Genomic DNA, 72,089 nt, shown 5'->3' with positions numbered 1-72,089 from the left:
GACAAGGCATATTTTGTGCACAAACCGGCCCAAGTTGAGTTACAATTGGACCGGCCCCAACTCTCTTACTCAGAAACATTTGAGCCCATTACCGCAAGAGGCAGCCTTGCCCAATGCACAATACGTAAAAAAGGCCCCCTACATTAAATTGGCGACTTCACTAGGGAGTTGGGAAGCAGACAGGGGCAAAGGAAAAGAAAAGAAAACAGAGCCCCTCGCAAACAATGCCACCAAAGTCCAAGACGACACGGAATATGAGTGTCGTACCCTCACAAGCAGAATCCAGGCCAACAACGCCTCACCAACAGCAACTTAACCAAACAGAAGGTGCTAACAGAACGGGGGCTGATCCTTAGCCTCAGACAAGAGTCCTCGCAGACAATGTCAACACCTTCATCAAAATATTGCAATCATTACAGCACTCGCAGCAACAAATGATGGAAGAAATTCGTCAACTGAAGGCAGATAAAACAAAATAGAAAGGCAGCCAGCATGACCCGGATCATGCGGCAGACAGAGAAGAGACACTGGTAGGAGGTGTCCCACGGAACGCAGAACAGCGTTTCATTACCATGGCTGAAGTAGCGACTCTCTTGGAGTAAGAGAGAGCCAGAACACCAAAGGAGAGGTTTTACGCACAAAGACCTCCTTATCCTCTAAAAGTACTCAGCAAACCATACCCCGAGAGGTATGAACCAAGGGCCTTTGTCCAGTACGATGGCAAGAAGGGAAGTGCAGTAGAGCACGTGAGCAAATTTATTGACACCCTTAGCCCTTATGCAGCAGACGAGGACTTATGTCTGCGGGAGTTTTCAAAGTCACTGTGCGACCGGGCATACACCTGGTACATTGGCTTAAAACCAGGATCAATCCCAACTTGGGATGACATGATGAATGTATTTTGCACTAAATACTTTCATGGGGAAGAAAGGGTAACGCTCGCAACTCTGCAAGCGACCAAGCAAAGGAATAGAGAGGATCTGATGGAATACATCAAACGGTTCAGGGACATAGCACTTGATTGCTACGACCACTGTGAAGAAAGGACGTTAGTAGAAATGTGCATGACCAATATGATTCGGGAATTCAGAGCTATCCTGGAAAATATGGAGATTTCCCAGTTCGCATAGCTATTGCAGAAAGCTAGAAAGACGGCTCAGTCTGTAAAACCCAATTCAGACAAGAGAAACGCCTCGCAAGCTATGGCAGTGTCAACTGGAAATCAGAGAAGGAAAATAGAGGGGAGGCAGTATGATACGCCCCCACCCTTACCATGTACTCTTAAGGAGCTGGATGTGCTACTTGACAAATGGATAGCAGATGGGATCTTTAAACCCAACCAGGTTTCTAGAGAGCCCACGGAGGAAGAAAGGAGGGATCCTTGCTTCTGCCGCTTGCATAACTATGTACAACATCCCACCGCAGAATGCTGGGCACTTCGCAGGCTGGTGCACCGCAGGATTAAAGAAGGCACATTAGAGCTAACCCAGCAGGAAGTCCAAAGAAACCCACTCCCAAACCACAAGGGAAAGGGTGTAGCAGCAGTGGTGATATATGCAGACCCGAGAGAAGACGAGGAAGAAAACTTGGCCTTGCCTGCCGCGGCGATTACAACTCTTCAGCAAAGTGCCAAGTTCAAAAACCTATTTGACCAGTTGGGACTTACAGCAAAAGAAAGAAAAATAGTTACGAAGGCTTTGGTAAGCATTGCCTCCGGGGCAGGGGTGGAGTGCCTGTCAGCAAAAATGCCAGAAGACAGGGCCCTCCTGTAGGAATCAACAAAAATCACGTTCAATAATGAGGATATGGAGATGGGGCACCCAGATCATAGGAGGCCTCTCTATTTAGCAGCATCTATAAATCAAATCCCCATTAAGAGGGCCCTGGTGGATACGAGTGCTTCCGTAAACCTCATTCCGTTGAGCACCTTGCAAGCCGCAGGAATTTCAGAAAGAAAGATCTAAAGATGCCCGATGGAAGTAACGGGGTTCGGTGGAAGAGGTGAGTACACCGCAGGCCACATTCAGTTATGGTTGAAAGTAGGCCCTATAGCCTCTTTAGCTCGTTTCCATGTGGTCAGAACGGAAGTATCTTACCATGTGCTTTTAGGAAGACCCTGGTTACACAAGCACTGACTAGTCCCATCCACCTACCACTAATGTGTGAAAGGAAGATTGAATGGCAGGATGATATGCATAGTTGCAAACCCCTCGCCATTCGAGCAGGCAAAAGCCCACTTGGTGGAAACCATGTTTTATGACCAATGGGCTCCATCTGGGGAAAATTCGGTTTCAAAGCCACGAGGCACCTTTGTGCCTAGGTGGGAAGATGTTCAAGATAACCTAGAGCCCGATTTAAGAGAACTACTGGCGCAAAAGAAAAAAAGAAAAGAAGCGTCTGCCGCAGAGCCAAACGAGATACCTCAATGCATCAGGGTCCGAGGCCTTGATGGTAGGATTGTGTATAAATTATGAAGGTGCGTGGGGCCCACGAGTGAGATGCAAGTGGGTCCTACCCAAAAAGGGCAACACAAGATTTTAGCGTGTTGTGTTGTTAAAGAAAGTTTGGGAAAAGAAGAAGAGAAGGATGAGGCAGTTGCGGCAGAAAAGGACATCCAGGTTATGGCAGAGGAAGAGTTGGAAGAAGTTGACTTAGGGTCTAATTCACGAGAACCAAGGCCTATCTCAATTAGTGCAAGCCTGACAGAAAAGGAGAAATCAGAACTCATACTGTTGTTGAAAGAATTCAAAGACGTTTTTCCTTGGGATTACAATGAGATGACAGGGCTCGATCCCGGGCTTGTTGCGCATACATTGAATGTGGACTCAAAGGCCAAGCTGGTGGCCCAGCCTGCCAGGATATTTCACACAGAAATAGAAGGGCAGATAGTCAAAGAAGTGCAGAAGTTGCTGGCCGCTGGATTCATCAAGCCTATCCAGCATCCTCGCTGGCTATCCAACATAGTACCAGTGAAGAAGAAGAACGGCCGGATAAGATGCTGTGTATATTTCAGAAATCTCAACAAAACTTGTCCAAAGGATGAATTCCCATTGCCGAACATGGATTTACTAATAGATTCCGCAGCAGGAAGCGCCATGTTCTCATTCATGGACGGTTTCAGCAGGTACGATCAGATCAAGATGGCGTCAAAGGATGCAGAGAAAACTGCTTTCAGAACACCCATGGGAAATTTCTACTATACTGTGATGCCCTTCGGGTTAAAAAATGCAGGTGCAACTTATCAACGAGCACTGACGGCCATATTTCACGACATGATGCACCAAGAGCTAGAAAACTATGTGGATGACATAGTGGTTAAGTCAAGGAGGAGAGAAGAACACTTTCGTGTGTTAAAAAGAGTATTTGAAAGATGCAGAGATTTTAAGTTAAGAATGAATCCCCTCAAGTGCGCATTCGGAGTGTCCTCTGGGAAATTTTTGGATTTCCTAGTTCATAGCAGAGGCATAGACGTGGATCTGGCCAAAGCCACGGCCATAGCAACTATGAGACCTCCGGCCACAGTAAAAGAATTGAAGAGCTTTTTAGGAAAAGTCTCATATATCCGGAGATTCATCCCTGGGTTGGCATCAATCACCTCTGCCTTCACCAAGTTGCTTAAGAAGGGGCAAAGTTTTGAATGGGGGGAAGCGCAACAGATGGCCTTCAAAAGGCTACAGCAGATAATGATGAACCTCCCCATGGTGCAGGCCCCTATTCATAAAAGACTACTGCTACTCTATCTGGCCATCAACTCGTACGACATCGGCGCACTAATCGCTCAGGTAGATGGAGATGGTATCGAGCAGCCAATATACTACATCAGCCACGCCTTAAAAGATGCAGAAACTCGTTACCCAAGGGCAGAGAGAGCGTGCCTAGCCATTGTATACGCTTCGCAGAGGTTGCATCACTATTTCTTGGCCTACGAAGTATGGCTGATGACTAAGTCCCATGCCATCAAAGCTCTGTTACAACAGCCAATCCTCTCCAGCAGGATATCCCAGTGGTTGCTACAATTATCGCAATATGACTTGAGAATGGGGACACCTAGGGCAGTGAAAAGTTAGGCTATAGCAGATTTATTGGTGCAGTTTCCAGGAGAGGAAGAATTCCCATTGGATGATGAAGTTCCAGGGGAAGTAGCTATGGCAGAAGAAGTCAGGGAACAGTGGGTAATGAAATTCGAAGGGTCTTCTACTACCCATTCTGGAGGGGTGGGAGTAGTTCTGTATCATGAAGAAGACAAGGCAGTGACGCTGTCATTTAAGTTGGAATTCCCCTGTTCAAACAACACGACGGAATACGAGGCCTATCTAACCGGGCTGGCCATGGCGCTCGAAATAGGAGTCAAGCATTTGAGAGTACTGGGAGATTCGAACTTGGTTATCTGCCAGGCTAAAGGAAGATTTTCCTTAAAGGAGTCTAGCCTAGCCCCGTACAAAGCGATGGCACAAAGAATGGAAGAAAAATTCTCAACCTTTGAAATAGAACATGCTCCGAGAAACGAAAATCGGTTTGCGGACGTGTTAGCTGCACTGGGTTCGCAAATAATCTTCAAATGGAATAGCACTAATATAGAAGTCAGTAAGAGGGAAGAATCCATCATTAAGGTGTTGAAGGAAAAGTTCCGAGAGGAACAGGACGAAGGGGATTGGCGAATCCCCATAAAGGAAACCTTGGTGAAGGGAGACGATGCAACAGAATTGAAGATATTAAAAGACTATGCCTTGGTAAAAGAAGAGTTGTACCGCAGGATGCCAGGTGGGGTCTTATCCAGATGCGTAGGGCAGGAGAAAGCCCAAAGAAAATTGAAAGAAATACACGACAAGACTTACGGGTCTTGCGGAGAAGTCAGTCTTTACCGTAGACTTTAGAGAGCAGGCTTCTATTGGCCAAGCATGGGTAAAGACGCAGATCAAGTCCAAACCCAGTGTGGGACCTACCAGCTTGCGGCAGACAGGGAGGAAAGTTACGCTGTGTTCATCAGCGAGGATTGAAGAAGCCCTTTCATGCAGTACCTAACAGAAGGCGTCCTGCCACAAAGGCACAGTGAAAGATACAAGCTTAAGAGGTTGGCGACACGTTACTTCTTGCATAACATGGTCTTTTTCAAAAAAGGATATGATGGAGACCCTTTGAGGTGCTTGGGCCTTGAAGAGGCAAAAGAAATAATAAAAGAAGTACATTCAGGGAAATATGGTGAACATCAGGGGAAGAAAAAACTTTACAGATGCCTACTGCAGATGGGCTACTACTGGCCAACCATGAAGAAAGATGCGGCAGAATTTGTAAAAAAGTGTCACAGTTGTCAAGTACAAGCCAATTTGATTCATACCCATCCACAGGGCTTGCACAGCATGGTCACCCCATGGCCCTTCCACACTTGGGGGCTAGATTTGGTAAGGCCAGTCAACCCACCATCACGTGGATACATATGGATATTAATGGCTACAGAATATTTTACTAAGTGGGCAGAAGCAGTGCCACTCCGTAAGGCCACAGGGGGAGCAGTGGCAAACTTCATCAAAGAAAATATAATTGTGAGGTTTGGGGTGCCCCACAGGATCATCAATGACAATGGCACACCATTTGTCAACAATGATATAAGGAGAATGCTAGAGTTTTACCAAGTCAAGCACCACAGGTCATCGCCTTATTACCCTCAAGGGAATGGGCAGGCAGAGGCAACCAACAAAACTCTCATAAAGATCATCAGCAAAATGAGCCTAGAGTATACGGAAGGATGGGCGATGCACTTGCCAAATGCCCTCTAGGCTTACAGAAAATCACCAAAGTCAGCCACGGGCTTTTCACCCTTTTCTTTAGTCTACGAAACTGAAGTAGTGAGTCCGGCAGAAATAATGACACCATCCCTGAGGGTCATGTAGATGCAAGAAAAAGAAAAAAAGGGAGAAGTCTTCGCGGCAGAAAGGCTTGAGGACCTAGAAGAGCTTGATGAAAAGAGAGAAGAAGCCCAGGAACGCAGCCGAAGATAAAGGCAAAGATGACTGAAGTCTACGGCAGGATGACCAAGGAAATAGTGTTTACAGAAGGACAACTAGTGTTAAAAGTGGCAGACTATGTCAGGCGAGGTCTGGCAGGACCATCTAAGTTTGCACCAAAGTGGGAGGGGCCCCTTGTGATAAGGGAAGAGCATCAAAGTGGGTATTATCGCCTAACTCAAATAGATGGCAGGGACTTGATGGACCCCATCAACGGAAAATGGCTAAAGCGTTATTTTGCTTAGAAAAGAAAGTTATGTGGTTGTCCCTTTCTTTTGTTTTTTTTTTTATGTTTCCTTCACTTTTTCTTTTTTATTCCTCCAAGTGACTAAGTCACAGAAGAAAAAGTTGTAACGTGCTTTCATGAGTATGCAATGAAAAAGTACGAAGTATTAGCATCATGTCATAGCAATAGTAAAAAAAAAAAGTAGCAAAGTGTAGGATCATTACAAACCCAAACTGTGACAAACACACGCCAAATAACTACTGTGGGAAACATATAAGTGTTCTGTGTGACAAAACAAAAATAGAGAAGCAGAGAAAAGGAAAGGGAATCGCGCCATCATCAATGAAGTCCGGAAATGAGACTCTGATCTCCAAAACGACTAGGTCCACTAACGCCGGAAAGAAGGTGCTCACGACGACCCTCCAAATCCACCACTTCTTTCTTCAAAAGCTCTATACGGGCATCTATGGCATCGACGGCTGGCTGAACTCTCCTCATAAAAAGGGCTCGGGCAACCTCACGAAGATGATCAAGAACAAACTCCACGGCAAAACCCACACTGATGAGTTCTTGAATCACAGCCCTCCACTGCAGGATTCTCTCGACAGAAACAGAGTCGATGAAGTTATGCTCAATATCATTCAGCACGCACCCTAACATCTTCAAGAAATGCTCCCTAGCAGAACGGTCAAGACAAAACTCCTGCATAAAGTTGCCACAACTGCTGTAGATCATCACCAAGTGAGAAATGCAATCCTCAAGGACTCAGAAGCCATAAAAGTCTACGTAAGGAGGATCGGAAGCCCAGAAGTCTACCGGACCAAGGTCGTTAACCTCCGGCTAGTCAAAGTGGGCAAGGAAGGTCACAGCATCATCCGGGACGGCAATAGAACTACTACCCGCCTCAAACTGAGAAGGGATAGTAGGAAGTGGACCTATAAAAAAGAGGAAACGCAAGGCAAAATGAGAAGCCATGGTATGGGAAGAAAAGACTTACAGAAAAAGAAGATAAAATAAAAAGAAAAGGAAACTTGCCAAAGTTACCAGGAATGGGGGCTGCGGGTGTAGCAGAAACAAGTACTATAGGCACAGAAAAAGCAGGAGTAGTAGGTACAGCTGAAACAAGTGCTAAAGGTGCGGCAGGAATAGGCGCTACGGGTGTGGCAGGAGCAATCATTCCCACGCCTGCTGCAATTTCTGGCCCCTCAGAAGTCTTTGCAAGCGGGGAGATAGGTGTGCAAATGAAACGCAAACACAACAACAACAACAACAACAACAACAACAACAAAAAAAAAAAGGGAGGAAAGATACATACCTATGAAGTCAGGCTCGAGCGAAGCATTCCCCTCTTCATCGGAATCGGAAATTCTCTTCTTCAGGACGGGGGCATCATCGGGATCCTCAAGAATGTCATCGGATCCCTCTGAGGATAAGTCCGTATCAGGACCACGGGTAGCGGAGCCAGGAATGGAGGAAGGAGTAACAACAAGGGAGGCACTGCCCTTTGCAGCCTGGGAGATAACTACAAAAGGGTCACTAGTCGAAATAACGAGCGGCAGAACGGAAGGAGTGATCTTGGTTTGAACAGCGGTAGGATGAATGGCTCCCTCTGAAGGAGTGGGTCCTTCGACAGGTAAAGGTGTAGTCTTACCAACCCCTTCGACATGAGTACCCTCTCTAGGTACCGGCTCTGCGGAAGGGGTGGGATTTTTGGTAGGAGCCTTGTGTGCAGTAGTAGAAGGAGCGGGCGTTGCGAATACTGCATCGGCCCTATCAAAAAAGCCTTCCATGGGTACACCCATGAAGGCGAAAATCTCCTCGGCAGTGGGGCGATATATGAATAGAGGTTCAGGCTCCTCCTAAAAAAAAAATTATTAAGCAAAAAACAAAAGACACGTGGCAGAGGGAGCGCGTGCGAAAAAAAAAAAAAAAAAAAAAAAAAAAAAAAAAAGGGCTTACCTCATATTCAGGCTCATCAAGCAAAATGGGGCGGGTAACTGACGAGTCTTCCTTATGCTTAGACTAAAAGGAAAGAGGCAGAGGAAATTAGCAAGTCAGCCGCAAGAAAGTTAAGAAGTTTTGTCAAAGAAGAAAAAAGGGGAGAAATAACTTACCCTCCGTTCAGCGGCAGATACGGGGTGAGTAGTTTCCCTTTTGCTACCACGAGTTCTGCTAGCCAAAGGAGCACCTATAGGAGGTAGTGGGGTGGCAGGCTTGGTTTTACCGGCGAACTTAGGTTTGGCAGGAGCTTTCTTGCTCGATACAGAGATGTTTGTTACTTTAACTTTTTTCTCCCAACCAAGGGGATAATCACCAGCGTGCCAGTACCATCCTTTCTTCTTTGCGTCCCACTCAAAGATGGCTGACCGGCTTTATTTTCTAGCATACGCCAAAACAGACTTAGAAGGAAGTAGCAGGCGAGGGTTAACTGAGACAACCATACCTAGCCCATCAGGAGGAATAAGGGAGAAGTCACGACTACCCACTAGCTCATCCACAAATGTAGCCATCACTGCGTGCCAATAACCATGCATGGGAAGAGTACAGACACCCTCCCTTAGTGAACCGGAAATTGTAATGGCATTGAAACGCTACCTCCAAAACTCAAAGGCAGTGTGCCGCAGGAAAGGACGGACTGAAGTAGGAGATTCCATGAGAAAAGAAATGTCATCGGGGATATCTTGATCCAACCCAAACTGCCTTCTCACCGAGTTGGCAGGATAGTGAACAAACCTAATGCCTTCATCGACTAGGTAAGGCAGCCATCCGGCATTGGTAGCAGCAAGATAACTGATCCCTGTTTCATCAAAACTAACCAATGGGGTAATGGTCCCAATGGTGTCAACAAACGAACCCATGGCAGAATCCACACAAGTGTAATCTGCACCCAAGTTTATATAGGCTCTCCAAGAAAAACCGACGCCCTTATCAAAAGATTCAACCACAGAATAGCCAATCAGCTTCAAACCAGACCAACGAAAAGCAAGCGAAAAATCGGATTCAAACCTGCCACAGAAGTCAGTAATCACTCTCGGACATGTCTAGTACTTCTCTCTGGCAAACCGAGCGAATCTACACTTTGTCAAGTACTGAGCATAACGCTCAAACAACAGCTGCTGAAGTATGGTACAGTGAACGGAAGAGGTAACAATGTGGCAGGACCCAGCCTAACTCTCATCACTACGGAGAATGTCTAATTGAACATACAAGTGTCCCAGGAACATGGGGGCCAACGGCAGGCTCACCCCGGCAGATATTTTAATAGCCAAACGAAAGTACAAAGGCTTTATGGCATAATGGGAGTGGGATCCAAAAACGAATTTGCAAAGCCAAAATGCAATAAAAGCCACACGACGAGCAGCAACAGAAAACTTAGAGGAAGAACTCACCCAGTATGATAACTTGGCATTTCCGGCCATCCTTTTCCTCAATTCAGCCTCAATGGCCTCTTCCTCCGGAGAAAACTCTAGGGCGGCAAGATTGACATCGCCAAGAATGGGTAGGAGCAACTGGTTAGCCACATCTTCAAGGGTCACAGTGAGTTCGCCACACGAGAAAAAGAAGGTGTAGGTGGTGGTACACCATCATCAGACCAAATGACGGAGGTTATAGAGGTCCCGAAAATTCGACAAGCAGCGAGATGAGACTATAGCCTTCAAGACACCGGCTCGTTGCAACAAACCCATAAAGCTTGTATCGGAAAGCTCACTGTCAACCCATTCCTTCCAACCCGAGGCTGTGCCAGACCCAAATTCAAAATGAAGGGGTACGGGAAGCAAGGTACCTTGGCGAATGGACAGATCGAGGATCGAAGATGCTAAAGGAGCCCAAGACACGTCGGGGTTTCGCCGGACAAGGGCAATCAATACACAGCCCAGCGGCAGTGGTGCATAGTCACCAGGAACTTTTGAGAAGTGAGGATTGACTTCATACCACGGGTCGATTAAAGGAGCGCATTCACTGTTGGGGTCGCGCTGCGTCTCTTCCTCAGCGGACCGCTCCGAATCGGAACGTTCCATCTCCTCGCCCACATTAGGAATGGCGGGAGAATCGGAAGCAATCGCCTTCCCTTTGCGGCGGGAAGAGCCTTGGCTTTTCACCGGCGACATGGTGAGGAGGCTTAGTCGGAGAAAATAGGTATAGGTGTTTGAAAAGAAAAAGGAGAGTAAGAGACGGAGAATGTATGTTCTGGGAAAAGAAAGAGTTTGTGTTTAAAGTGCAGAAGGATTCTTCCTTAAATACCCAGGTCATTAATAATAGCACGAAAGAAGGTGACGGGTCAGCCATCAGAATGGGATGAAATTAATGAAGCGGCGGCTCTGTTTCGAAAATAACTGCCAAACTGGGAAATTTGAAGAGACAACCCTATTCGCGGCAAGAAGGAAAATATATATATATATATATATATATGTATGTATGTATGTATAAGAAGGGGTCCACAACTTAAAAAAGATCCGTGAAAAAGAGAAGAAGAAAAAAGATGAGAGAATGGCAAAAACACCTTTTTATTCACATATGAATCGCAAGAACGTTTCATATGTTCAGGGGGCTAAATGTTAAGGGTCATTTGTGGAAGCCCAGGCAGACAGAAAGAAAGCCTAATAATAAGGGCAACAAAGAATTGACAAAATAGATAGCCAAAAAACCATTAGGCCCAAGCGGTAGGAATAATGAATCACAGGCCTAACAAATAAACAAATGGGTCTTGAAGAAGCAAGCAGGCTCAAAGAAGCAAGGAAAGAAAGAAATAGCATCCCATGGGCAGTGTATGAGATAGAAAAGCGAGAAAGGGCCGCCGCAGGCCCAAGGCAATGCAAACTAAGAGAGTAAAGGGTTTATGGCAGGCCCATGAACCCCAAGGATGAGAATAAGGTTATTGGGCCGGGGAAGCCCAATAAAGTTAGTAAAAAGCCCATGGGAGTGTGGAATTAAGCAAACAGGCCGAGGAAGCTCAAAGAAAGCGATCAAGACGTGGATGCTCAAAGGAAAGCCCAAAGGGACATAGGAGCCCATAAGTAAAAGCAAAACAATACCCATGACAAGCCACTGAGAAAAGGAATAAACGGCTGGCCCAAAAGAGATCTAGCAGGATTAAGTTATTACGGCAGGAATAATAGTTCAACGTTGCAAGAAATAAAGAAAATCAAGAGTGGACCAAAGAAATGTAAGGCCCATCATCTGACAAAACCCAGCTCTTGAATGGAGCGGGAAACCAAAGGAAAGCCCACACAAAAGGTCAGAAAACATAGACGGAGAGTCTCCAGATCACGACAAACGCATGAGCAGCAGGCAAACTCTTGGACATATTTGAAAGGAAAACACGCACAAGGCCCAGGCACCACCAGCCTGTACCCAGCCAATATAGGTCGTGGTGGGGCCATGGGCCAGAGGTAAGAGGTAAAGGGTGTGTGGTTTGGTGGTGGGGAGAGGGGAAAAATCTATTTTACAGTTCCTGCCCAAGCCCTTTTAGGAGGTACATCCTGCTGGGATGACAGACCACCCAAAAGAGGCAAGGTTGAGGGGAGAACTATTGGGTGCATGCCTTGAGGGAAAGAGAAAGAAAGCATTTATACCGTGGCAAGAAAGAAGTGCTACGGTAAACTGAGGAATGAAACAAACCTACCTTTGTTTGGCGAGGGTAAGTGTCACACACTTTTGGTGGTCGGCAAGTACGCCCAGACCAGACAAATGCGGTTAAGGGACAAAATGGTAAAACATTGGCCACGGTAGGCACTATAAAAGGGCCCTTGCCGTGCCCTGAGAAAAGGATCGAAAAACAAAGTATTCACAGAGTAAAAAAGAAAAGCAGAGTAAAAAGAAAAGAAAAAAGATAAGAAAGAAAACAGAGAAGAAAAGAGATGAAATTGAGGGAAAAAGAGAGATAGTTCAATGGGCATGCACCAGTAGGTCGGTTTCCCTCTCTCCCCCTTCAAATCCTGCTCTCTTCCAAAACGTAACAAGGACTCCTTTTGGGCAATAACCATTCAGGTCCAACTCCCTCAAAGCCATTAATCCCCACGGCAGGATCTTCTCCTAGAAGATTATTTGCATTGAGAAGAGGCATTCTCCCCTCTTTGGCTTTGCTTCAGTAGACTAAACTTAAAACTTGATTTATGCCCATTTTTGATTAGTTCATATTATTTTCTTTCTCCTTTACTTTTTCTGTGAATGACATTATCATGACTGTAATCATGCTTTATAAGTAGGGATTACATAGTCATTTATTTAAATAGTCAGAGTACTCTATTTTAGCTATTATTATCTGAAACAGTTCTGCTTGCCGTAAGCCCACTCCTGGCAGATAAGGCATAATTTGTGCACAAACCGGCCCAAGTTGAGTTACAATTGTACCGGCCCCAACTCCCTTACTCAGAAACATTCGAGCCCATTATCGCAGGAGGTAGCCCAGCCCAACGCACAATACGCAAAAAAGGCCCCCTACACTCATTATGAAGGAAGAGAGGTGAAGTTCGGAATTATTTTAAAGCTGGAGGTAGAGACTTTGATTGGCCATGGATTTGCATTGAACATTTTAATTGTGTGCTCAATCAGCAAGACAAAGTTTGATTCTAATGGGGTGGTCTAGATAGGGACAAACCTAGAATTTTAAGCTACTAGGGGTCGGAGTAAAAAAATAAAAATAAAAACTCCAAATAAGCATCCATATATTATGAAAAAATTATAAATACCTAAAATCATTGTTTCAAAATACATTAAGATGCAATCATTTATCAACAAAAACAAAATATTTTTTTTTTTTAATACTAGGATGGCTAGGATTTTTTTTTTTTTTTTTTTAAGTTAGAACATTCATATTAGTGGTGGTAAAAATTTTAACTTTCAGCACCTCAAAAATTTATTTTATCTATTTTATCACCCCACTTTACAATACACCCAATATCAAATGTTCTATTTTTTTTTTTTTTATCACTTCATTTAAAATAATATAAACAACTTATTAAAATAATAAAGGGAGCGAGATAATTTGAGTCTTTTAATTGAAAGAAGAGATATAATCTTAATAAAATATATATTTTTTTAACAACATGCTACAGTCAACTGGTATTTATACTAATTTACTGTATTTGCAAAAAAATTAGCTTTAGCTTCTCCAATAACACATGATTTTTTGGTTCTTTGGTGGTAAAAAAAAAAATGGCTAAAATACAATCACTATTGTGAATATTTTTATTATTTTTGTTAAGTTTTTGGGTTGGATAGTTGTTTTTTGGGTGAGGCTAGTTAGGTTTATTGAGAAGAAGGGGGGCCTAAGGTTTTGGAAGGGGCCCAACTACAAAAATGAAAAAACAAAATGGACCTAGGACGGGCTCGGGCTCGCTTGGGCCCCCACCTAGGTCTAGTTGCCCTCATATTAGGAGAGTAATTTGTTGCTTCCCAAACCCAGGCCCCTCATGTGGTGGGGTTGGAAAGCAACTCTTTCCGTGGGTCTTGTTTCTTTGTCCATTACTCTAAAAAAAGAGCTTTGAAAGTACACAATGTATTAAAGTTAGAGGATAGAAAATAGAGAAAAAGATGGAAAAATATAAAAGTTGAGGGATAGAAAAATTTTTTATTTGATTGAGAGAAAAAAATGAGGATAGAAAATATAGTTTGTATAAAATCACTCTCATACCCACTTAGATAAACAAAAAAAAAAAGGTAACAAATTATACTTTTATTAAAAAATTGTGAATGGATGGACATTTCATTATAAATAAATAATTAAACTGAGGAAAAAAAAAAGATGGCTTGATGAACAAGAAATAAAACCAAAACAAATGAGAAAAAGTAAAACCAACGTGCCGTAGTGTAACATCTTTTTCTTTGGTTGTGGCTGAGGGGGGAATACCTATCTCTAGCAGAGTTGACAACATATCATCTTTTATGACTATACACTCATATCAAGACCTTCCAGAGTAATAATTTTCTCTATCCATGCCCAAGTAAGTGGCGGCTCCAGGATTTTTTTCCTTGGAAGGTCAGCAGTGGTGGAGCAAGGAATTTATCATGGGGGACAAGTAAAAAAATAAAATAATTAATTTCTTTTATACATACAACTTCCATATTATATATGTTATACAATAATCTAAAATAGTATTCTAAATATAATTTAGTATAAATATTGGTAAGACAACAAACATTGAATGCATAAAAAAATATAATTGAATAACTAATCATACACGTGGTCAATCTCTTGGAGTTGGCCTAATGGTAAATGCGAAACTAAGAAAAAAAATAGTAATTAATATAAGTTTTTACTTTTAAAGTGCATGACTTCCAAACCATACACATGGTCAATCTTTTGAAATTGAAGCAAGCACTAAAAGATTTCTTGGATTTGGAAATCTATAAAGCATTTATCAAACTACTTGATCAAATAGAGAGAAAAACTAAGAAAACATAGAAAGGAAAAAGAAAGATAAAGAAAATTATGAAATAATCACAAATATAGATACAGATCTGTTGGTTATAACAGTAGTGTACTTTTTGTTGATGATGAAGAAAAGTGCAGGGAAAAATAACTTTATTCTACTGTCAATGGAAAAGTAAGCTAAAGTCCTAGAAAAAAAAAATGATTTTTTTTAACGAATGAGCAAAAATTTGAAACATTTTTTTTTCTTTCTTATAAATTAAATATTTTAAAAATAGTGTTATTGACACAATACTTTCACAATAGAACCTATGTGACAAGTTGTTAAAGGTAGGAAAAAAATGATGTTAGTTGTAGGTCCTGATAAAAACCAGTAATAACTTACCACATAACCTTTATTGATAAACTATTGTAAAAGTAGCATTAAAATGATCATATTCAACTTATATCAACTGGGTTTAAACAAAATTTAGGTTTAAGGGTTCAAAATTTTATTATAGGGGCTCAAAAAAATTATTAAAATTTATATATATAAATATATATTAAAAATAAAATAGAAAATAAAATTTATAAAATAAAATTAAAAAAAAAAATGGCCAGGCAGGGGGTTCATTTGAACCCCCTGGCCTTAAGGTAACGCCGCGTCCGCCCACCTTGGGAAAGAAATAGGGCCAGGTATAGGCAGTTGACTTATAATGAACTGAGCTTTAATGGATTCAATAGATTATGTAGATTAAGCCATCTACTAATTAAGAAGTATAAGTGAAGCTCATCTAAGACAGCCTTAGCTAGTGATCCATACACAGGATGGGGGGATAGGGGTTTGGGACAATTGAAAATGTATTGCTTTCCACTCCCTCTCTTTTTCATTTTGCTTAATTTTCTACCCCCACCTCACATTATAAATATGAGTTGCCTAACATTTTCCTCATCATAGTTGTCCTCTTAGTAGATATACATACACTACCAAAATATTTTGAGCTAGTTCTGCTTTCAATCGATGGAATTCTCTTCTTCTAAAATGAATCATGGACCCAAAAGCAATGAGAAAGTAGGCTATAGGTCTAACGATTACAAAGAGAAAATCTCAACCTTCCCAAAAGGAAAAGGGTGGTTGTCTGATGAAGTCCACCATTACCAAGGTTTTTGGTATAGTTCCTTCTACTTAGAAGGACTCTTGATAGCTCACGAACATTTCAAGCCTCAACCCAACGACATCATTCTGAGCAGCACTCCAAAATCAGGCACAACATGGCTTAAGGCCTTATCTTTTGCCATGGTGACACGATCCAGTTTGGATGCTTCTACGAACCCTTTGCTCACAACAATACCACATGAGTGTGTACTCTCTCTAGAGAGTGATCTAGTACATAACTCCTTTCACCGGAATCTAGACACTCCACTTGTAGGTACGCATGTTCCCTACACCTCCTTACCTAAATCTATAATAGATTCTAGGTGTAAAATAATTTAAATATGTAGAGATCCTAAGGATGCATTTGTATCTCTATGGCACTTTCTTCGCAAGGCAAGTCATAAGGGTGTCGAACCATCGGCTAGAGAAGATGCTGAGTTTGAAGAGGCATTTAAGCTCTTCTGTGATGGAGTATCTTATTTTGGACCATATTGGGATCATGTGTTAGGTTATTGGAGCGCAAGCTTACAATCTCCGGACAAGGTACTATTTTTAAAATATGAAGATTTAAAGAATGACAGTGTTTTATGTAAAGAAAATGGCTGAATTTATGGGTTACCCTTTCTCCTTGGAGGAAGAGGGAAAAGGAATGGTACAAAAGATCGTAGACCTATGTAGTTTCAAGAATTTGTCCAAATTGGAGGTGAATAAAAGTGGAAGGCTTCATGATCGCCCCTATGCAATTGAAAAAAAATGCATTTTTTAGGAAATGTGAGATTGGAGATTGGAAAAATCACCTTACATGGCTGCACATCTTGACCAAATAATTGAGCAAAAACTAATAAATTCTAACTTGACTTGACATTGAATGCCCCATCTAAGGTATGAATTACCATGGCGTATCACCCATTATTGTTACCTTTTGTTTGAAATAGTAAAAACCTGGAATCTCAAAAGGTTTTTTTGTCTCTTTCTTTTTTTCTTTTTTTTTCTTTTTTTTCTTTTTTTTTGATACATGTGACTTCGACCATGTTGGTTTATCATTCAAGGGCAAGGGTTGGATCCAGTGCATATGTGTACCAATGCACTGGACCCATTGAGATGTGTACATGTGGTAATTATTTGACATGTACAAATTCCAAAAGGTTGTTTCATCATTAAAACGAAATATCTAATGGATGGATATCTTATTTGCCCAAAAGTTATTTTCTAACTTGAATGAATTCAACTTCAAGGGTTCAGTAATATGAGGACCTCTTGACAAAAAACACAATAAAAGAATAAAACTAATGCAAGTAGAATCAACCTAAGAAATTGAAGAAACTTGTACTAATCCGACACTAAATTACACTATTTCAACTTGCATTAAGGTAATTAGGTAAATAAACTACCTAAGCTACAAGTACTATCATATTCCTAGACATGTTGACAAATCTTTATTAGAATGGGGGATAATCAAGCAAAGAAAGAGACATGATGTGGGGTGGGCCGGTGGAAGATAAAGGAGAAAAGAAAGCCCAAAAAGGACTGGAAAATCCTTAGATAACGCCAATGAGGAAATACAAATTTCAACGTTTGTTTTGTCTCTCTCAAAAAAAAGTGTACTGTCTGGCTTGCATGCTACTACCTGGGTTTGGCTTTTTAAGTTATTTTTGGCGAAGGCATGCATTCTTGAAACCTCCTTGGAAGTCTTTTTCAATTTCTTTTCTAAAGCTTAGGGATACACAACATGGACCATAAACCCCACAATTTGAAAGAAGCCAGTTTAGGGTCTCTTTAAGATCTCTTTATTTTGTTGAAACTGAAAACTTTTTACTGAAAGTACTGTAAATAAAGGTAAAAATTAACTGAAATAATACAGTAAGATCTATGAATAGTATCAAAAAGTGCAATGGAACCCATGAATAATAAAATAAACTAACTTTTTAAGTTGGAGCCAAAAGTACACTTAGTGTTATTTGTACCTTTCAAATGTGGCGTTTTCATGTTTAAGAACTAGTTCTGCAGCCTATCAATCTGAAATATAGACGACAAAAGATGCTAAACCACTCAAGGGAGAAAAATAATAATAAAAGTGAAATTGACGACTTTCTTTCAGTTCTAAAACTACAGTGGCAACCAGGAGTACTGTAATTCAATAACATTACATTCTCTTTTTATATAATTACAGTTCAAAACTCTCCTTCATCATTGTTGTGAACCGTGGTGGGAGCTAATTAACTGAACATGTAACCGCTAGATAGAAAGTTGATAACAATATAGTCCCAAAATTTATATCAATACAATGAACAGAATTTCCTGTAGAAGTTACTGCAAACAAAAATACAAGAACATGAAAGGTTCTTTTTTGTTTAAATATTATTTTGGTTCAGTTACATTATAATTTAAAAAAGATGAAATATTATTACAAGAATTGCTAACAAATAATTCTACAGCTTGTCGAAGGGGAAGAAGCAAAACCCCATTAGCCCAAAAAGAATCCTCCAAACCTGTTCACCTAGTACATTTAAACTTTCTAATGTATAAAAATTGTTCTTTTCCTTTCAAAACACTATGATGGAAAAATGAAAAAGAGAACCTTCTATCAAAGTCAAAATTTCCTACTTCTGACCCTACAATTATGCGATCACAGATTAGAGTTTAAAAATAATGATCATCGCATAAGTAACCAGCAATCAAGAAGTAGCAGATTTTAACTTGTGACACAATCTTGGAGATATGGGTGGCTTTGATTTATGTACCGTTCCCATAGAGGCTTATACCTGCGAATGGCCAACTTTAACCATGGCTTCATATTCCCATTAAAGTGAATCACCGCTGCACTCTCAATTAAACGGTTGTCAATATTTATATCATAACCCAACCCTAACACATGCCATCTCCGATCAAGTGGCTCTGTGAGACCATAGAAAGTTAGAAGACCAGCAGGAAGGGTGCCCAGCTGCCAAAGTGTCCCGTCAGCATTCTGCTCCTGCCATTGATGATACCGTGCAGTCACATTTTCTTTCCTCCATGCAATCAAATCAAAAACATTCATACCAAATGCCCATCCACACGCTTGTGGATCAAACTTTGAACTGATAATTGAGTTCGAGAAATTGAGATATTTGTAATAACGATGAAACGCTTCCAGACAAGTTTCCACTGCTCCATTCACATTTCCATGCAAATCCAACGAAAAAAGTGGTGTCAGATCCTTTTGGACAACAACATCATCATCAAGAAAAACTACCTTCTCAAGCTGCGGATAGATCTCTGGAATGTAAAACCGAAGGTGATTCAGCAAAGACAGGTACTTAGGGTTCCGCAGTTTTGGCTCAATCTTCAAATCTTGATCTCCCCCAAAATAGTAGGCCCGTGAATCTGGATCAAGGAGTTGTTTCACAATGGGAGCATAAGATGCATTTAACCAAGAAAATTCCTCAATGTTCCGCACTTCTATGGTGGACCCTTTGAAGTCATTATTAAGGAACCAAGCCTGTATTGCTCCATAGTTAACTCCATTTGTGACAATGTGGAAGACCAACTGCTTTGGATGATCAGCATTGGAGACAGTAGAGTTGACAACTACAGAGGTAGCCAGCACATTATCTGAAAAGATACAGAAATGGTAGAGATTGTTGTCTGTAAGGCGAGGAGAGTTTCTCTTGTCATCTGCAAGTTCTTGCAGAACTCGCTTAATAAGCCAATCAGCTGTGAGTTTAACATTAACACAATGAAGGCTCTTAGGTAGTGCTTCAGCTGCCAATTGACCAAACACTGTGCTTTGGACTGTTGCTGCATTTGCACGCTCTTCAAGTGCCTGAATGTGGGATTTCATTGTCATTATTGTGGTTGCAATGTCATAATGGGCGCTTTGTGCCTTAAATATGAGAAATGATAAGCTTTTAATTATTGGCTCTGCTTCCTCTAATGTGATGGGCTCCCCTCTCATGGCAGCTTTCGAAAGCAAAAGCTGGCAAGTTCTGATCTTTGAGCTCAGCTCCCACGCAAGGTGAAGGTTATTGTGCTCTTTGGCAATAATGACATAAGCCTTGGCAAGTATCATTTGCTGCGCTAGTTGCCGAGAAAACGAGGTAGGACTCAATATTTCTTCAGTAAAATTCAACTCCCTGTGGGCAACCCGTTCAATTCTTGCATTTCTCTCCTAGTAAAGGGAGCTAAGTTAGTCAAACAACAAATTCAAAAGTGATAAGCCATATTATAAACTTTGCCGTAATAGAAGTCAATTCAGAATATGAAACAATGATTTGAAAATAATTTACCTTTTGTAGATTAATAATATACTGAAAAGGGAAGGGAACCAAAAAAAAAGTCTGGCTTGTCCACAAGCAAATCAAACAAATCAAGATACTATATACCACACAACAATATATATGATTTTATCAATAATAGAAACTAAAAAAATACATCTTAGGAAGACCCTCAATGTCCATCAAGGTTAGAAAAAGCAGAGATGAAATCTACATTTAAAGTGTCTATCTTCATAAATGATGATCATGGACAGCCCATGCAAAATTGTGTCAGCTATTCATCTTTTTATCTTTCCTTTTCTGGTAGAGGTCCCTCCCAATTCATCCCAAAGATCCTTTTTCGTTATCTTTCAATTCACAAATTATTAAATTTCTGTTACAACTTGATTCAAAATCTCTATTTGCATAGTTGTTTTGGCTTGGCCTAAATGAAAAGCCACAATATCAATAAAGGAAATTCTAGAAATAAAAATAAATCCTAGAAATTGGAATTGGCTCATACAATATCCACCTTAAAGTTGAAGATTTTTTTACATTCATGATTAATTGAGGTGAAGATTACTGGTAGTGGTAACAATTATATTGTAGTGACTCAGATTTTCTCCAATAGCAGTGACAATGGTTGTCACGACCCAAAGAACTACCAATCACATCTACGTTATACCCCAAAAAAATTAGTCAAGTTACAATTAGAGTTCCTCATAATCGCTTATATAGCCCTGATTAACCTAGTAAATAATGTGAGACTCAACATATGTCTGCACAACACAATCAAATAATCAAATCTATAATATGATCCACATAATACAGAGGGCACCACAATCTCCCCCCTTAAAATTCCAACTTCTTTGTCAAAGCCCACGTTACACTGCATTGCCTCAAGCCATATGATGTTATCCGGTTAAATATAATACCATTTAACACAACAGGATAAAAGTGCCAACCAAAACTACACAATATCCCAAAAGAATTAGTCAAGTTACAGTAAGGGTTTCTCATAATCATGTATATAGCCCAAATCAACCTAGTAAACAATGTAAGACTCAACACACACACACACACACACGCACGTGCAACCCACAATCAAACATTCTCATCCAATCTAATCACATAATGTCAGGCACCACAGTGGTGGTGACAGTTCATTGATATTGCTAGGATATTTAAATAGGTGGTGGTAGCGGTTGTAAAGGCAGTCACAAAATAGAGGCACTAGTGAATAGCTACCAAAATATAGATGGGTGGCCGGGTGGCCATGTTAGTGACAAACATGTATTTTGATTTTTCTCCCCGCATCATTTTTTCTTCTCCAATTACTATCATTAGGTTTCTTATTAGAACAGGAAATGCCTTCACTCAAAGCCCCACTTCAGTTCCAGGGCTTCCCTATAAAGCAAACACTATCAAACAAATGCACATAACATATGAAACAACATCTTTAGTTTTTGTTTGCAATGGCAGATAGAGCAATGTCCTTACCAGCAAAATAGCTATGTGCTGGCACTAAGCATATACGTGTCCCTCAGCTCCCATTCTCACTTGTAAATTAAAGAGGTTTTATGTAAATAATAATGAACAGTAGAAACCAGGTCAGATGGCGTACATAACACCACACAAAATACATGTCTCCAACGAGCAGAAAATGGCATGTAGCACAATCCAAAGAGTTGGTTCTAGTTGAGAACAGCTTTTTATTTATTTAAGTGACATTACAAACCTATATTCAGAATGATACATCCAGAAGCTTCATGTCTATATTTTGACAATCTAATGTTAAATTTTGTAAGTCTGAAAGTAACTGGGAACATTTTACAACTGATTGTTGTATTTGGAAACATCAGTTTTTGGAATTGGAGAGAAAATGAGCCACAAATTGGGACACGCAATCTGAATTAATCGCCCAGGGCCCAGGGTAATCAAGTATATAAGAAAAATCATAATTAAATAGGCATTAGATTTGTTATTTTTTTCAACATGGGAATAAGTTTTGACTAACAGTATAAAGAGTTCTGAATGGAGAGTTTTATAAGCAAAATGAGGATCATCAACTCTCTTCCTAAAACACCAACATACTAGAAATCAATACTTGAGAATATAATGTGAAACATATAACAACAGAGAGTTGGTAAATTCTTGGACATAAAAATCTTAGCTCTATGAGTCTAAGGTTTATGTCAGTATAGCCATTCATATGACCTTGTTTAAGGGATCTTCTACAAAGAGACATAGGACTGTTTTTAGGATAACAATAACTACTTTAAATCTATTGTCAATAAAACTGCTGAAGAGCTCTAAAAGCTTAGTCATTTTGCAAACACATACATGTAACAGAGGATTATTACCAATGTAGGTTTCAACAGAGCTTTGACTTTTATTTTTTATTGGTAACTTACTCATGCCTGTTGGGTCTTGAACCCATAAATGCAAATTTAACCTCACAGAATGCACTTCGCCATCATCTAAGATTGTTACTGGATTGCATCCAAGAAGCCCATTGATTAGATTAAATTGCCTCCAAGTGCATGATCAAGTGCTGAAGTTGAAACCTTTGCTAGTTATTAAGGGAGATTCATGATGACTTGCAAAGAAAGATTGTACTTAGTAAATAGCAATACAAAACTCAAGCTAATATTCAAAGATGTTTGGCTGAATTTCAAGGAGATACGGTTATGGTTCATATACAACATGAGCAGTTTCCTAAGGTGCTTACAAGAAGCTTCATTCCAAGAATGTTGGTCTGTACAAGATTGTGAAGAAGATTTTTTGATAGGTATGTCCTTGAGTTACCATTAGACATGGGCATCAGTAATGTGTTCAATGTTGAAGATTTAATATTATATCTGGGACATTATGTTGATGAGAATGAGGCATAGGCTGTTGTTCGATTGCCAACAACCCCTAACATAAAGGAAGAAATCAAAGATGTCCTTGATGATCAAATTGTGTCAACAAGAGGCGGTGGCCTGGTGGGTACCTAAAGCATATGGCTAAATGGAAGAATCGTCCTCTTTTGGAGTGTACTTGGATTACTGCTTTTCATGCATAGAGTAGCCTTTAGTATATATATCATTCTTTCTCATCAAAAAAAAAAAAACTGCGACCTTTATGGGCGCCATCATTCTTTTTTTCTCACCAACATCGAGATTTTCCAAGCCGGGCAGAGATGATGGGGAACATAACATGCAAGGGTTTGAAGCCTTACAGAGGCAAGGAAAAGCTGGTTCTAGTGCTCAAGAATTAATTTGTGATGTTTTCAGATGGAGAGCTCTCTTGGGACCTTGCTTAGTTAGTCTTAAGTTAAATGGAGTCTTATTTTATTCTATATTTGATGTTGGATCAGTTTTAGTTCAATGATGGAAGTTTGGTAATTTTCAAATTCTGGAATGAGCTTCCAGGTTTCCGGAATGGGCTGTTCTTGGCTATACCAAAGGCCACAAGTCTTGTTTTGTGTTTTGAGTTCTTTTCCTATTTGGTTCAGAAGTTCTAAGATACTTTTTTATTTGTATCCTAGTCTTTCTAGGAAGGGGTTATTTAGGAGTACTAGTCCTATGAAAATATAACAAGAACCTATATAAAGGCTTTATTGTATGACTAATATAAAAGTGAGATTGATTTTAATAAAATTACAGCAGCTTATTTTAAGATTTGAGGGTGTGATTGTCTTATTCTACCTAAGTGTGATTGCTTGGGGTAACATAGGTATGATTGCCTAGTATTTTATCTTTCTTTATTTCATGTTTTATTCAGTCATCAACACATTTAAGATTTCATCAAGAATCTAATTTAGTATTGAATTCCTAAAGATCCTACAACATAGCGGCACTACTTGTAAAAAGCATACAAAAAATTAATGTAATGCATATTATTGGCTAAGAAGCATGGACATGGATGCAACATGTGACAAGGTGAAATAGAAATTCCTACAAAATTAGGATATGATAGGTGGCGATACGATAAGAAATCCTAGTTCAACTAGGATTAGGTATTAGTCTTCTATTTAAAGAGTTGTAGTACTTTCTATTGGGTTGATTATTAATGAATGTCTTCAAAATTTAAGAGCTATGCTTTCTTTTATGGTTTCTGTGATGCAATCTTCTCCGAGGTGTAATGCCAAGGAACCCTAGGTGTGATGCTTAGAAAGTCTAGGTGTGACTCCTAGAATTTATCTATTTTCTTTAATTTTACTATTCACGGTTACTATTCACAGCACTGTTCACATCAACCCAAATCTTGACTTTCTCCTTTATTTTCATTCCAAAACCCTATTAATCCTTATCCCCTTTGAAAACCCTATAATCCCTATTACTTTCTAGCCTATTCCCCACCAAAACCTAACCCTAATTCTTCAAAACCCAAGCTATTCCAGATCTGCCCCCGGTGTTCTAAATCAGATTTTGTGGTTCCCCCTTGTCCTACGTCACTCCACCACATCTTAACAGTCCAAAATAAATCAGATCCATAAAGAGGCAACCAACTCTAATTCCTAGTCTTAGACCGGTCAGACAAAACTGACATCCCAATGGTAAATTTCCCCTGTAAAAGACAAAAGCTCCTCCACTGAGGTATCCCTGTCATGTGCTATACGAAAAATTTCAGAGAAACTCTCTTGAAGAGGTAGCCCCACACACCAGGAATCATGCCAAAATTTAATGCTAATAAAACGCTTAAAATTTTCCTACCCCTTCCTAATATTCTTCCATAGGCAAATCCCACACGGGCCGTGAACACTGTTATAGTAACCACCCCCCCCCCCCCCAAAAAATACTGACATACTTATTAGTTTCCACTACCCTTCTCCACAAAGTGTTGTGTTCTGCCACAGCCATTTCCCCAGCAGAGCCTGATAAAGAATTATTTGATGCTTCTTATTGTGAAACACAGCATTGAAAAAAACAACCAGGTTTCTTACATTGACACACAATGGGATCAGTATCATAACAAGCTCAATACAAGAGACATATACACAGGAAAATTAAGCTAATAACAATCTAAAACAACTCAAAGAATGATATTTCCCGTTTGGTTTGGTAGAGCTTATTCTTTCAGCTTTTTGAAAACAGTCATACCTAGAAAAAATTAAGGTTTAAAAATGCTGTACTTTGAAATTGTGGAGTAATGGGGAGATAGTTGATCATCTGTTGTTACACTGCTCTGTTACTCTGAATTGTGGAGTTTTGCATTAAAAGATATTTTGGGATTCAATTAGTGTTAACAGAAAAGGTCATTGACCTATTGTTTGGTTGGAGGAATTGGTTTGGCAAGCATTTGTCAAACATTTGGAATTTGGTCCAGAGCAAGGGGATTCAATACCACTAGTTTGTACATAATTCTATTCTTGTGTATTCTTTAGCCTACTCTATGTCCTTCCTACATGGCATAGTCTTTTTGCAATAAAACAAATCTTACTTATCCCAAAAAAAAAAAAAAAATTGTACTTTGAAAAAGTGTGGTTTCAAAACAACATACCAAACAGGTTAATCACATTGACTACATTCGAACATATAAACCAACTTCCATGCACTTCAAATTAGATGCCTAAATATTGGTTTCAACATCCAATTCAAAATTATTGAAAAGCTTTAGATCATATCAAATCCTATTAATTGCACAGTCCATCTTAACCACAGCACCAAAAGTCAGAAACCAATTCAAATCACATCCAAGCTGCAAAATCAAAAGGGTATCCTCAAAATCAAATCCATTAACCAAAGAGAAGCAAAGCAAATGAAAGACATAGCATAGCAACATAAAAAGGGGTCAATACTCAATAGTATCCTTACCAAAGCTGTGTTTTCCACCCGATCTTCATGTTGATTATGATGAAGTACAAACAAAACGAGGCCTGCAATGGAGAACAAGCCAAGCAGCGCCCAGATCCAATGCGAAAACTTCCTTCGAACCGGGCGCCGGTACTCGGCTGCCCGCCGCCGCATCTTCCGCCGATTCCTTCCACAATTCACCACCGAATCAAGGATTCCACGCCAACACCGACACCCATATCGCAAATTCAATCAAAAAAAACTCCACCGCCAAAAATCAAGTTTTGAAACTGACCCACATCCCAGATTCAATCAATAACCCCAAACAAAACAAGACGAGGCCTATGCCTATCTCTCTCACCTTATCAAAACTTTTCAACTTCTGGGTCACACCCAGATAAGCATACAATCAAGGATTGGAGAGAGTGAAAAACACTCGGAAAACCATGTGTGTTTGCTTGAGAAGTGGGTGATGAAAATGAATCGAGCAGGGAGTGACGGTGAATCTGTAAGTGTGTATGTGTCAGTGCTTGGAAAAAACAGAGGAATTGAATTTTCAATTTAATATAGAATTTAACCGAAGCTTTTATGTACGTGACAGGAAACATGGTAAAAGCCTTAGCACATGAAACCATGTGTGATGTATTTTTACTATTTTAGCAACCTAGTAAACTCTTTTCTTTTCTTTTTTTTTTGGAGATATTAGCAACCTAGTAAACTAAACTATGACAGTGTTTGCTCAAAAAAAAAAAAACTATGACTGTGTGGCACTTTCTTTTTCTGTTTTTGAAATTAAATATCAGAACTTACCAACTTAATTGGAATTTCATTAATAAATAATAAAGAGTAATGTTAAACTTATAATATTTTCACAATAATTTTATAACAAATCTTGAATGACAAGTTTTTTTTTTTTTTTGGTCATGAATGACAAGTTATTACTAATGAGTAAAAAAATTATGCCAATGGAGTATACCACAATTTAGATGTCCAAAATCTTTCTAGTGAAATGCATACTTCTTTTGTTTTTTAAGGTAGTGAAATGCATACTTAATAAAAAGATTGTTTGTGTGTGTTTCACTTAGCTTAATCACTAAAGTTTCTTGAGTTCGAATCTCACCAACACTAATGATATATTAAGTTATTAACTTTTTTTTTTGAGAAGGTATTAAGTTATTAACTTAATAATAAAAATTTATTATTATAAAACAGATATTATAGATTCAAATTCTATCATATCTGCTTTAAAACTAAAGAATCGGATTGAGTATGGGAGAACATTTAGTCTTAGAGAAGCAAATTATAACTAGTGAGATTACTTCTTTTTCTTTTTCCTTTTTTCTTTTTTTTTTTTCTTTTTTTAAGAATGAAGTGAGATTACTTTAATGTTTCATTTTTTTGTTGTGATATAATAGTTTTTTTATTTTTTGGTAGAATGATATAATAATTCAGTCCATGGAAAATAGTATCCTAAGTCAAACCACTCTGCCCATACAAGGAAGTGTAGTAACTTGCAAGATTATGCAGATGCAATATATTTGGTCAACTTAAAATTTTTGAAATTTCGCAAATTTGATATTACAAATCAACAAAGAGTAAAAAACACTGATTTGTACATTTAGTGAACAAAAAAAAAAAAAAAAAAAATTTGATTTGTAATCTTAATCTATTAGTATTTTATAGTTATGTACTTAATCTATTAGTATTTTATCGTTATTTTGTAAGTGAAAGCCTAGAATTCAACGTTTTATCAAGGCATGATACTAACAAACAAAGATGGTCCCAAGAATCTCGATAATAGTTCCATAAACAATCCTTTGTGCTTTCCCCAAGCAAGGATAGAGAATCTATCATGCCTTGAGACACTAGCAATGGATCTCACGATCTAAAAATAGTAGGGATAAGTGTTCTTTACCATTTAACAAAAGGAAAATGTCAAAATTACTATTAAGACTCTCACACATGTTACTTCAATTTCTCATTTTTCAATAGTTAGTTCATTTATAAAATCTTTTATAGTTGAATAATAAAAGGATTGGATTCGAATCACGCATATACCAAAAAAAAAAAAAATCCAATAAGATGTTAAATTCATGGTATAGAGCAATTATTATAAAATGAATATAAGTTTCAAATCCTATCATATCTATTAAAATATATATATATTAAAAAAAAACCCACCTTTTAAATATGTTTAACCCAAATTTTATTTTGTGAAAAATGGAATTTCCATAGTTACCAAAAAAAAAAAAAAAAAAAAAAAAAAAAAACCAAAACAAAACAAACAATTACCACATATTAAATCTAAGCCATGTTCAATAAAAACAAGCATTGAGACTTGCTTGATCAAAAGACCAGCCTAATAACCCATATCCCATATCTACAAAACCGTGTATTTAAACTTGCTAATGTATTTCAACATAGCAGTTGATTTGGTCATAAGATTAAGATATTGGACTTGACTTGTTACTTAAATTATTCATTGGGACCCTATGGTACTATAAAATTCAGATTAATGTTGTGGGACATGTCATTTACTGGTTACCCAGGCTCTGACTACATATCACATGTAATTGTTATATGATGCTCCCAATTTGTTCCCATATGCTTCACTCATGATTGGGCAGTGAACATGTATATGGATATATATTATAGTCCACCCACTTGGTTGAATGCACATATATGAGTATGACTCGAACTTGACCTATAAAAGGACAAATATCAAACTTTCAAGGTTAAACTAAGTTTGATTTATTTAACAATTTCTAGTCTAAGTTTCTTGATCCCATTAAACAGTGCAGCCTGTAATCAAACATATGGGACCATATTCAAAGTTGTATATTATTACAGTTCTTTGTTTGGTCCCCTACAGAATCTTCCATTTTCTTGACAACTTCAATCTTTCACTAAATTGTAGTAAATACTTCATTCCTCGTCAGGGGGTAGGCAGTCTCTTGGGTTAATGTCAAACTCTATTCAGTCTATTAAGTGTTTTTAATCGCTTGTCATGTAGCATTTTATTTGTCCAGCCAAGAAACAAGAAACCAAACAAAAAAAAAAATGGTCATCATCAGCCGGATATGCCAAATAAGGTTTGGTATACCGATTTAAAATACTAATATTATTATTTTCGTATGTATTCTAATAAGTATTATTGTTTACTCAAAAAAAAAAAAAAAAAAAGGAGATGATATCCCACATTAGTTGTGTGTGTCTAGTATCCACTATTTATAGCCCCAGTTTACAACTACAAAGGTTAAGCCCTTTTGTAGTTGTACTCTGATTAAATAATGTATTATAAATCCGATTTAAAATACTAATATTACTATTTTCGTGTGTGTTCTAATAAGTATTACTGTTTACTCAAAAAAAAAATTGATGATTCTTAATATTATTGCTTGAGCCTTTAATAATCATTTAATACAATTACTATTATTATTATTATCATCCTCCAAATATGTTTTATCTACTCCACCAGGACAATGGATTGGGGCCTGTGTTTTCTTTTTTATATATAATTAAATAATTGGTGTTAGTTTTAGATCCCTGAGCAATGTTTAACTAATTTTAAGGCCACGCTGTTAATAAAATCAATTATGAAAGCTTTAGGTTAAATAATTAAGCATACATATCAAGCATAGCAGAAAAGTAAATATGACACAAGATATGATAACCCATGAAACTTTATGAAACAACTTGTCCCAAAGGAAAAACTTAGGGGGACTTGACTTAATCAATCCAGAAGTAAACAGTTTCACTATAAGTTGGAAATTTACAAAAATAACTTGTTCCAAAGGAAAAGCCTGGGGGAACTTGACCTAATTAATCCCAAGGTAAACAGTTTCACTATAAATTGGAAATTTACAATCAAAAATAACAATTCGTAGTAAATTTAACTTTAGTTACCAAATTGAGTTCTAGATCCCACAGACTTCCTTTACAATGAATTACTATAACGTGAACCTCTAATCCATGCATTTCAAAATCCCATTGAAGCTTTTCTCCAACATAGACCTCCAATTGACGACTCCAAGATCACACTTGAAAATTTAGATCCAACACCTTTAATGACTGGTTTGAGGCAACAACTTCTACAACACCAGATCTTAAGTTTCTTAAAAAAATATCACTGGTAGAAGATATGAGAGAGTTTTGGATACAAAAACCGCAGATCCAGAATAGAAGGCACAAGAGCCACTTCTTTGAATTGCAAAACTTTACAACAATTTTGTCTTCAAAAATAAACTTCTAAAAATACTTAAAACTTATGTTTTGCTCATGAATTGCCAACATAGATAAGACTTAACAGTTGGAAATTGAATATTTGAACTTTAAATGTTTCTATTAAAAAAACTAAAAAGTGTCAAATCAATCGAGTTACAAGTTTCTATACTTTGTTTTTATAAATTTATTTTGTGTTTTTGCCTTTGTGGTGCAATAAAGTGTTTTTTATGGAGAAAGGCGACATACAAAATAACTTTAATAAGTAAACAAGTTATGTTCAAATTCTCTCAAAAAAATAAAATAAAAAAGAGTTAGATTCAAACAAGCAAGTCAGCTTATTGCTTAAGCAAATATGCATTACCAAATGCACACTGACTAGATGGTACGTGAATTTATATATATATATATATAAATAATAATAAAAAGATGGTACGTGAATGGATAATCAACGTCAATTTTTTTTTATTTGTTTATTTATTTACTTTATATATAACATGACATATTATTGGTTGAAAATTTAATCTTATCCCTTTGTGCTCACTGCTCACTGCTCGTGTCATATAACTCTGTTTTGTAGTTAATGAAGTCCTTTTTTATCATTAAAAAAATTGTACTGTGTTTTCGTTGTGACTCATGATAAATATATTAAAATGAAAATAAACTTTCGTTTTAAGTGAAAAAGCATGCAAGAAGGAAACAACTTACTTCCTAAACTTTGGAAGAACTAATGGGATTGGTTGGAGGCATTCTGAAGATTAAGTTAACACAATAATTTTCAGAAACTTGGAGTGAAAAATCACAGTGATAGTTATCTTAAATGCATACCTTTTGTAATGGTTTTTTTTTTTTGGGGGGGGGGGGGTTGTGGGTGTGTGGTGGGGAGAGAGGGAGGGAATGAGGTATTTTGGAGGTTTGTTGGTAGAGTTGGTTATAGTATTAAAAATCGGACCATTCAAAGAACTGTAAAAGGAAGAGGTTCAAAATTGTCAAGGTTGGATCGAGGTCCAAACGAGGTTAGACCATGATAATGTCATAATTAATTTAATAATTTAATAAATAAAAAATTAAACAAATTTATAAAATGAGCAGTCGTGTTTAAAAAAAAAGATATAGAGAAATTAAATAATTTCCAAGTACATTTTCACAACTTTTATATAAAAAAATACTACACAAAAAAAAGAAAAGTATAATTACACTTAATCCTTCAAATATAAAAAATAATTACTAAACAAGCAAATAATTTTGATATTTCACATATAATAATGTTAAGTATATTAATCACAATAAAGATTTATGATTTTAATTATATATTTTATAATGAGACCATTTGATTTTTTTTTAATATATCTAAGTTTTTGAAACTTAATCTAAGGTTGTGTTTGGCAACATGTAAATTATTTTCCGAGTGTAAAATATTTTTGGGAAAGGAAAATATTTTCTAATATTTGATTGCATTCCAAAAAATGCTTTGAAAAATATTTTCTGGTGTTTGGTTGTATTCTTGAAAATGCTCTAGAAAACACATTTTTATTAGGTTTCTCACATTTTCCCAAGATCCAAACAAATATTATTCTAGAAAATCTCAATATATAAACACAAAAGAAACAAAAATATCAAAACAAAAAAAAAAAAAAAAAAAAAAATTGGCCCTTCCTCAGATGGAACACCAGTTGTGAGAGAGGTGGAGAAAGATGGCTTGAGAGAAAGAGATGGGTAATAACGGTGGCAAGATCGTGAGAAATGGTATCGAGGTTGGGGCTTTGGGCGACGAGATCAATGGTTCAATCTAGAGGCTGCAGCGATGGCTGGGGTGGGTGGTGGGCTGTAGATCGGTGACATGTAGTTGAAGATTTGGCCTTGGTTGGTCAAAAGGAACGAGAGAGAATGAGGGAGGAAGAGAAGAGGGACGGTGCACGCAACTTGCACGGGGGACGGCGGATGGTGGAAGGAGCTTGCACGGCAGACAGCGAATGGCTTGCATGGCAACCAAAGCTTGCACGACGGTCCAATTCCTCTAGTGCTCTCTCTCTCTCTCTCTGAGTTGTTAAGTTCTGAGTGAGGCTGGAAATTCATTGAAGGTAAAATAACTATGTAGTTGGTTTTATAAAGTTATGGACTCTATTTTACGGTCAACTGAAATTTATTTTCAGTTTGACCGTATTTTCATGTGTACCCCAAACACCCTTCAGGGTGTAAAATATTTTCCCAATTCCCTTTATAGCCGAAACAAACGCAGCCTAAAACCAATTTGTTTTCACTTTAAAGCATCAGAAACCCCACACGCAAGTTCTAATCCTACCATTTGAAACTTTAACCCATTTTTATAAATAATGAGCATGGTCTAAACTATATTTGAATCCTATCCGGTTCTAGAAACCAACCAATTCAACTACGGTTTGAACAGTTCATGGACTTTTAGAGTAATTTTGGTTCTTGGTGCTTAAAACCGACCCTTGAGCAAGTTCCCAATTGACATAATTGGAGGGGGCAGTTTGGCCTGGGTTTCAAAACAATGGAATTGGTCATCAATTCCTTATAAAGTGGGAGAAGTCTTGACAACATTCCATCCTCTCAAGTCAATTAAGGAGACATGCTCTTAATGTATTCCCTAATGCTGTAAAATGGTAGTCTCTATCTTGTTGCATTTAATATAAAAGGATGGCAATTGGTGAAAGGCAATAAATGCGGATGTGATTGGGAGGTGACCTCTCATAGATGCTCCTTTGAGGTGGGGTGAGGGGAGGGGGTTTCAACCATGAGTCTCAAGTCTTATTGGTGAGAGTTAGCCTAAGGTAGGCTTTTTATGGTCGTTGTATAGACCTTGAGAGATACTTCTGCTCCACAGGTGTTCCCCACCCCTCACCTCTTCGCCTTGCATAGGTGTTCCCCGTTCCGCAAAGGTAGTGGGGCGAGATTTTAGCCTCACACCACGGGGAGGGGCGGTGATGAGTTTAGACTTTTTAGACCCACACCACCCCACCCCATCCTCATCCTGCCTCGTGTTGATAACGGTTATAATTGTAAATTTTTCATACTATAAAAACCTACTATTTAAACAAACATATCAATATTAGTTTATTTTATTCTACTTAATGTGGCTCTCTGCCTCTCTTTTCTCTCTAGTAAGGTTGAAAATAAGGTACCAATTTTGTTATATATTAGGAATTTGGATTATTTTGTTATGTGTTATACTATGAGATTTTTGTTTTTATTATGATGTTATCTTGTTAAACACTTGGATAATATTATTAAGTTTTTTCTAAAAATTAGTTTGATTTGATGGGAAAATTTTAGTTGTAATTTCAAGTATATTTTTAATAATAAATAGGTTTTATTAAAAAAAAATGTTATAATTGCAGGAAGGGACGAGAATGAGGCAAAACAAAACCATATGAGGTAAGGGCGAAAACCTCATCATTCGGCCCCACCTTACCCCATTATCATCCCTACTTTTGTCAAGCTCATTTGGGCTAGTCTTGGGTTGAGTGAGCTTTCACAATGGCCCATGTACAATGGGCCTATGTATTTTTCCACTTCCACCAAACAATGTAGAAGATAAGTCTGGATTGCACTTTATTAGTTCCAATAACAAAAGAGTAAATATGATGCTAATACACAATTGGCCTAGATCCAAATAAAATAAAGTTACAAGTACAACAATTTTAACAAAGCTCAGTGGCATGTTATTAGAGCATCCATATTGGTAGAGCTATTTTTTTAGCTATTTGCCACCACAAAAAGTTACTTTATCTATTTTACCTACTCATTTTACAAAACATTCAGCATCAGTAGATCTATTTTAGCTTTCAACACAATAAAATAATATAAACATCACAATAAAATAATATAAGAATAAAATAACAATAACAGTGTGACCGCACAAACAATATATAGCAATGTGAACATTATATAAAAATAAATAAATAAATGAGTAAAAGAAGTGTGAATGCACAAATAATAGCAGTGTGAACGCAGAAGAAGAGAAATAAGAATAAAAATGAGTAAAATAATCAAGAACAGCGTGAATGCACAAATAATTTTTTATTTTATTTTTTTTTTACCTTTCAGCTGCAGCACACAGCAATTAGCTGTGCACTGTAGCTGTGGATCCAAAAAATATAAGCGAAACTACAATATTAGTCCTTCAAGTTTACCCTATGTGCGCAATTGATCCCTCAAGTTTGAAGCGTGCACAATTGGTCTCTCAAGTTTTCAAAATGAGCAATATAAATCCTTTTACTAATTGCCATTAACGGTATTACTTATGTGGCTAACGGAACAATGATTTGACATTTTGTTTTAATGATGTGGCATATTTTTAATTAAAAAATTACAAACTAAAATTACACATGAGAAACATCATTTACCAAATTAAAAAACTATTTCCTACCAATTGTAAACACCCAGCTACGGCTTAAAAAATAATAATAATAATCTGAGATCCAAAAGGTATGCTTTTTTCGTTGCTTCCTGTCAAGTCTCTCATCATGCAACACCCTGTTTTTATTTCATTCTTTTTAGTTTAGCTGCTTCTCTAAAACATAAAAAAGACAACGACGACGACGACGACGACGTCTCTATAAACTTAAATCTAAAAACACTTCCTTGCTTTCTTTCTGTTCTTTTTTTTGTTTTATTTGAGAGATCTATTGGTGAGTGAGTTTGTGAGTCCCATTTATTTATATATATAAAGGACCTTACCACAAACACACACATCTCTCAATTAGTATTATTAGCTTGGGTCACAACGGATCTAGTTTTGGTTATAAGAAAGCGGTGTTTTGAACCATATTTATCCTCCGGATCTAGAATTGGTCTTTGCTATTCACATTAGATCTGACCTAGATTTCAGATATTAGATTTAGATCTAGGCAAAACATACATAATTGAAATTGAAACCAACCAATGTGTTAGATATAGATCTGAAAGAATTGAATTGATTAGTTTCTTCTTAAATAGATCTAGGAATCGCAGTACTAACCATTTTTTTTAAAATTAATTTTGTTTATTTGATTTTAGAACGAACAATGGCATCACATATTGTTGGATACCCTCGCATGGGCCCGAAAAGAGAGTTGAGGTTTGCATTGGAATCGTTCTGGGATGGAAAGAGCAGTGCTGAGGAATTGCAGAAGGTGAGTGCAGATTTGAGGTCATCCATGGGTGTTTACAATTGGTAGAAAATAGTTTTTTAATTTGGTAAATAATGTTTCTCATGTGTAATTTTAGTTTGTAATTTTTAATTAAAAATATGTCACATCATTAAAACAAAATGCTAAGTCATTGTTCCGTTAGCCATATAAGTAACACCGTTAATGACAGTCAGTAAAATGACTTATATTGCTCATTTTGGAAACTTGAGGGACCAATTGCGCACGCTTCAAACTTGAGAGACCAATTGCGCACGCTTCAAACTTGAGAGACTAATTGCCCACATAGGGTAAACTTGAGGGACTAATATTATAGTTTCGCCAAAAATATAGATTTGTCTCTACCATTGTAGGGTACATTTTGGTATTTAGTAGTGATAAAAATAGCAATATAGCTATTTAGCACCACCAATGTGGATGCTCTTAATAGTAGATAAAAAAGTTGTGTTAATAATGGGCCCATGTGAGAACTAATAACAAGTTATCATCTAAGTTTTGTTATGAAATGATTGTGTTTATATAATTACAAATCTAATCCATGCTTATATTACCCACCCCACAAAGTTGAACCATAGAAGCCCATAATAATAATAGGGTTTTGTTAACAGTACCTTGGAGTATTTGTTGATTGACAATTTAAAAAAAAAAAAAAAAATTTAATACAACTTTTATAAAATATATATATAATTGTCAAAAATTTAATTTTTTTTTTTCATAAAAATATTAAAAATAATTTTCTAAATCAATACATTCTCTTTACCTTTTCCTATAGTAATAATCTATTTCTATTCTTGAAAGTTGTTTCCTTATCCAAATTCCAAATTCCTACCGCTAAAAAAATGATTGATGTGGCACAACCGCACAAACAAAAACAATGAAACGTGACAATATGACATGACAACTAAAAATTTTGGAATCCACCTTTGGTGTGAATATTCCAATCCTCGTCCGTCCATACAATACATTAGTGTCGGGTGGGGTGCGATTTGTGAGCCGCGAGAGGAGAGTCCCACTAATAAACATCCCATTTATCTCAATAACCCAACCAGCCAAGCCAAGCCAAGCCTCCCCCACTTCGCCATTTTCCTATCTCTCAAACATTTTCCAGGTTCCTCTCTCTCTCTCTCTCTCTTTCTTTAATATTATATTTCATTGTTACAGCATTTGATGTCATGCCCGTTTGGTTGCTGAGAATATCTTGGATTTATAGATGAAAGTCTAGTTTTTATACTGTTTGGATTTTCCAATGTTTTGGGACCCGACAACCTTAAAAACCATAACATTAACTGAGAATTAGAGATATATGTCCTTTTTTTTTGGCTTCTTCTTATCTTTTTGAATTTCTTGGGGATGAGTTGGGATTGGCTGTGTGTCAGCCTTGTTCAGTCACATTTACCAGTTATAGAAAAATAAAATTCTCATTCTCAGGCCCAAAAGTTTTGGAGTTAAAGTTCTCAAGCCTAAAACTTGCGAACTTGTTAGGTAGCATTAAGCTGAGAGGTTGAACATGCTATTGGGATTATATGTTTTCTTTGCTAAATTGGGCATTTGGGCTAGTGATAGAAACTAGAGAGTGTTGGTTCTGGGGTTTGACATGACTAGGAGTGTTCAATTAGGATAATGGAATGGATATTTTTGGATAGCTCGTAGCTATATGTGAATGTAAATTAGGTGCAATTATATGTAAAGTAGGTGTGATACAAACATTTCGTTTTTTTGTTTCCATTTTTTTTAGATTAACTAATTTAATTTTTGTGATAATTCAATTGTTATCACAAGTGGGGGATGGAGAGTTTGAACTTGTTCTTCTTATAAAGGAGACTAGACAATGCCACTGATGAATGAATGAGATTAGCATAGAGATTCTCTGCATTGAATTTATTGTTTAGAGACTGGTATGGTTTTGAAATTTTGTTGTTAATGGAAGGTTTCGTTCTGAACTGGTTGATGATTTCACAGAAGGGTCTCTTTGAAGTGGGATTTTAGAAGAATATTGGTATAAGAATATTGCTTTCCTGAAGGAGGGTTTCTATCTTTTCTGACAATTTTTTGATAAAGAGGATTATTTGAGGTGGTTAGTGCGGAGATTTTACCTAAGTCCTACGGTTCTAAGATGTTGTTGTGATTGGGATATTATTAGTGTTGATTGGACGGTCATGTCAGATTAATTTCATAGGAAATTCGATTATGTGTTGACTGGAGAGAGAAAAAAAAAAAATGTCATGCTTCAGTAATAATCTTGTATGTAATTCTAATGGGCTGCAGACTGGAAGTGCTTCTAATTATGAGGAATGTTTTTTTGTTACTCTTACTCAATGCATCTTCTTATAATGGGTAGCTGTGAGATATAATTTAAGGATGGTAGACATTTTTTAAGTAGAAAGTTTATGATCTACAGTACTAGTTGTATATGTAACATACTGGCAGAATTTTTAGCATATCTTTGCATGAGAGTCATGATTGTTCCTGTTTCATTTGTTTGTGGTGCATTGGGTAATGCCAAGTAGGTTTTAGAAGATCCAAGAGGAAATTATTCAGTGATTAAAAGATTCTTCTTTTAATTAACTTCCTCAATCCGCAGGTTGTACTAAGATGATAGAAGTCCTTTGCCAATGGCCTTTGGTCTAAATGGCACTTTTAGCCCCATAAGCATGGGTGGTGGGTGAGGATGGGGTTTCGAATCCCCTGGGGAGTGCAAGTATTTGCCTAGCACATGAAGAAGAAGTCCTTTACTTTAAATTCTTTGACATAATAATTCTGTAACTCTTGAATCATTGTCAAACTATTACCAGTAACCATGATATCGTTCACATATCAATAAGAGCTATAAAGTACAATCTAACAAGCTTAAGGGAGAGAACATGATACGCCTGACTATGTTCATGTTGACCTTTCTTATAGAACCAACAAGCCTTTAAGGTTTAACCATGCTTAAGTTGATTCTTGAAGAGTACATGGAGCTTTTTTAAGTTTAAAAATCCTGTTGGAACTTGGAAGCACTTTAGATAAAACTCTGGTGATGTCTTCATATTGACTCCATCAATTTTAGCGGAAATTCTTGAGGAACTAAAATTTACACCATCCGGTTAAGCTACCATGATTGATTCTTTGCAAGTGAGAGAGTCCCATGTTGAAGATTAGATGGAGCTTTCTTAAGTTTAAAAATCGTGTTGGAGGCACTTTATATAAAATTCTGGTGATGTCTTCATATTGACTCCCACAATATTAGATAAAAACCTTGAGGAAGTACATATTATGTGATCCGGTTAAGCTAACATGATTGATTCTTTGCAAGTGGGAGAATTCAATTCATAAATCTGAAATGAGAATCTAATAGTAGTCTATACCTTTGTAACAGAAAAATTTGAGCTTGGCAAAGTTTGGTTTTATTGTGGGAGAAAGGATCTGCTTAGCATTTTGAATAGTGTTAACAGAAGTACACATGAATACCCACATACACAACATTAACTATGTACATAATTTATACCCTAGCAATTATTGTTCTTCTTTCACTAGCTTACATTGTTATGTCAGATTCTCAAAACCTTCATCTTTTAGTAATTATCATTTCCAGTAATTCTTGTACTTGCTTTCCCCCCTCTTTTGGTTGACTGTTGCAGAGCTAAAGAGACAAATTGAGAGATAACAGGAATGAAGACACAATCTGAGAAATTTTCTCTAGATTTTGTATTGGGAGGTGTAGCGGCAGTGATATCAAGGAGTGCAGCTGCACCAATGGAAAGAGTGAAACTTTTGTTACAAAATCAAGGAGAGATGATAAAGAGAGGACAGCTCACGAGACCTTATATGGGTGTTGGTGATTGCTTCAAAAGGGTCTTGAGAGAGGAAGGCCTGTTGTCTTTCTGGAGAGGCAACCAGGCAAATGTCATACGATATTTCCCTACTCAGGTATTTTTCTTTTCCTCTCAACATCTTGTTTGCCCTTTAAGATTTTGGGCTGGATATTTTTATTTTTAACAGTATGGTTTTATGTGTATTTTTATTATGGATAAATTTATAGTATTGCTCCCTGTAATGTGAGAATCTATGGTTACTCTTTTTGTTTGTGAGCTTGTTTTTACAATTATTCTTAGAATAGAGCTGATCCTGACATTGTTGTCTTAAGTTTTTTTTTTTTATGTGATTAGTTTTTCCCTTTTCACAAAAACAAGTAATTCAAAAATTGGAATTTGTAAATATAATTTCTGCAAAAGTATGTTGAAAACTGCCCACAGGATTTATTAACATGCAGAATTCTTTATTTCATGAACTGTTTGCATTCTTTGTTTCCCATTTTGTGGAGCTTACATTTGGGGTTTCTGTTATTAATTCGTATATATTCCTGGCTTAGATTTGTTAATAGTAGTGTTTCAAATTTCAGTTCAGAGTATAAAATGAATTTCCTGTTATTTTCCCCCTCCTTGGGGTTATGTGCTGGTAATCTCTTTAGGAATATGCACAAATCTTCAATTTTATTATTCTTGAAAAGATCAGTTAAGTCCTACTTCAGACCAGCTTTCCTGTAGAAACGTACATTGTGTACTTGGGATGGCTTGTTAGAAATGGCTTTTTACTCTCTATCATAAAGAACTTCAGCTATTGTCCTACCTAATCACTTGAAGGTGTTGCATTACTTAACTACATAATTATTTAAAATGTGATACTGACTAGGAAGCACAGACACTTCATTAAGGGTAACTCTATTATGTTACAATTTTTCAAAAATTGCTCATGTTGTCGTGTCATACTCGTGTCTATGTTTGTGCTTCCTAGGATATTGATGTCCAGTTTTGTAAATTTCTAGCATAGAGAATCAATAATGAGCAGATAGTAAATTTCTGCTTCATTGTATCCATGCAAGGCCTATGCTTATTAGATTGCAAAAACCTTACCATATATATGCAACATTCTTCTTAGAAAAGGATATTCAAAGCTGTATACAAAAAGGATTGTTTTTCTACTATATCATTTGAAAGTTGCACTTTTGTTTGCATGCTTAATGCCATTTGACAGTACATTTTAAAAATTATTAATAAAATTTATCTGCAAATTACAATCCTGTCAAATGTTTTCACCAAACAGATGTTAAATTGTCCATAGGCTTTCAACTTTGCGTTCAAAGGTTACTTCAAAAGCATTTTTGGACGCTCAAAAGAGAAGGATGGATACATAAAGTGGTTTGCCGGTAATGTGGCTTCAGGAAGTGCTGCTGGAGCAACTACTTCATTGTTTCTATACCATTTGGATTATGCACGTACTCGTCTAGGCACTGATGGAAGGCAGTGCCAATTTAATGGTCAACGCCAGTTTAAAGGGATAATAGATGTATACAGAAAAACCTTGTCAAGCGATGGAATTATTGGCCTGTACCGGGGTTTTGGGGCTTCAATCATGGGAATTACTCTGTATAGAGGCATGTATTTTGGGATCTATGATACGATGAAGCCTATTGTTTTGGTTGGGCCTTTTGAGGTAAGCCTCTATATTTAAAAATAATTTTGAGATCTTTGTTTGAATATAGTACTATGATCACGGCCCCTGTGAAGGGGAAGTCACATGGCTTCATTGTTAGTTTTTCGGATCATATGCGTCTGCTTGTAATTCTTTGAGGAGACTACTTTCTTCTAATAAATTATCTTATAAAAAGAAAATCCTGTGGCTGAGAATCTATTTAAGAGCGAGTGAATTAGCATCTTGACCTCTAACTGTATTCTGGAAGCATGATCCTTGACTACTCTGGGGGGGGGGGGGGGGGGTTGTGGATGTTATTTATCTCCATTGTTGATTTTTTGGATCATGTGAGTGTCCTCTTGTAATTCTTTGAGGACACTACTTCTAATAAATTATCTTATAAAATTAAAATAAAAAAAATAAAAAAACCATGTGCTTGAGAATCTACTCGAGAGTGAGTGAATTAGGATCTTGACTGCTAACTGTATTCTGGAAGCATGATTCTTGACAAAGTTAACTGACATTCAAATGGTTGGCTATTGTTGTGATAACAATAACTCATGATCCCCATGTAGGAGATAGTCAGTTGGTCCAATGAATTTGAACAGCTGATATAAGGGAAGTTGATAACTTTTCACAAAATTATTTCATGATTATTTTCATTTCCAAATTTATCTGACCCTTGATCCTTGATCCTTCTATGTTCTGTTGAAATCACATGAATGCCATTGTGCTTTACAAAACTATTTCAAGTTCTTTCATGCTATTCAAAATAAAGAATTGCTGCCCGTTTTTAGACTTTGTTTTCAACCCTCCAGAGTAAAACATCTACCTTTCTGCAGGGAAATTTCTTTGCTAGTTTCCTACTGGGTTGGAGCGTCACAACAGTCTCTGGCGTCTGTGCGTACCCCTTCGACACAGTGAGACGGAGAATGATGATGACATCTGGACAACCTGTAAAGTACCGTAATGCCATGCATGCTTTTAGAGAGATCGTTCACCAAGAGGGTTTTGCAGCATTGTTTCGTGGAGTCACTGCCAATATGCTTCTTGGTGTGGCAGGGGCTGGGGTACTTGCGGGATATGATCAACTTCACAAAATTGCATACAAACATGGTCATTCTTTTGAGCCACATCAAGGAGTTCTTAAGTGAATCATGGTCATAGGATTTGTATATTATTATAGATTATAAATTTTTTACCCAAGAAGGGTCCATTGAAAATTTTCATATAGTAAAGAGGGGAAAAGAAAAGGGAAAGAAAGAAGAGGCTAGGAAGGAAGTAAACATGGATCTTTTGGGTCAGCTTCCTCCTTGAATGCAATGTCTTTGTACAGTCAATAACTCTGCTGTTTTATTTGTGATACACTTTGTACGATAATAGTTTTTATTAATAGAACTAGGTTTTTTTTGGTAGTAGTACCATTCTGTCTTATTTTGGAACTGTTTCAAAGACACGAAGTGAAAATTTTACCCAATGTCAAGTCACATAACAGGTGATGGTTTTGTCAGTTATCTTTTTTGGACTCACTAAATGTTCTTGTATTTTCTTCTCTTGTTGTTTCATTTCTTCTTCGAAATGATTGTGTAGAGAACCTAAATCTTCTTGTATCATCATATTCCGCAATCAGGCCATCAATTGTGCTTTACATCCAAATTTTAGCATCGGAGGAGTGAAGAAGTCATGCTCTCGAAAATCTTCTTTCCTGTGCTGCCTAAATTCAATGCGTATGATTATGAGGCATTATATTACCTTGAGCAATATTTATTTTACACCTGTTATTGTACAGAACCATACACACACTTTGGATATGTTTGAATACCATTTATTTTGTTAAAAACTAAAAATTTATTGCTGAAAACACTGTAACAAATTTTTTTTTTTAAGTTATGAATAGTGCTATGGGACCTAGGATTTACCTAGAAATTTGCATTTTACTGAGTTTGGCTGGGTCGTGAACAGTACTGTGGGATCCAACCAAAAATGCAAAACACACAATAATTCCTAGGCAAACACACGCTTTGCACTAAAATCGTGACTTGAAGTCATTATTTCAGTACAAAGTCACAATTTTAGTGCAAAGTGTATGTGTATATGGTTATGTGCAATAATGAAGTGTGCACTAGTATTTAGTTAAATCTTTCAATCTTCAACCAGAAAATACTTATTCTTTAATGCTTCAAGGACTAGCCCAAAATGAAGGCTAATTATGTAAAAATTCCTAGAGTCCCATAGGGGTTTCATAATAGAACTTACCTTCCTCCAAAAAGAATTTTTTTCAAAATAAAAAAGTTAGGGTTTTAAGAATTTTATTACAAAGAAATTATAAATTGATTTTTTTTATAGGTAATAACAGCTTTATTGATAATAAAAATACGATGAATTTAATAATAAACTCACTGCACTGAGCATGGGCCCGCTTACCCTGGTCTATTAGATTTTACAATTGTTGGGTTAGATTTGTGTTTTATTCTTGAGAAATATTGAAGCTACTTAACAAGAAAGAGCGAAATTTCATATTATTCACCATTTGCTGTGACATAATATGAATGACAAGAAACCTCATTATGAGGCAAAGTGAAAGAGAAGTTATTGACCCTACGCTTTCAAGTAGAAAAATTAAGGTTAAAATTCAAAATTCTCCCTTTTAAGTTTTACCATTTTTCATTTCAGTCCTATAAATTTATGTTTTGTCATTTAAATCCTCTAAGATCCATTCATTTCCAATTAAGTTATCCGTTAATTGCGGTCTGTTTTACCGTTAACTTTAAAAAAAAAAAAATTATTTCTTAATTTTAGAAAAGACGATAATTAAAAAAAGAAAAAAAATGGCCAAATGAAATCGAAGAACATATCAGCAACAAAGTGATTGACAAAGCACTTGGAGTGTTGAGGTTAATGCTATTTCAATGGCAGACTCCTAAAAATGACCGAATCTGCAGCACTTGAAGAAGAAGAGGAGGCCTCAAGTCTCCAATCCCATCGCCGGCAACAAAGGCGGCGTTGTTCCAACTGGCAAAGAAGATGAACAGAGTAAGATCTTCAAAACCTTAGCGGAGGCCTTTTCTTTGGCTTCTCTAGACGACGCCGTGTCGGCCTTTCGCCAAGCCAACGGCGATCCTAACAAAGCCACCGGGGTATTAGCCATGAGCCCGGGTTACAATGCGAATGACCCGTCCACGAGCTCGGGTTCAGGCTCCGGAGAAGGATTAGATCAGAGCTGCGACGCTGCTGAGCTTGGGAGGTCATCGGATCGATTTGGTGAGGGATAAGGATGAAGTTTCGGCGGAGACTTTGTCGAGGCAATATTGGATTCCTCTTCCTCTTCCTCTTTCCCCCTCTCAATCTCTCTCTCTTTACCCCTCTTTCTCATTCTTGGTTTCTCAGAACATTCCTATAATCGGGTTTTTTTTTTTTTAATTAATTAATGTTTTTCTAAAATAAAAAAAAAAATAAAAAAAAATAGAAGTAAACGGTAGAAACTAACTGCACATTAATGGAGGATTTAATTGAAAAAGAATGAAATTTAGAAGACTGAAATGATAAAACTTAAACTTATATGACTGAAATGAAAATTAGTAAAACTTAAAGGATAAGTTTTGCATTTTGACCAAAAATTAACTATTGGTCCGTTTGGATTGAGCTTATTGTTGCTGAAACTGAAAACTGAAAACTGAAAACTGAAAACACTGTAGCAAAATAATTTTTAAATGTGTAAATAGTGTCGTGGGACCCATGAATAGTACATAAACAGTGCGTGAACAGTGCATGAATAGTATTTTTTGTCCCCTGCACAGTGCTTTTACTGTTCACGTGCAGAGGAAAAAAAAAAAAAAAAGGTAGGAAAACGTAGAGCTGAAACGCAAGTTTCAGCTCTACCCAAACGGGCACTATATTTATACTTCCCATGTCCTATCTTGGGATTGTGCAAGTGAAGAAAAACCTAGAAGGAGCGTGTGGGATCCCATTCCCCTTTTATGAAAGTAAACTTTGGTACACCGATAATGATGAGAGAGCATACTTAGTAGTTAGTAGCATTGTTATTAATACCGTTTCGGACTCCGTTTCGGTTTGCTCAGTAGAATGAAATATTTCGATATTGACCGATTTCGGCGTACCGTTTCAGGATGTTTCGGAGTTCTTAAAAAATAATTTATATATATTCTTGTAGAATATAAAATTGTCAATTCTAATAAATAAATAACTAAATATCAAATAATACAAATCATTTAGTCTTAACTCTTTTTTTTTTTTTTTTTTTTTGAGAAATTTTAGTCCTAACTCTTAAGTCTTAAATATCAATAACTTGAAATATAACATCAATTTAACATCACACAATAAGAAGATTACAAGACAATAACTAAATATCAAATAATACAAGATTTACTCCTCCTCATCATCATCCATGAGAGAATGATCAAATTCATCATCAAAAGAACTCCCAAATATAACTTTTTTTTAAAAAAAATAATAATAATAACAGGCCAAATCCATACCGGCAGAAATTTGCATCTCGGCCGGAATTGGTCGGAATGGATTGAAACGGCCCGAAATTTGACCTGAGGTGGAACCAGTTTGCATACCGATACAAAAAATTTCGATCGGAACAAAACGGAATCAATCACAACGGTTAGTAGTAGTGGTGGGTAGAAGTCATTAAAAAAAAAAGGAAAAAAAAAAAGAAGGTACTCTTTGCTTGGGCAGAATTGACAGTAGACTAAGACCCTCTAAAAGTAAAAGCTAAGAGCATATTCAATGGTGTAGCTAAATACATAAAAATCTCTATAATAGAGAATGATACCATAAAAATAGTTTCCAATGGACTCTTTATATCCGAAATTTTTTTTGACTCATGAACAGTAACTCATCAAGTCTGATAGGCTACTGTTTATTCTTTAAATGTTTTTTTATTATTATAATAATTAGGTATTGAATAAAAAAATGTCGGAAGATGTGTAGTTGTTAAAAAAAGAATAAATAATGAATGAATAAATAATATTTAAATGAGATAGAGAAAGAAATAGAGAATCTGTTAAAAAGTGTATTTGAAAAAGAGAGTAGTTAAAAAGTAAAAGTCATTGTTCATTCTCCAAACAATACAAAAATTTGTCTAATATGATGGAGATGCTGTAAGGTGACCTAATTAGTTGTAGGAAAAGTAACAAAGTCGAGTTACAAGCATGTTATTTGCAAAAGAGATGTTCTAATAAATGTTATTTTCCTACTTCAGAAACTGCAGCCCATGAAAGTGCGTTCCCTTAATATAATGCAAACTACAAAGATCTATAGCATAATGAGTAGATATGGGAGTGACATAAATTGATTGATCAAGTGAACAACATAGAATATGATAGGTAAAGTAATAGTGAAATAGGTAAGGCTACCAACCAGTTTGCAGTAGAGTGTGGCATTTGAGAGAGGTTAGCTATCAAAGGCAGTGTGCTTCACATAACCTCCAAAGAAATAGAAAGTCTTGCTATCAGTTCATCAAACATAACTTTTTGCCAAAAGGTTTCAATACTAGCCTTGCAATAAGTATGGGGTTCATGAAGAGTGGCAATGATAAAGAAGCAATGGCAATCAATGAGATGAGATGGAGGAACTCTTTCCTAACTAGAGCGAATAAATGTAAGGCTAATGGAGGCTCAAAATAGTGTGATGGAGCAGGATCCAACGTGCATTAAGAGGGGTCGAAGTTGATGCGTCTATTGAGTTAGATTCCATGACAAAAGTATTTGAGGGCTTGTGTTAAAGGGCAATAGAAGGATATGTGAATATAGGAGACATGACAAAGAATCAAGATACTAGACTACTACTAGAGAAGGTTTGGTGCTTCCAAATTCCTCTTGTCAGGAGATATGTACGTGTGGCAATAGGGTCATAGCAAAGATAACCCTTGAAAGCTCAATAGTGCAAAACACTATAGCTCGTTTAAACCCTCAATTTTAAACTAACAGCTAAATTGTTTTTACCCTACTTAACTAAGTGCAAAATAAGGGTAAATGAAATGCAATAAACTGAAACTACTCTCTAGTGCCTAAACATAAACAATAAGCAATAAATGTAAAGTACAAAAAGTAAGGGAAGAGAGATGCAAATATAAGATAACACTGAGACATGTTATCGAAGTGGAAATTGAAGTACTTAGTGAAAAACCTCTCTGCAGCCCTTCAAGCCGAAATGATCCATTAGTGAATAAAGTTGGATTACAAAAATATCAAAAAGACCTTTCAAGCCTAATCTACCCACTATACTTGAACCCTCCGAGTTCTAGCTACTGACTTACTTCACCAAGTCATTTCTTCACTAGTTATCCGGATCCCACAATTAGCTTCAAATTGCATCCGTCAATCGATGGCTTCTTCCAATGCTTCCCACATGCACCATAACAACTTTCAACACTTAAATAATTGGGTGAGGTACATGTTTGGGCTAAGAACCTCTCAAGATTAGTGTTTTGAGATAAGATAGTGGGGTAAGATTCATTATTCTTGTAACTGCTTGTTTCTTGATTAGTGAATTCTTCAAGAGTAGTGAACTAAAATTCACTTGGTGGAGTTTTTTTCTGCAAATATTTTCCCCATCGTTATCAAATCTTCATGTCAAATTTATTTTCCGCTATATTTAATTTAGTATGGTGATTTGATTGTACCTCCACGTAATTTGCATATAATTTGAATAATTAATTAACTTGGGTAATTAAATTAATTAATATGAGTCAATCTCTTTTAACCTAACACCTAGTGGGAAGGGGTTCGAAATTGGTTCTTATGTTGTAACTTGCAACACTTAGAGGTGAGAGGACCATACTGTTGACAATACTTGTAAAAGGCATTTTCTAGTTTGGTTGTGAAAACTCACTTAGTATGTAAAACACTTGTGAATGTTTAGACCTTCAAATACAAATTATCCAATACAAGGTTATATTCAAACAATATGTGTGCGGAATATGAAATATAAGCAATACCCAAATATGCAAACTACTTTAAGCCATATTTTAATCACAACTCAACAGTAATTAAAAGAAAAGAGTAAGGGATAGAGAGAAGCAAACACAAGATAACACCGACACATGCTATCAAAGAGGAAACCGAAGAACTTGGCAAAAAACCTTTCTACCGCCCTCCAAGCGGTAAAATGATCCACTCGAAAATCAGTTGGGATACATGAAAATCAGTTGGCAACAAGGTTACGCCTAACCGTATCTTCTCTAGTTTACCAGATCCCACAATTAGCCCATTGCATTAACCAATATGAATTGGTTCTCTCTTGAACTACTTCCCAAACACCAGGAACCTTCTCACTACTATGAATTGGGTGAGGTTAGGATCTGGCTTAAGATCCTCTCATGGGTATGACAATAGAGAGGGTGAGAGTAGAGAAATTTGGAGAATCAAATGTATAAGATCTCTGGAAGCTCTCTACATTTCATGATTATAAAGGTATTTATAGTAGGGTATGAGATGGAATGTGAAAAGTTAGTTTTCAGCAAAACAGGGTGTACTAGCAACTCACTTTGCGACTGGGATGAGTCGCGAGTTCCAGTCGCAAGTTACCAAATTGTACTTTTTGTTCTGTAGTGATCCAGCTATCCTGACTCTTTGTTGAAGGCCAAAATTTCACAAGAATGCCCATTCCATGAAAAAGTAAAGAAGGCCCAATTCAAGTAGCAAGAAGAATCAACATTAAGGCCTAATTTATATTCAGATTTCCAGCAAAAAGGTCATCAAAAAGTCCAGCAAAATTCAGTGAAACAACTGGGCCGGGATACCCAGAGGCTGCCAGAGGCCCGAGATCCTCAGAGGCCCGGGATCCTCAGGTAATGCAGGACAGCTACTGTAGAATTGAGACAACTCAAGAAAGGTACCACGAAATACAAGAAATGAAGAACAGAGATGTCCTTCTTAAGTACCCACTGGTGCAGCAAAGAATCAGAAAGTATAAAGCAAACATTCATGAACAAATGAGCTGTATCACAAGGAACCAAGAATGAGAAAATCATACGAAGAAGCAACTGGAAGAGAACTTTCAACCCAGCAGTAAAAGATTCCAACTATTTGGGAATAACGACAAAAAGGAAATAACACCGACAGCCAATTCTGAAAAATGAGAAAATTTGAAAGAAGAGAGATTGAAGGCTAATTGCTGAGGACGTCCCGGAATGGAAAGTCAGCAAATGACTTTTAGAGAAACAGCAATGAAAGATGAAAACCATGAGAAAAAAGGGAAGAGACCAGCCCATAAGAAAATGACACAGCACGAGCTCTGAGGGGCAAAAGAGAGAAATCACTAGTACCTCAGAGCCCTAGAAAGCACGCTATAAAAGGAAGAGAAAACCCATGTTGAAGGGAGGATTTTCAGTAGGAAGAATATCATAACAGAGTCATTAGAACTCTGTAAAATTTAAGAAAAACAGAGGAATGTCTCCCGGTATCCCAGAAACAGCCACTATAGCACATACTTGGATTCAAAAGGATTCAAACTTTGCAAGTCTTAGAGGCTTGAATAGCCATCAAAGTCTGTAATTTTTGAGCTTATTTGAACCTTGTATCACGTCTTAGTGAGCACATTTGTAATCCACAATCAAGAAAAATAATGAAATATCTCATATTATTTTGAGAATTTCTAACAATTACTTTGCATATTTCTTTACTGCTTCTTGCTGCTCAATACATATATATTCTTGCTTGTAAAGCTGAGTCCCTGCCCAAGCAAAGCCACTCGGACTTGAGTTCCAAATCCCACAAGTCTTGTGCAAAAGCATAAGTCTGTGAGAATTGGGGCCAGGATCCTCGTGGCTGAATCATTCTCATAAAACTCACTTACATATATGTATGTGTATTAATATATATATATATATACATATATATATATCCTAATAGTGCAGAGAACCAGAGATTCTGGGTTCTTACAGGCCTAATACGCCTCGGGATCCCACGACAGTACGCCCCGGGATCCCATGACAGTACGCTCGGGGTAGCAAGTGAAGGAATTCTTCAAAATGTTTATACGATAAAAGATAAGCCTTAAATATTCTATTTCAATCTCTTTCTCATTATGAATATTATGAACATCTATTTTACTTGTTTTGTAAGAGTAAAGGATCCTTTTATGATACTAAAACACTTATAATGGTATTTTATTGCTTAGGAGGAATCGCATTTTTGCCTTGAGGAGATTTATATGACTTGCGCACAACTTGGTTCGTAATCAGCCCATATTTAGCTGCGGTGAACCAAGCCCAGTCCACCAAAACACAACTATTTGGCCCAGGATCCTTGGGCCTGTGTGCTAAAGAAAAAAGCACTCTCACATTTTGGCGACTCCACTGGGGACTGGGAAAAAGGAGAGGGAAAAAGCAGTCCCTTCGCAAGCATGGCTCCAAAGCTAGGAAACACTTAGAGGAAGGAAAGTTCCTCTTAGTGCATTCAACATCAAGATCCCAAAAGTGTGGGTTCCTCCAAAGAACGTTCTACCGAGAGACTCTATATGGAATTTTGGGGAATTTCCCAACACAAGATAAGTTTTATGCGTTATTATTTTCTCTGCTTTAAAATTTGAACATAATAGATCATTGCCCTGCTTTTTAAAAGAAAAACAGGGGGTCATGTAGTAATATTTAAACAATTATAATATTGTCTCATTGCTTTAAAGAAAAATGGAGAAGTGAACAAATAAAATATATTGATGAAATGAAGATTGTATGAGATACATAATAGAGAAATGGCCCCACATTTGGGGGCTAATGTATTCTTTCTTTTAAAAAAAAAATTCATGATATTGTTTTATGCAAGTATTGAACTGGGTACACTGGTATCCTTTCCTATGTATATTTTTTTTTTGAGATACGGTCCCAGTTCATGAACTTTGACAGGTTACCGGGTACCTGGACCAGAATTTACAGTGAAGCCTATAGAAACCATGGTCCAGGACTCAGGAAAGAAAAGAGTCATAGGAAAGAAAAGACAATATATCAAAGAAAAAGGCAGATTCACATATTAAGAAATAAGAAGCAGTTTTGAAACAAAAAAAAAAAGAGAAATAAGTGAATCAAAGAGATTTGATGAAATGTAAATTACATAGCAAAGCAATTTCCTCACGTTGTGGGGCTAAATAATTTTGCAGCAACTTGATAATAATATCATATGCTGTAGGTTAGCAAAATCTAGGAGATCCTTGACTCCAGGAAAGCAAAGCTTGGGAGATCCTTGATCCCAACAAAGCCTGGGAGATCCTTGATCCCAACAAAGATGAGGAGATCCTTGATCCCAACAAAGCTGAGGAGATCCTTTATTCCAGCAAGGTTGAGCACATCCTTAATTCCAGCAAAGTCTAAGAGATCCTTGACTCCAGGAAAGCAAATCCTGGGAGATCCTTGATCCCAGCAAAGCCTAAGAAATCCTTGGTTCCAACAAAGCTGAGGAGATCCTTTATTCCAGCAAGGCTGAGGCAAAGTCCATCCTTGACTCTAGGAAAGCAAAGCCTGGGAGATCCTTGATCCCAGCAAAGCTAAGAAATCCTTGGTTCCAACAAAGCTGAGGAGATCCTTTATTCCAGCAAGGTTGAGTACATTATTAATTCTAGCAAAGTCCAAGAGATCCTTGACTCCAGGAAAACAAATCCTGGGAGATCCTTGATCCCAGCAAAGCCTAAGAAATCCTTAGTTCCAACAAAGCTGAGGAGATCCTTTATTCCAGCAAGGCTGAGCACATCCTTAATTCCAGCAAAGTCCAGGAGATCCTTGACTCCAGGAAAGTAAAGCTTGGGAGATCCTTGATCCCAACAAAGCTGAGGAGATCCTTGATCCCAACAAAGCTGAGGAGATCCTTTATTCCAGCAAGTCTGAGTACATCCTTAATTCCAGCAAAGTCCAAGAGATCCTTGACTCCAGGAAAGCAAATCCTGGGAGATCCTTGATCCCAGCAAAGCCTAAGAAATCCTTGGTTCCAACAAAGCTGAGGAGATCCTTTATTCCAGCAAGGCTGAGCACATCCTTAATTCCAGCAGAGTCCAGGAGATCCTTGACTCCAGGAAAGCAAAGCTTGGGAGATTCTTGATCCCAACAAAGCTAAGAAATCCTTGGTTCCAACAAAGCTGAGGAGATCCTTTATTCCAGCAAGGCTGAGCACATCCTTAATTCCAGCAAAGTCCAGGAGATCCTTGACTCCAGGAAAGCAAAGCTTGGGAGATCCTTGATCCCAACAAAGCTGAGGAGATCCTTGATCCCAACAAAGCTGAGGAGATCCTTTATTCCAGCAAGTCTGAGTACATCCTGAGGAGATCCTTTATTCCAGCAAGTCTGAGTACATCCTTAATTCCAGCAAAGTCCAGGAGATCCTTGACTCCAGGAAAGCAAAGCTTGGGAGATCCTTGATCCCAACAAAGCTGAGGAGATCCTTGATCCCAACAAAGCTGAGGAGATCCTTTATTCCAGCAAGTCTGAGTACATACTTAATTCCAGCAAAGGCTAAGAGATCACTCCAGGAAAGCAAATCCTGGGAGATCCTTGATCCCAGCAAAGCCTAAGAAATCCTTGGTTCCAACAAAGCTGAGGAGATCCTTTATTCCAGCAAGGCTGAGTACATCCTTAATTCCAGCAAAGTCTAAGAGATCCTTAATTCCAGCAAAGTAAAGCCTGGGAGATCCTTGATCCCAACAAAGCTGAGGAGATCCTTAATTCCAGCAAGGCTAAGTACACCTTCAATTTCAACAAAGCCTAAAAGATCGTTAGTTCCAGCAAAGACGAAGTATTTCCACGAATCCAGCAAAGTAAAATGGTTGTGAAAAAAAAAAATAAAAAATGGAGGCATCCGGAAAATGGATAGAAGTTCCATAATAGCATCAAGAGAAGGTAGATCAAGCATGATTCAACAACCGCCTCATGTCTTGGGGGCTAAAGCCTATTATGCAGTGGACCTTAAATATATTTTGAAGAAAATCAATAGAAACACTATATTGCAAGTCAGTAGCAAAATCAACATTATTGAAAGCTCAACAACTATACAATACATCTATCATTTCTTACAGCTCAATAATTGGGCTCACCTATGGAAATAACAAGATTTGGAGGAGATACAGAGACCACTGGAAGGCACCTACAACTAGCTCTAAAGGCCAACCATGACATCACAACTATTGCCTAATCCTCTCAATGTATCACTAGTACGTGAAAGAGAGATTGAATGGGAAGCCCACAAAAGTCACTACCAATCTTAGTCATTTCATCCAACACAAAGTAAACTTTGCGGAAAATATACTTTATGATGAATCTGCTCCAGCTGAAGAATATCTCATTACTAGGATCCCGGGGAGCCCCCATATTTGGGATCTCGGGGGTTCCTATCGCAAAAGAAGAAGAAACCTGGAGGGAAAGCAGAATATTGCTTATGAAGGCACGCGGGACCTGAATGTAGCCTACAAGAGGATCTCGGACCACCATCTTACATGATAGCCCAGGAAGAGATCCTGGAGGAACCTGGGGATACGATGAGTCAGAATTTCCCATCTCCAGGATCCCGAGGGGTTCCCATCCAAGAAGAAGGAAGCAATGCCCATGATCTGAGGGATCCCTTGGACAGAAAAAGAAAGAAGGAGGAAGGCTAATATACTGTTTACAAAGATCCTGGAAAAACTTACAGATATGAAAAGGAAGACATAAATCCTACCAAAGGAAAAACTAGAAGAGGTGAACTTGGGGGCTGACGCAAGGAACCCAGGGCCCATCCTAATCAGCAGTCAGTACAGAAAAAAGAGCAACTGGTGGAGCTATTGAAAAAATATGAAGATTTATTGGCGTGAACTCCTTCAAATTAAATAAGGCACGTCCAAAGGATAAATTTTCTTTGCCTAACATCGATCTCCTCATAGATCCAACTAAGGCAACAACAATATCAACCATACAGAAGCATACAAAGCATTGAGGGACACTAAAATGAGGTATCCCAACATAGAAAGGGCGTGTATGGCAGTTATGCATCTCAACAACTGAATCATTACTTTTCATCCCACCAAATCCTATTGGTGACAAGCTCTCATCCAATAAAAAACCCTCCTCAATCAGCCCTTGCAATCTTGAAGAGTAGCCAGGTGGTTAATATTAATTTTCCAATACAACATAGGTCTGAAGGATCCCCAGAGCTATCAAGAGCTAAGCTGTAACAAACTCACTGACACAGTTCCCTAAAGAAGAGAAATACCTATTAAGTGAGAAGATCTCTAAAAAAGTAGTAGCGATAGAGATCCTTGTAAAGAAACAGACTATGAGGTCTGTGAAGAAAGCCTTCAACGAGCATGCCTAGAGGAAGTCATCCTATTCCAGGATCCCCGTATGAAGATCCCCATACGAAGATCCCCCACTTGAGGAAAACACCATGACAGAATCATCTTGGTGGAGCTCCTGGCCATCAGTCTACCATTGAGAGCAACCTTAGATGACTCATAAAAGAAGATTCTTTCCATAAAGAATTTGTTCACAGCCAAGAAAGGATATTTTAGAAGATCCTTAGAGAAGAAAACAAATCCTCATCCCTTTAAAGAAAAGAAAAGAAATCAGTTCAGTAAGCCCACTTGAAAATGAAGGGCTACGAAGGAACTTTTTCTGAAGATTGAAAAATTCAAATGAGCAAAGCACAAATTTTCCAAGTTGCATGGCCTAGGACTTGGGAAAAGGCAAATTTTCCATGTACCTAGCCCAGGACTTGAGCAAAATAGAAATTTTCCAAGTGGCATGGCCTAGGACTTGGGAAAAGGCAAATTTTCCATGTACCTAGCCCAGGACTTGAGCAAAACAGAAATTTTCCAAGTGACATGGTCTAGGACTTGGGAAAAGGCAAATTTTCCATGTACCTAGCCCAAGACTTGATCAAAATAGAAATTTTCCAAGTAGCATGGCCTAGGACTTGGGAAAGGGCAAATTTTCCATGTACCTAGCTCAGGACTTGATCAAAAAAAAAAAAAAAAAAAAAAAAAGGGAGAAATTGTCCAAGTGGCATGGCCTAGGACTTGGGAAAAGGAAAATTTTCCATGTACCTAGCCCAGGACTTGAGCGAAATAGAATTTTTTCAAGTGGCATGGCCTAGGACTTGGGAAAAGGAAAATTTTCCATGTACCTAGCCCAGGACTTGAGCAAAACAGAATTTTTTCAAGTGGCATGGCCTAGGACTTGGGAAAGGAAAAATTTTCCATGTACCTAGCCTGGGACTTGACCAAAACAGATTTTTCCAAGCAACATGGCCTAGGACTTGGTAATAGCAAATTTTCCATGTACCTGGCCCAAGACTTGGCCTAGAACAATTTTTCTAAATACATGGCCCAGAAATTGGCCGAGAGCAAAAGTTTCCAAGTATGACCAAGAAAATGGTCAAAAGCAAAAGTTTATGGGTACAAGCTGTAGCACATACCAGTGCAGTTTGTAAGCATATCCCAGTCATGGCTACAACTTGCAGCACGTACTATCACTGAGTACAAACTGTAGTACGTACCAGCAATAGGTACAAGCCGTAGCATGTCCTAGCAAAGGATGCAAATTGTAAGCAAAGCCCAACAAAGGGTACAAAGAGAAAGAGCCTTGAGTGGGTATAAAAACCCAAAAATGGGTGTGTAAAGTGCACAAGATTGACCTCCTTGAAAGGAATTGGTTCAAGAGAGCCTAAAGAAGCAAGGAAGGCGTAACTTAAAAAAAAAAATTCTAAGAGTACATCACTCAAAGTCGCACAAGCATGGATACTTTTGCAAGTCTCTATACAAAGAGATTAGTCAATGACATTGCAAACCAACTAGCGACATTTCCCTCCTTCTACAAGGTGCAAACTCACCAAAGGCTTGGAGGTACTTCGACTCAACAAAAGAAAGAATGAGGCAAAGATCAAGAGCATCCACCAGAAGAGCAAGGTCTTCAGCTAAAGCAAGGCGTGGAGATGTTCCTAAGCCTTCTAAGTCATGTCCTCAGGGAAGTTTCTATCTCTTAATACATTTTGAGAAGAATAGCTAACCTCGATTAGACTCTAAATCAGTATATTTTTATGATTCAATGATTTATGATATCATGGTCCCATTGGTAAGTCACTATTCATGGACTAAAAATCCCATGGGGCAAACATCTTGGTGTTATTCACCTTAGCCATAGCAAGCATGTACTACAATGCATAGAATATCTTTGGCAAAGTTCATGGGGGCTCCCCTCATTTAATCTATTTTGTAAAACAAACAAAATCTTGTTGACAAAGCTGTGCTATCTTATATTAAGATTTAATATGCATTCAATATGATTTTTGTATGCTACTTTCAAAAAAAAGCATATCCTAGAATTGCTAGCAAAAAAACGTTAGTGCTAGAAATATACTCTTAGTATCAAATGCAATACCAATATAATTTGGTTATACATATATATCTGCATATATTATTGATAGTTTGACAAAGTTGATTTATTGAATACCAATCTACAGAAGGTGAATTCTAATCTTTTGCAACGTGTTAGTACATCCCATGAAGGAAATGTAGCAATTCCTTTGGAGTTTCCCTCAAAGAATTATTTGATCTACACATTGATTCTACAAACCAGAAAAGTGTCAAAAAACAATTTATTTTCTCGCGCGTGGGCTACAGGTAACCCACGAGCTCGGGGGGCTAATGTTGAAGGCCAAAATTTCACAAGAATGCCCATTCCATGAAAAAGTAAAGAAGGCCCAATTCAAGTAGCAAGAAGAATCAACATTAAGGCCCAATTTATATTCAGATTTTCAGCAAAAAGGTCATCAAAAAGTCCAGCAAAATTCAGTGAAACAACTGGGCTGGGATACCCAGAGGCTGCCAGAGGCCCGAGATCCTCAGAGGCCCGGGATCCTCAGGTAATGCAGGACAGCTACTGTAGAATTGAGACAACTCAAGAAAGGTACCACGAAATACAAGAAATGAAGAACAGAGATGTCCTTCTTAAGTACCCACTGGTGCAGCAAAGAATCAGAAAGTATAAAGCAAACATTCATGAACAAATGAGCTGTATCACAAGGAACCAAGAATGAGAAAATCATACGAAGAAGCAACTGGAAGAGAACTTTCAACCCAGCAGTAAAAGATTCCAACTATTTGGGAATAACGACAAAAAGGAAATAACACCGACAGCCAATTCTGAAAAATGAGAAAATTTGAAAGAAGAGAGATTGAAGGCTAATTGCTGAGGACGTCCCGGAATGGAAAGTCAGCAAATGACTTTTAGAGAAACAGCAATGAAAGATGAAAACCATGAGAAAAAAGGGAAGAGACCAGCCCATAAGAAAATGACACAGCACGAGCTCTGAGGGGCAAAAGAGAGAAATCACTAGTACCTCAGAGCCCTAGAAAGCACGCTATAAAAGGAAGAGAAAACCCATGTTGAAAGGGGAGGATTTTCAGTAGGAAGAACATCATAACAGAGTCATTAGAACTCTGTAAAATTTAAGAAAAACAGAGGAATGTCTCCCGGTATCCCAGAAACAGCCACTATAGCACATACTTGGATTCAAAAGGATTCAAACTTTGCAAGTCTTAAAGGCTTGAATAGCCATCAAAGTCTGTAATTTTTGAGCTTATTTGAACCTTGTATCACGTCTTAGTGAGCACATTTGTAATCCCAATCAAGAAAAATAATGAAATATCTCATATTATTTTGAGAATTTCTAACAATTACTTTGCATATTTCTTTACTGCTTCTTGCTGCTCAATACATATATATTCTTGCTTGTAAAGCTGAGTCCCTGCCCAAGCAAAGCCACTCGGACTTGAGTTCCAAATCTCACAAGTCTTGTGCAAAAGCATAAGTCTGTGAGAATTGGGGCCAGGATCCTCGTGGCTGAATCATTCTCATAAAACTCACTTACATATATGTATGTGTATTAATATATATATATATATATATATCCTAATAGTGCAGAGAACCAGAGATTCTGGGTTCTTACAGGTCTAATACGCCTCAGGATCCCATGACAGTACGCCTCGGGATCCTATGACAGTACGCCCCGGAATCCCATGACAGTACGCTCGGGGTAGCAAGTGAAGGAATTCTTCAAAATGTTTATACGATAAAAGATAAGCCTTAAATATTCTATTTCAATCTCTTTCTCATTATGAATATTATGAACATCTCTTTTACTTGTTTTGTAAGAGTAAAGGATCCTTTTATGATACTAAAACACTTATAATGGTATTTTATTGCTTAGGAGGAATCGCATTTTGGCCTTGAGGAGATTTATGTGACTTGCGCACAACTTGGTTCGTAATCAGCCCATATTTAGCTGCGGTGAACCAAGCCCAGTCCACCAAAACACAACTATTTGGCCCAGGATCCTTGGGCCTGTGTGCTAAAGAAAAAAGCACTCTCACACTCTTCAACTTCTTGCATGCTTCACACATGTGCTACATTTTGGCAAGTCACTACTCGCGAGTCAGTTGCGAGTTCCAATTGCAAGTCACTTCTTGTTGTACACTCTTGATTAAATCTTTACACTCTCTCACACACAATCCTTACATTATTCTCACCTAAATACAAGCTTTCTAAATGTTGAATTACAAGCAAATTTGGCACAGAATAAAACCAACATATAGTTGAATAAATTCAACTTTATAGGTTGAGAGGAGGAACACCTTGAGGTTGGTTTAGATGAAGTTGGATGAGCACTAAATATGGCAATATTGGAGGATTGAATGTGCCTTGGCATCCAAAGAACAAAACGTTGGAAAGATTTTTTAGGCCAGGTGGAGATTATTGAAGGCCACACAAACGTGGCTCTATGGCTCTAATACCATGTATAAATAAAATGGACAGAAAAATGTTAACATAGTGTTCTAATTAAAATCTCTATATGTCTGATTATATAAAAAATAAAATAAAAATGGAATCTCTATATGCCTCTACATAATTTGTTTACAATACTAAAAACATGAAAAATGTGCGAAATATGCTAACAAAAGGGTAATCAAATGGCACAAATAGTGTAGCTGTATAACACAAAAGAGAAAATAACTATTTGACACAACCACGAATTCCAACTTAAACGTTTATTATATAACATATGATATCTATATTTAGGAATTTTATCATGTATAAGTTAAGAACCCCCAAAATTTTAGAATCGTAAGGGGTGTGAGAACAATGATAAGTTGGAGTTATATATATATTATTTATTTAAAAAAGTAGGATTAGACACATTTGATTTTGTAGTCATGTGCTGATGTGCATAAGGACATTTTGAACATTAGTTTGATATGTTAAACTTTTTATTAATATATCCTTTTTTTTTCTTCTTCTTTTAAAATAAAAAAATTAAAAATAAAAACATAAATTCCATTTTTCGGAAACAAACTTTACATTTACAGACAGAACTCCCAAGCAGAGCTAGCATATATCATATATATATATATGCCAATTCTCAGACGTTCCACAGCCAAATTATCTCACACATTATCAACAATTATATATTAAGCTAAAAGCCAAAAATTCTTATGTCGCTTAGTTGTAATCAAAAACCCTCCAAGCTTCTTGCTCTTCCTCCTCACTGCAATTGCCATGCATGAAGCATTTTGAATACAGTATTCCACAACTTCGCTGCTGTGATCCCTCTTTCCTGCCCATCTCTTCACTAGGCACCATAATATAGATGATTTCTTTCTTTGTCCAATGACTAATAGTGACACTCTCTGTTGCTTTGCTTCTTCCACTATTATTGGACCCTTTTCCTTTCCTTCAAGCAAAGCTATCTCAACTTTCACCTATGCCAAACAAAGCATCACACAGAATTGACAGAACAAACTTCAGTAACTAACTATGTTAATGTTTCAAGGAGAAACTTGTCATTCTCTTACGTAAAATATTCTTCTAAGAAAGCATGTCTATGTTTAATTAATGAACTATGACAATCATTGCAAAATTGCAATTATATCTGTATCTCAGCACCTTACACCTAGTTGACTTTTCAAATACGCAGGCACACATTGCGAGGATCAGCAACGTTAGATGTACCTCACCCAAAAGAGACAAATATAGACACAACTCTTCTTATTATTTTTCATCTTTCTTTTTTCATTTATTAAGCTAAAAGATGTGCACTCACATTTTAGAATACTATTATATTGATCATGAAATTCAATTTTCTGTGCCACTGAATATAATAAGCATTCTTCACTGATAAAATACTAAAAAGAAATTAAAAAACATAAACAAAGTTGACCTCTCTCCGATCGATATACACGACCAACATTGTAAGTAGAAAGATCAAAATTGAATACAACTTACCCCAGGCCTTCTCGTTTGACACGTTTTTTTCATGGAGTGAAGAAATTCATACGCCCTTAGGTTACCCTTCCCATTAGACCCTGCACCAATAACCAAAACCAATCTGTTAAAAACACTACAAATTTTACTATATATACCTTAAAAATTAATGTGTTACCAATAACCAAAAAAAAAAAATAATAATAATCTCACCTTGTCTGGAGGGCTTGGCTACGTGAAGAAGAATAATGGTATCTTGGGTTTGAATTGTGTTAGAGAGTGCCCATTCAAGAGCCCCCTTAGCTTCAAGGCTGGAATCAACAACTACCATTATCTTGTTGCCAATCTCCGATCCAGCTTTAAACCCTTCTGCAGGGTCATCGTGGCTAAAGTCATCCCTGCTATTGCTCGAAAACTCGGTTTTCTGATTACCAATAATGGAACCAGAGGTGGGTTTGGTTCGAAAAAATAAGGAACATATTCGAGAACAAGCAGGAGCACGGCCAAGACACACACTCTGCACTCTAACTCTTTTCCTGCCCATGTGAATTCTTGACAATGAGAAAGGTCTTGGTGGGAAAATAGAGCTAGCTAGGTGTGTATGTATATATATATGATTAGGCCGCAACTACTGTTTCATCTTTGTGGCACTCGTTTTCGTGACTCTTCTCTTCAAAGTCAATATAAATTTGTCTCTGTTTGTTTGTTTTTTTTACCGTATTGTCGGGTTCTCCATGACCATAAACGTGCAAACCATGAAGTTTTATAATATGTGAATTCTTTTATTGGTTCTACACGTTTGATAGATCAATTATTAATGATAATATTAGAGTTTTTCTCCTCTTGTATCAGAATCTAATATATGTAAATAATTTATGATTAAGGAGACAGTGTCAGCTTGGCAATTAGAGTGTTTTATTAATATTGAACAAGATATACAAATTTCTAATAGATTAGATATTAGATAAACTCAAAGACTCCACGATTCAGTATATTATTCGTTAAATATATGTATACCATATTATAATTGTTAATTTTCAATCGCATATATTGTTGTATTTTATTATAGTATGTCTAAATCCCAAGAACAAGGCAGGCATGACACGTTGCAAACTGCTTTATAGTTTGAATTAGGCTCACGGCAGCTGTTTCCAGAAGTTCGGCAAAATTCCATGAATAAGAAATGACTCCAAACTCGAAAGTGACTTGCTTGCATTCTTTGCCACTTTCTTCAATCCTCTCGTTGACTTGCATACAAAATACAATTAATGCATGGCACTGTATTGGAATAATCTCTCACTTTCAAAGGGTATAGAGGAGTAATTATTCATACTCTTCCATTATCTCTCACATAATAGTACTATCATTAATAGTAAAATCTATTACATTTATCTCAGAGAAAAGAATATCAGTGTCACTATCTTCTAAAAGTACTTAATAACGCACCCCACACAAAATTATTGACAAATTTAAAAATTAAAAAAAAAATAAAACCTCTCCTCCCATCCTTTCTTAAAACTCAAAAAAGAAAAAGAAAAAAAAACCCATTTCTTTTTGGCTTCATAATCATACAATATTTTCAATCATTAACATTTAATTTGCAAAAAAGATTATCTTAATTTACTTTCAATTCTCTTAAAAGCTTTGTAATAATATTTGGTAAAACGTATTGTTGTTAAGATTAATTATATTATGAAAAATGCTAACGAGTACCCTTAGGACACTAGTTAAGAATTCAATTAAATAAAGTTTTTATGCGAAAAGAAAAAAAAAATAATTAATATTTTGACAATTTTTTTCATTTTTTATAAAAGTGATGTCAAAACTTTTTTAAAATAGATTCTTAACCAATGTCCTTAAAACACTCGTTAGCATGACGTTTATATTATTTCCACTACTTCTACTCATTATTATTATTATTATTATTATTAAAAAAAGAGAATCCTAATTTTTAAAAGGAATGTCTTGTGTCTAGTGCACAGAACACCTAACTCAATTTTTGTCTTTTTCTTTTTTAAAATTCCAAGAAATGGCTTGGGGTTGGGGCACCGCCACAAGAAATTTTAGACTACCGACTTCTAGAACATTGGTGTGTGTTTTATGATTGATACGGATTAATCCAACTGTTCAATTAATGGTCCTGACAGTTTGATTTTTTGATGACTGACGGCCATTTCTCATCATGGTGATAGGAAATTGGACACATATTTGTGTGAAAACAATGAACAAAAGGTAGACTTTCGTCAGAGCCTCACATGCGATGCACTAGACTTCGCAAGTGTATGGTCATCATGAACTCAAGCTGAAGCAGACATATTATGCATTTATGCCTAAAAAACCCATTTTGATAGCACTTGCAACTCTCCAGAGCCGTAATCTCATGAAATTACTTGGTGGGCTACTTATGAGTTCTTGTTTGCTTGCTGGCTCTAATGAGTGCATAAAACGATGAATGTAAATGTGATTTGCATAAGCCATTAAATGATTACATGGGGCTAACAATATATCATAACTTTTTTTTGTCTTTTGGGTTCTCATTTTTGCTTTCATACATTAAATTTGAAACCTTAAGTTGCCAATAATTGAAAGAGTTCTGACACTACCAAAATGTCTGGTATCTCAGAAATAAAAAAGTAATTTTTACTCTCACTCTTACAAGAATAATGGAACTCGGATTTTAGCCATTTTATTACTTGCATTCACTTTGTATACAAGGGCGGACCCACTTAGAAGGGTGGAGCCATGGACCCAAACTTTTCTATTTTTCAAAAAAATATATGATTGGCTCCTGAAACTTCTCAAAAATTAGATTTTAACCCCCAAATTCACCTAAAATTTTCAAAATAAATATGAGTAGCCCCCAAACTTTTCATATTTTTTATATAACACTATCAAATTGGTTTAATTTTATATTTATTATTATTTTAGCCCCCATTCATAAAATTTTAGTTCTACCCCTGCTTTTATAAGAGGATGTGAATAATGCATAGTTATTTGTCTCATGGTAATTCAGTAACTCTTATGAACTTTATCTAATTTTTCCTTTTGTTATAATGAAAACGGCACATGCACCATGTAGTAAAACCTACATAATTTCTGATGTTCCATAGAGGATATGCATGCATGTATGTATTATATATACATTAATGGGTCTATATAGTCTGACTATATAGGCGTAACACTTATAGGCTATATTCATATAACACAAACTAAAACATGATAAAGTAATAATATAAAAGAAAAGACTTTCCACAATTTTAACTAGCTCATGACATAAATGTATGTTGAGGACCAAAATTTCACAAGAAAGCTTATTCCATGAAAAGTAAAGAAAGGCCATGGGTCTTAACAAAAGAATGCCCAATTCATGAAGCTAAGAATCAACATCAAGGCCCTATATATGTTCAGATTTCCAACAAAAAGGCCATTAAAAATCTAGCAAAATTCAGTGAAAGAACTGGGTCAAGATACCCAGAGGCTGCCAGAGGCTCGGGATCATCGGGACATGCAGCATAGCTAAAGTGGGATTGAGACAGCTCAAAAGGGGTACCATAAATACAAGAAACGAAGAACAGATATGTCCTTCTCAAGCACCTAGTGGTGCAGTAAAGAACCAGAAAACTTGGAGAGTGACAATTCATGAACAAAAAGCTGGTACCTCGAGAAACCCAGAATGAAGAACTATAAGGGAAAGTGGTTGGGAAAACCTTCAACCCAGCAGGAATGAATTCTGCTCAGTTGGGAAAAATGAAAGCAAGAAGGACAGCCAAAAAGCTGAGTCTAAAAGGTAAAAAACCTTGAAAGAAGAGAGGGTGAAGGTTAGCTCTCCAAGGACACCTCGGAATGGAAAATCAGCAAGTGGCTTTTAGGAAAATAGGACTAAAAGAGGAAAACTATGAGAAACAAAAAAAGAATCAGCTGTTAGAATGGCTGGTATAACAGGGGCTCTGGTACCTAGGGAGCCAAAGGGGGGGAATCAGTGGTACCCTGAACGCTAAAATGACACTATAAAAGGGGAAGACAGCCAACATTGAAAAGGGATTCAACAAAAGGGAATCAAAACAAGAATCGTTGAGAAAACTCTATTAAAAACTCAAAGAAAGTAGAAAAATAGCGCCTAGTATCCCAGAACAGCCACTATAGAATATAAACTTGGATTCAAAGGGATTCAAACTTTGGAAGTCTTAGAGGCTTAGATAGCCATCTAAGTCTATAATTTTTGAGCTTATCTGGACCTTGTAACACATCTTAGTGAGCACATTGTAATTCACAATTAAGAAAAATAATGAAATATTTCATATTGACTTAAGGATCCTTAACAGTTATTTCGTGTATTTCTTTATAACATTGTTTTCCTTTGCTGCTTTCTTGTTATTCAATGCATATTTTCTTGCTTGCTAGTTTTCCTTTTACTCAACCAAAAGCTGAGTCTTTTTACCAGGGTCCTCACTTCAACTTGGGCCTTGCACACACTTAGCCTCCAAAGAAACATATGCCAAAACATGCACACATTAGATATCACTATCTCCCACAAAAATCATTCTCACCTAACTATCTTGGAAGACAATGCCCAAGCAAAGCCACTTGGACTTGAGTTCCAAATCTCACAAGTCTTGTGCAAAAGCACTAAGTTTGTGAGAATTGGGGTTAGGATCCTCGTGGCTGAATCATTCTTATAAAATTCGTTTACATATATGTATATGTATTAAAATGTATATCTTAATCTAAGAAACTAACAATTATTTAAAGATATGTGTATTATATAGTGTGTTCTTATGTAGGACCTATAGAGGTAAGGGAAAGGACAAAACTCTATTGCATAATAAGCATGGAGAAAGATTGTATAGTTTAGAGAATCAGCATTCTGGGTTCTTACAGGCCCAGTATGTCCGGGGTACCATGACAATACGCCCGGTGTATCACAACAGTACGCTCGGGGTACCAAGTGAAGGAACTCTTTTAAATGTTTACACAATAAAAAATAAGCCTTAAATATTCTATTTCAATCTCCTTCTCACTGTGAATATTATGAATACTTATTTTACTTATTCTGTAAGAGTAAATGATCATTTTATGACACTAAAAACACTTATAATGGTATTTTTTTACTGCTTAGGAGGAATCGCATTTTGCTTGAAGAGCTTTATGTGACTTGTGCATAACTTGGTTCGTAATCAGCCCCTATTTAGCTGTAGTGAACCAAGCTCAGTCCACCAAACAACAAGTAAAGAGCCCAGGATCCTTGTTTTTACTTGGGCTTGGGTACTGTCCAAAAAGGACCCTCACAATGTCTATGCAAGTTCTTGAGATGATATTTTAGGTTTGATTCTCCTATGAGATTTGCTATCTAAGATAATAGCATGATCAACAAGGAAGTGGGGAGTTCACGTACGATAACTATATAATATGAGAGCACTCTCAAATATTAAAAAAATTAGCATGCACTCTTTTGCTCACATCTCTTCAAAATCTGAAACTGATCAATTCCCGAAACTGATCAATTCCCAATACACTTATCACCCTCCATCCCCATAGCTGATTATTACAATCTCATAATCTACATTTGCAATAACATTAGTGTCCAAAGAAAGTGAGGATTAGACCCAAAATTATTATTCTTTGACAATAACAAGGCTTACTGTTGGTGTATTTTAATAAAATAGATAAATAATAAATAATAATTTTCATACTTTTGGGCTTACAGAATTTATTTTAAATGAGAATTCTTTTGAAACTTAATTAGACCATGTGAAAAATTTTGGCCTTGTATTTAGCCCCATTGTTTGAGATATTTATTTGTCACTTCAAATTAGAGTTTGTTGTATTGAAAAACCGCATTGTAACTATCTCTGTAATTTTTCCTAACATAATGAGATCACTACAACTCTGTAGACAAAGACATATTGCCAAACCACATATCATGTAATTATTTTCTTTACACAAATTTTCTCTATTTTTTTCATCTCACAAGTTCTAAGAATTAGGGTAAATTCCTAACAATACACAATATAATGCCGGACTACTCTCACCAATCAGCATACACCTACCATATACAAAAACTCAAGAAGCCAAAGTATGTCCCATATTCATAAGAATATGCTTCATTTTTCTCAAGTTAAACATTAAATCCCGCAAATTATGCAGCTTTTTAGACATGGACACAGGTTTGTCATCCTTCCAGCATCCCATCAATGGTTGCTTTCTATTAAATTCAAGATATTTACCATCATTTTCCTCAAGAATCTCTTTAAGATCCCTACACTAGTTTTGAGCATTTTAGTTCAGATGTACAGTGAAAGCAAAACCCAACTCCATGGGCTAGCAAGGAAAAATAAATTTGAAGGAGGGAGATGCAGATCAGCAACTCCATGCCAAGGGGACAATTAAACATTTCAAAGTTCAAACACAGCACTTATCAATACATAATGTAAAGGGGTCTCTCTCTCTCTCTCTTGGGAGGGTGGGGGAGAGGGGGTTAATAACGGTTATTACCAAGTTACTTCGCAAGTCTCCATCTATATCTATGTACACAAAGCCATGCATAGTAACAAACATTTTGAGACTGTTCTATCAAGCATCAATATTCAATACAACACAGTTTACAATGTTAAAGATTCAGGATCACATCCATATCTAAGCACACAAAGAGACATAAAAAATTGCATAGATAGGAGCTCGAGCCTTGAGGGTATATATATATATATATGTCATTCTATTGATTAAAATGACGAAGCATCCAAGGGGGTAGGAGTGTATTGGCTTGATTTTGAGATGGAGTTGTTTCTTCCTCTCTTCCATTGCCGCTTGCTTGGTAAGACCTGCTGCATTGCATATAGTTTCACCTTCTTTAGTTTTCATATGTAATAAATCTTGAATAAGAATCAAAGTTCTGGTTCAATGCTTTGATGCTACAAAGTATTTAATAAGCGATGCTCTTGATCATTTTTCTTATGATGCTTTAGGCTTCCAAATTTTATCTGATTAGGCATAGCATGTATGACAAGAATATGCACAAAGACAACCAACCACTCACATTAGTAGCAAACTCATATACATGAAATGTTGTCAGGTACAATGGGCATATAAAATGCTCCCTCACATTGGAGTAGACTACAAGCGTGAGACTCATCCCTATGTAAGAGGGTCAGATACCGAACCCATATACACATGTTAGATGCACACGTGCACACATAAGACAATGCATGCATATATGCACATTGCAAATGTGAGAGAGAGAGAGAGAGAGAGAGAAACCCAATGTTCCAAGGCTGCAACGGTTGGGGAAGGACGGAGGATGATTCCAAGGTATGATTCTGCTGCTCCCATTGTTCCTGTTGGGCTATTTCTTTCTCCTTCTCCTTAACCTAATGATTGCTCAAAATGTATCATGTAACATATTTTTTAAAATTTGAAGCCATTGGTGCTAAGAAGAATTCACATTTGTTACCATAAAAAGTTTACCTTTTTTGCAAGCGAGTTGTTTTGCTCCTGTAATGCCTTATCCTGTCATGTAATACGTTAGGCAACCCATCAAATAACTTGAATTTCAAGGTCACTCGTTAAAGTTGCGTTTAGCAAGCCTATATATTAATGTAAAAATACATTATGACCTAATACGTTCTTTTAAGACATTGCGTTTGGTATTATTCTAAAACTTTTATTGAAAAGTAATTATATTCAACATAAACCGTATTTGGTTATGTCATTATAGAAAATATCTTTTATTTTAAATAATGATTTATTATAAAAATGTTATGCAATTAATTTTTTTTAAAATAATAAGCATAATACAAAAATAAAATATAACTTTATTCCAAACATAAGTCCAATATAATTACAGTCTCTATTTAAAAACAATTACCCTAAAAAGAAAAGAAAAAGAAACTCATTCACAATGAGAACAAAAAATATTCTCATTTCCAATGGGATCCCACCACAAAAAACAAGTGATGAATAAAATAATCTCAATACAAGACCCAAATGCATCAACTACCCCAAAAAAAGGGAGGAAGAGCCAGCATATATGATGAATTTACAAAAGCAACAGAAAATAGAAAAGTTTACAATAATTATATTTATAAAATTGAACAAATCAGATATTCAACGTTTCTGTGAGCAATATGGCCATAGATGTAGAATTCATAAAAAATGCATAGGATGACTCGGAGACTAGGACCTTGGCTTATAATGAATGTGTCCACCAAGCGGGACAGAGTGTGAACCCTTTGCAAATGGAGGTTCTGGCTCATTTTAAGGGTTCATATCATTTGAAAAACTTTCTTGTTATATTAGTACAACTAAATTTGAATAGGATTAAATGAGCCCGTTCTCTTTGGTCTACTCGGGTAGATTAATGAATTTACAAAAATATGATCATTGGTAAACAAAATTAACTAATTTGATCATAAAAATTTACAAAAACTTAATTAAGGTAGCAAGTTAAAGGAAGGGGGGGGGGGGATTACTAGGAAGCATAGATACGGACATAGATACAGGAAACAGCCGGTATGACATGGGTACGACATTGATATAACACAAATACGGCATTCTAAGTGAAGTGCCTATACTTCATAACAAAGTTATTATAAAAACCCATTTTATAACTTAGATTGATGTAGAAAACCCAACATCGGCAGAAAACAACGACGGAAAATCAATTGGTAGAAAAATTGTAGTTGATTTCGCTGTGAACCACAGCCGTCAATTTTGCTAACAAAAATTGATAATATATCGATTAAATATTTTGTTTATTTTGTTGGGAGTCAGAGCTAGCATTGTTTACTTCATCGTGACCACGAAACCCTTGAAAAAGCCATGAAACAACATCATCGAAAAACACACACACACACATTGAAGCTATAGGAGAAAATTAAGAAAGAGGGAAAAAGAAAAGAAAATAATAATAATAAAATAAGAGAAATACATTTTTTTAATAGAGAAGGAGAAGTAAGAAGAAATAAAAATAAGAATCCTCAATTTTCAAAAAGTATCATTTTGGATCTAGAAAATTAGAAATGACAAAAAAAAAAAAAAAATGAAGGACAAAATTTGGTTACAAACTTGGCTGTAGTTTAAGGCTATAACTTCACTAAATATCTTTTTATTAAATGTAAAATTTGACAAATCCATCATTAAATTACATTTTCTTGATAAATAGCTATGTCATCAATCAAATGTTTAGATTGTATGTTTTTGTAGTTTAAAATTACACATAAAAAAATAAGTTTATGGATCATATAGTAAATAACATCCGATTGACACAAAATTGACATGTATGTTAAGAGTATAAAGAACATGTAATCCAATAATTAAATTTTCAAAATGATAAATTTTAGCTACAACCGTTAGATTGCATATTTTCAAAATTCTAACCGTTAGATTGCAAATTCTCTACGCTTTTAATACACATGTAAAATTGTGTTAATTGGATATTAGTTACTATATGATCTATAAGATTATATTTTATGCATAATTTTAAACTATAAAAACTTGTGACTTAAATAACCTATTAATAACATAACTATTGATCTTTAATTTTCTAGAAATTTTGCAAGCATAAAGGATATAAGAAGAAAATATAATCCAATGGTAGATTTGTCAAAATTTACCTTTAATAAAAAGATATTGAGTAAGATTGTAACCTTAAGCTATAACCAATTTTGTAGCTAAATTTTGTCATTTTCAAAATATGTAGCAATGTTAATTTTTTTTTTTTAAAAATAAAGTTGTAGCCTAAGTTTGTAACCAAACTTTGTCCAAAAATGAATTTCCTAGAAATTAATAAACTTGCCCAAACACTACCAAAAATTGCATGAATTGAGAAAAAGAGCAAGAAATAGAGAGCAGAAATAAAAATTAGCATGTTTCAACTTTCAACTTGAAGGCCTATGACCACAGTTGAAAATTACAACGAATGGAGTATGTGATATATACAGGAAATATAAAGTAATATATAAATTATAATTGCATGTTGAATTGCAAGACTACTATAATCGATAGTAGTATACAACCATGGTTTTTAAGTATTTATAGTATTAACTTATTGTATTTTATTATTTCCTTTTTGGATATACACCTTTCTTTAAGATCTTCTCCCTCCTCTTTATGTGTGTTAAAATACTTAGTATTTTAAAATAAAAAATAAAATAAAATAAAATAAAAAAGAGTAAAAGCTTGAAGACACCTCAGAATGGAGGATCAGGCCTGATATGGAATATAGAAAATGCGAGATAGTTGGCAACAACAAACGACATATGGAGACAAAAGAATGTGGTGAAGTACATGACAAGAAAATAGTGACCGAAGAATGGCATAGCAAGACATCAGCAAAGGACAACTTTGTGGTGAAGTACATGAGCTAGCTGGTGGCCTTTGGGGGAACCATACAGGAGCTTCATCTTGTTACCATGTTAAAATCATTTAAGTGAATGAGAAAGTAAGAGGGATAAATAGACTGGTACCAAAGCGTGACTTGGTTTGGCTTAATAACCTACCTCCAAACAAGTTATACCTCTATTATATTGTATTTTTTAGAATCACAACTCAATATCTTTGTTATATGTAATAGTTATTCATTAGGATTTTCAGTTCCTTAAATTGAGCAATAGCACTACTCTTTAGAAGGTGTGTAATAGTTGTTGCGAAATTGCCTCAAATTCCAAATGTGGCTTAGAAAGTTAATTGGATTTTCTAATTGAAGAAGAAAAAATTAGTTTAGTTATTTTTGGATATCTTTTGACATGGAAAAAAAAATTCTTTTGAGCGAAAGAAAAACCTATTCCTTTTCATATAAGTATTGTAGTCCTTGTCCACCAAGGAATAGAAATTGAAGTATTATAAATAGATTGTGCTATAAAGAATTTAATGACTTTAGCCCAAGGATCCTCCCCTATGGGGTGAAGAGAAAAATAATAGAATTGGATATGAAACCAAGAGAAGAAAATGAATTTTTGCTTGGTAGGTAGCACAATGAGAGATACAAAAAGGTTTGGGTTTTTTTTTTTTTTTTTTTTTTTTTTTTTTTTTTTTTTTTTGTAAAAGCGGACAAATCAAGTAGAATTTGTGTGGGGGGGGGGGGGGGGTTTGTTCAATGATGCAAAGTGAAGAAAGACGAGTATATCACAGTGCGCAGTATGTGTGAAAAGAAGAAGAAACCGCAATGAGCACAACGAGTGTGTGTGTGACGAAAGAAGATTTTTTCTTTACACAAGGAATATAAATTTGAGATTTCTTGAAAAATATATTGCAATTGATTTTATAATTGTGGATTTATTCAGAGTTTGATTGATTGAAATTGTTAGTTAATTTGGTTAATTCATACGGGACTAGATTGGGACTCAACAATATCTATTCCTTTTTTTTTTCTCCTGAGATATAAATCCTATTCCAGTGGGGCTTAATACATGAGATTCTTAACATTTTAAATGGAAGGTAGAGTAAAGTAAGGGGGACAAAATTTAGTTACAAACTTGATTGTAACCTAAAACTACAGTTCTCAATAAAATAATTAACATAGCTATATATTTTGAAAATCTAATTGTTAAATTGCATGATCTTAATGTTCTTGACACACATATCAAATTTCATGTCAATCAAATGTTATTTACTGTTTGACTCATAAACTTATTTTTTATGCATAATTTTAAACTACGTAAATTTGAAATCTAAACATTTGATTGATGATATTGCTATTGATATTTAATATTCTAAAAATTTTGAAAGAATGGAGGATATATGAAGAAATGTAATCCGATAGTAGATTTATCAAAATTCACATCTAATAAAAAGATATTAAATAGAGTTGTAGTCTTAGGTTACGACCAAGTTTATAGTCAAATTTTGTCAAAGTCAGGGATCGAACTCATGATTTTTGCTCTAATTTCATATTAAAATTACTAATTCTCCAAATACCTATCAATCCTCCCAAAAATTTAAGCTATTAAGAAATAGTAATTTAATGTCTATATTCAAGGACATCATCAATAAGGCATGGCTTTAGGGTCATAAGTTTTTCAGCTTTATAATAGAGGACCATACAAAGTTAATAATTGTAAGGACCACATCTATATGATTACTCGTGAATAACAATGAAAATTGTCTGCCATTTATCAGTTTGATAAACTATACTCATGAGTTTATCCAAAAAAAAAGATAACTATACTCATGAATAACAATGAAAATTGTTTGACATTTATTAGTTAGGTGGTTCTCCGCTACATCAGTTATAAAACATGAGGGTGAGGCAGCTGGGGCTTACCTTTTTCTGAAGATCTGAA

At 36.5% G+C, this 72,089-nt stretch overlaps 5 protein-coding genes and 1 pseudogene across 7 annotated transcripts in view; 3 read left to right on the top strand and 3 right to left on the bottom strand.

The window, feature by feature from the left end:
- The first annotated feature begins 4,145 nt into the window (after positions 1 to 4,145).
- On the top strand, positions 4,146 to 4,874 carry LOC115964480. Its single transcript, XM_031083781.1, has one exon. It carries the CDS (start codon positions 4,146 to 4,148, stop codon positions 4,872 to 4,874), a length of 729 nt encoding a protein of 242 aa, XP_030939641.1.
- A 10,725-nt stretch (positions 4,875 to 15,599) lies between these two features.
- Positions 15,600 to 16,500, top strand: LOC115964479 (annotated as a pseudogene).
- A 1,557-nt stretch (positions 16,501 to 18,057) lies between these two features.
- On the bottom strand, positions 18,058 to 26,310 carry LOC115963851 (probable galacturonosyltransferase 11). Its single transcript, XM_031083051.1, has 2 exons — positions 25,768 to 26,310; positions 18,058 to 19,881 (listed from the first exon to the last, which is right to left on the bottom strand). The coding sequence occupies exons 1-2, from the start codon at positions 25,918 to 25,920 to the stop codon at positions 18,427 to 18,429; spliced, it is 1,608 nt and encodes a 535-aa protein (XP_030938911.1). The 5' UTR covers positions 25,921 to 26,310; the 3' UTR covers positions 18,058 to 18,426.
- Positions 26,311 to 36,062: 9,752 nt separating this feature from the next.
- LOC115965300 (ADP,ATP carrier protein ER-ANT1) lies at positions 36,063 to 42,085 on the top strand. Its single transcript, XM_031084493.1, has 4 exons — positions 36,063 to 36,228; positions 38,741 to 39,029; positions 40,221 to 40,592; positions 41,414 to 42,085. The coding sequence occupies exons 2-4, from the start codon at positions 38,772 to 38,774 to the stop codon at positions 41,723 to 41,725; spliced, it is 942 nt and encodes a 313-aa protein (XP_030940353.1). The 5' UTR covers positions 36,063 to 36,228; positions 38,741 to 38,771; the 3' UTR covers positions 41,726 to 42,085.
- A 16,846-nt stretch (positions 42,086 to 58,931) lies between these two features.
- LOC115962500 lies at positions 58,932 to 60,378 on the bottom strand. The gene is made up of 3 exons (XM_031081347.1): positions 60,028 to 60,378; positions 59,836 to 59,915; positions 58,932 to 59,312 (listed from the first exon to the last, which is right to left on the bottom strand). Exons 1-3 carry the CDS (start codon positions 60,356 to 60,358, stop codon positions 59,022 to 59,024), a joined length of 702 nt encoding a protein of 233 aa, XP_030937207.1. The 5' UTR covers positions 60,359 to 60,378; the 3' UTR covers positions 58,932 to 59,021.
- Positions 60,379 to 66,364: 5,986 nt separating this feature from the next.
- Positions 66,365 to 72,089, bottom strand: part of LOC115963097 (truncated transcription factor CAULIFLOWER A-like) — a 16,281-nt gene continuing 10,556 nt past the window's right edge. Inside the window, exons 5-9 of one of the 3 annotated variants that reach the window (XM_031081989.1) lie at positions 72,071 to 72,089; positions 67,276 to 67,317; positions 67,069 to 67,178; positions 66,848 to 66,945; positions 66,570 to 66,632 (exon numbers count right to left, since the gene is read on the bottom strand). The exon at positions 72,071 to 72,089 is cut by the window's right edge and continues 23 nt beyond it. In XM_031081989.1, coding sequence (XP_030937849.1) covers positions 66,861 to 66,945; positions 67,069 to 67,178; positions 67,276 to 67,317; positions 72,071 to 72,089 — 256 coding nt within the window. In that variant the 3' untranslated portion in view covers positions 66,570 to 66,632; positions 66,848 to 66,860. Of the gene's footprint in view, positions 66,636 to 66,847; positions 66,946 to 67,068; positions 67,179 to 67,275; positions 67,318 to 72,070 lie in introns of all 3 variants that reach the window. The other 2 variants (XM_031081987.1, XM_031081988.1) reach the window with 2 other exon arrangements.

The sequence above is a fragment of the Quercus lobata genome, chromosome 10 (assembly GCF_001633185.2).
Source record: "Quercus lobata isolate SW786 chromosome 10, ValleyOak3.0 Primary Assembly, whole genome shotgun sequence".
NCBI classification, from domain to species: domain Eukaryota; kingdom Viridiplantae; phylum Streptophyta; class Magnoliopsida; order Fagales; family Fagaceae; genus Quercus; species Quercus lobata.
Note: the sequence above shows the minus strand (reverse complement) of the source record. Positions and strands in the feature narration are given on the sequence as shown.

Excerpts from the sequence above, each read along its gene's own strand:
- LOC115964480 (XM_031083781.1), top strand. The coding sequence starts at position 4,146 with ATGGCAGAAGAAGTCAGGGAACAGTGGGTAATGAAATTCGAAGGGTCT.
- LOC115963851 (XM_031083051.1), bottom strand. The coding sequence starts at position 25,920 with ATGCGGCGGCGGGCAGCCGAGTACCGGCGCCCGGTTCGAAGGAAGTTT. Across the intron at positions 19,882-25,767 it reads GGGTGGAAAACACAGCTTTG|GAGAGAAATGCAAGAATTGA; the intron begins GTAAGGATACTA and ends TCCCTTTACTAG.
- LOC115965300 (XM_031084493.1), top strand. The coding sequence starts at position 38,772 with ATGAAGACACAATCTGAGAAATTTTCTCTAGATTTTGTATTGGGAGGT. Across the intron at positions 39,030-40,220 it reads TACGATATTTCCCTACTCAG|GCTTTCAACTTTGCGTTCAA; the intron begins GTATTTTTCTTT and ends AATTGTCCATAG. Across the intron at positions 40,593-41,413 it reads TTTTGGTTGGGCCTTTTGAG|GGAAATTTCTTTGCTAGTTT; the intron begins GTAAGCCTCTAT and ends ACCTTTCTGCAG.
- LOC115962500 (XM_031081347.1), bottom strand. The coding sequence starts at position 60,358 with ATGGGCAGGAAAAGAGTTAGAGTGCAGAGTGTGTGTCTTGGCCGTGCT. Across the intron at positions 59,916-60,027 it reads AGCCAAGCCCTCCAGACAAG|GGTCTAATGGGAAGGGTAAC; the intron begins GTGAGATTATTA and ends TTATTGGTGCAG. Across the intron at positions 59,313-59,835 it reads GTCAAACGAGAAGGCCTGGG|GTGAAAGTTGAGATAGCTTT; the intron begins GTAAGTTGTATT and ends TGTTTGGCATAG.